Below are 72,089 nucleotides of genomic sequence, written 5' to 3'. Positions count from 1 at the left end.
TAGAAGGTAGCCATCTCTTCATCTTAGATAAATGTAAGTTAAAAAGGTCTAGTGCACTTTTGGAGGCTGAGGTGGGCAGATCTCTTGAGCTCAGGAGTTCAAGACCAGCCTGGGCAACATGGTGAAACCCTGTCTCTACAAAAATACAAAAATTAGCTGAGTGTGATGGCACATGTCTGTGGTCCCAGCTCCTCAGGAGCTTGGAGGGTCACTTGAGCCTAGGATGGGAGATGGGAGGATCACTTGAGGCTAGGATGCAGAGGCTGAGGTGGGAGGATCACTTTAGCCTAGCATACAGAGGCTGCAGTGAGCTGAAATTGCATCACCGCACTCCAGCCTGTGTGACAGAAAAAACAAAACAAAACAAAATTCTAGAGATTTGCCCCAAGTCAAACACAATTAAACAGCTAGGTAAAATGGATCTCTTATTTAGTTGTGAGTTTTTATTATGACAACCAGTGGGAAGTTTAGCTTTCTAAGATTTTGGTATGGAGTGGATCCTTTCACATCACAATGTGCCATTTTCTTGGCTGAATTCAGCAAAGGATGGCGTGGCAGTGGCTGTGGCTCTCTGCAGCCTCCTGCCTCGGCTCTGCCACAGGCATCCATGGGCAGCAATTGTTTCTCCTTTGCCTGTATTTCACAGGGCAGCCAGCCGGTCTTTGAGATGTGCACCCAGCACTTCTTGAAGTCTGTGTGATATATTAAGGAACTTTGTTCACTGTTGAAGGCAACCATCTGGTACAAAGTGCTGACACATTTGTTCTGATAGCGCACTGGGAAGAAACCTACTAGAGCTGCTGTGGGGGAGGTGAGGACAGGAGCAGCTAACAACCCTGAAGCCCCATGAGGACACATGGGAAGACTCTATCGGAGCTGAGAAAGACCAAAAACACTCCTGTGCAAGCACTCATGGTTGAGAGATCTGAAGTATCAGCAAAAGCACAAAGTGCCTCTCTCACCCAGGGAATGTGGGGAGATGTGGGACAGTCCTGGGGAAGCATATGCAAGCATGTGCAAACTCAGCCCTCTCTTTTGGAATAAACAATTACCTTATAAAAAGACAGTATCAAATTCTATTATTAGAGACCCCCTCTTATCTTCTTTTGGAATACGCTAAGAACTAACCCATTCTCCTGTTGTTAACAACACAATGATGCCACAGGTGAGAAGTTATATATTAGGGAGGTCCAGACAGGCTTTCGTGGAAATAACACCTAATCAGGCACAGAAAGGGGGTGTAGTAGACAGAATAGCCTCACCTACCCAAAAATGTCCACATCAGAATTTCTGGACTCTGAAAATGTTATGCTGTATAGCCAAAGGAAATTAAAAATGCATATGGAATTAAATTTGCTAATGAGATATCATGAGATGGGGAGACCATCTGGATGATCTGGACAGTCCTGATGTAGTCACAAAGGTCCTTATGAGTGAAAGACAGGCAGAACAATAAGTTTCAGAATGGTGCAGCTTGAGAAAGACTCAAGCAGACATTGTGGGTGGCTTTGAGGATGGAAGGGGGCCATGAGCCAAGGAATGTTGACAGCCACTAGAGCTGGAAAAGGCAAGAGAATGAATGGACTCCTAGAGCCACTAGAAAGGCATGCAGCCCTGCTGAGACCCATTTGAACTTTGGACATGCAGAACTGTATAATGACATCTTTGTGTTGCTATAAGCCATAAGGATGTAGTTATTTTCTACAGCAGAAATAGGAAACTAATATAGGGTGGATTAGCTAGTGCCTTTTTACTTTATTTGTGTGATGGCAGACTTAGAGCAGCAGGTCGATAAATTTAGCAGCAGTGATTTAGTGATGAGAGAGAAAGATGTTTCATGGCTGCATGTCTTATGTTAAATTCTATCCTAATTTGAGCTCTCCCAATGTAGAGTTAATAGGGACTAGAATCAAACAGTTTTTTTGGAAATAATTCCAAAAATTATGAAATTATGAACAGTGCCCAGGTACGTTAATTTTGGCTATAGTATGAAGGATTTTGTGCCACACGTTGCATTTCACATTTGTCAAAGGTATAGTAATTTTGAGAAGGGAAGATTCAAAGAATAATGCTTTAAAGAGGCATATGAGATTAACTGAAGGGAACTGAGGCCAGCTAATGTCCTTTGCTTTACTTACTCATTTACCAAATGTGTTTGGAGCTGTGCTCAGTGTAGAGACAATAAAAAAATGGCCAAACTTAGCTTGTGTTCTCAAGAGGTTAATCGTCCATTGAATGAGACAATCCCATGGATGATTAAAAGATGACCCAGCAAATACTTCCCTGGAGGCATGGACAGGAGGTGGGGAAACAGGGCATGGTGTTGGAGTGTCCCTGGGAAAAATGACCAGCAATATTTCACTGTGTGATTATCTCGCCTGAGTATTCTTATTGCATACATGAGCACTCTATTCTTGCAACAAACGTCATATTGGACTGTTTTAATTATTTACTTGTCTGTCTTCTCTAGTTGTTTTTTATGTCCTTAAAGAAAGGGCTGTATATTCTCCCATTTGAATTCCTCGTGAAAACCCTGAACGATGGAGAGAGAAATAGGTTCCTGAAAAGAAAACAGTATGTATTGTATTCCAGAGTAAGCATTGCAATGGGAATACAATGGGTATATTGAGGGAAGCAAAGGAAGGTGAGGGTTTAGAAAGGAGACATGAGGAGGATTACATAATTGTTTTTGGATAATTATCCTTGGGTGCAAGAATCGGTACCAAGGGGAGCACCAGTCTGAGGTTGGACAGGAAGTTGCTGGGCAGATGTCCTCGCAGACATATTATTTTGTGTAAGGTTGCAGTGGCCTTTGTGCAAGCTTGTGGTTTTTGCAGAGGCTTTTGCAGAGTTCTTATTATCAGGCATACATGAATGAGAACCCTCCATCATGGCCTTTCCCGGCTCCATTCGTCAGGGTTTTAACACAAGTGACTTTGTGAGTCTAACAACTTTTACACTAGCAACTTGCTATGGTGTGAATGTTTGTGTCCCCTTCCCCCACATTCATGTGTTGATACCTAGCCCCAAAGGTGATAGCGTTAAGAGGTAAGGACTTGGGAAGGTGATTAGGTCATAAAGGTAAAGGGCTTCCTGCCGTTAAAAAAATAAAATAAAAAAAAAAGGAAGATATTGGTACCAAGTAAAGATGCAACAAGAAGGCACTGTCTACGAGAAATAAGCCCTCATCAGACACAATATCTGCCGGTGCCTGGATGTTGGACTTCCAACATTCAGATCTGTGAGCAATAAATGTTTTCTCTTTATAAAATTCCTAGTCTGTAGTATCCTTTTATAGCAGCCTGTAAGCCTGTACAGACTAAGACACAACTACTTCAGGTTACTCACTTGCAGGCAGAGTAAATGAGTGAATGGTAGAGTGAGTGAATGAGAGGGTGAGTGAGTGAATCAGGTGACATTTGATCTGAAGGATCTTGAAGTACAAGTAAACAATCAGTGAGATGGGATATATATATATACCAGGTGCCAGGTACAGACTATATATATATAGAGAGAGAGAGTGAGAGTAGGTAAAGCTAACAATATTGTTCCACTTGGATTTTGATTTCAAACACATCTTGAACACTTCGCTATTCTTATATACAAATGCCACTTAAACCTGGGTTCAGTCAAACCTGAAGATATCAGCAAGAACTGGTGCCCCTGGGGTGGCCCTGTAAGCAAACTGTCCTCTTTCTCCCGACGCGTAGTCACAACGGCTAACACAAATGACTCACAACTGTGGACCCGCATATCAAGGCTCCAGGACAACATGGCGTATGGAAAAGGGGCCCTTGCTTTGTCCCTGGACTCAGAAATGCCCTGCCTTTCTCTCTCTGTTGTTTCCCTTGGACCACTCACTGTTCTTACTTTTCCTCCATTCTTTCTTTTGTTCACATCAGCTCTGGCTAAAACTAAAGTCGCTCCACGGTCCAGAATCAAATAGCTAAATTCAAGCATTTTCCTGTGTTTAAAGGGCTATGAGGACTAAAACAATCAGAACGAGGCTGATCATAACCCATTTCTACCACTTCTAGAATTCACATCTATTATGTGTTGTTTTGTATGTTTGTTTGTTCTCTCATCTTTCAAAGCTACATGAGTCATTTCCTCTCATTTTTCTTGTTCAAGAGAAAATTAGAAAAGAGAGGCTAAAATGTTCAAAGACAGAAGTGGGGTGTGTACTCCCCTCTTGCTGTATCGGAGCTTGTCACAGAAGAAAAGTTTGAAGTCCATAGTTTTTAAGGAATAAGTCATAACCAAGCCATGTGAGCTATTTTCCCACCAACAACTTTGAGTTGAAGAAGTTTTTGTTTAAATATTCATGTAGCAAAGTTATTTAAATTGTATTTTTGATGGTAACATACTGTGGACACTAATGAGCTTTTTTGATGATAGGTAATAATAAGAAGTGTTTCAGATGGCTTAACATGGTAATTTTTGAAATTTTAATTATTAACTAATATTTATATGTGGTTCTTAAAAACATGATTTTTGCATATTTTTTTGGAGAAGAAAGAATAAATTCTATAGTTTGAGAATTTTATTAGGAAATTAAAATTGCTATTCTTTAGATTTGCATATATCCAAATATACTAAAACTATCTCTTGGATTTTCTTGTTTATAATATTCCCAATGGTTTACAGACTTGCAGAATCATCATTCCTAGAGTTATAAAAAGGCAATTTTCTGCCTTACTACTTATTTTCATATAAACAGTTGAGTACATTTAGGGGTTACATTGGAGCCTATTAATAGCAAAATAGACTTTTCTAGAAACAACATTAAAACATATTACAAAGTCCCAGCATTTACATCACATTGTATAGGTGCCTTTGGAGCCAAGTGGTAAGTGCACGGGCATAGATTTGGAGCTAGTATTAATTTCTTAAATTTGTTATAAATATTATAGATGGCTATATATACATATATACAATTTAATCCAAATTTTATAGAATTTGTGTGTGTGTATGTGTATATATATATATATATATATATATATATTTTTTTTTTTTTTTTTTTTTTTTTTTTTTTTTTTAGGCAGAGTCTCTCTCTGTCGCCCAGGCTGGAGTGCAGTGGCAGGATCTCCACTTACTGCAAGCTCCGCCGCCCGGGTTCACGGCCATTCCCCTGCCTCAGCCTCCCGAGTATCTGGGACTACAGACGCCCGCCACCATGCCCGGCTAATTTTTTGTATTTTTAGTAGAGACGGGGTTTCACTGTGTTAGCCAGGATGGTCTAGATCTCCTGACCTCATGATCCACCCGCCCCGGCCTCCCAAAGTGCTTGGATTACAAGTGTAAGCCACCTCGCCCGGCCCAGAATTTGTGTTTTTTAAAGGCAGTGTTAGGCTTCTGGGAGGGGAATGATGATATTAATAGCTCCATTTTACAGATGAAAATGCAGAGACTGGTTAAAACAAGTAAGCTACCTAGTACAGAAGAGAATGCAAGTGTACGTCAGATTCTCAACCCTATGCCACATCACACACACACACAATCACACATTCAGCACAGACTGAATGGGAGAAGGAAAATCACATGTAACCCAGAAGATCTGAATATAGGGTCTAAATATCCAAAAGTAAATACAAAGGAATCTGGAAGAAACACTATAAATATCCCATAAAACTCAGATCATTCACTACATAAATTCTGATACATGGCATAATTGCATTTTTTGGACAATCATGTAAAAATTGTAAATTTTTCATTAAGATTGCAAATGGCAAATCAAACTAATTCATGGAGAACATTGCAGCTATTATGTTAATTTTTTCCATGGTACACTTCCTTTCTCTCTCGTTGTCTCTGTGTGTTTTCTCATGTGGGAATGGGAGGTTGAAGTCAATGACATACCTTTTTCAAAACTGAAGTTCTCTGATACTATGGTTTTAAAGCAGCTACAAAATTATGCTCTCTTACTTTTTCATTCAGACAAGTAAGAAAAAAATCTAAGAAGTGGAAAACAAACATTAAGGAAACTCCTACATCCAACAGTCTTGAGAAAACTAACCGTTTTTTCCTTCGAGACTTGAATCTGTCTTGATGTGACCTTTAGTTTCTTAAGAAATTTTCCCAGAGTACCTCACGCATGAAGCTTAACAGCAAGTGGCAAGAGAAGATCAATAGTGGGAAGATCCTGAAGCAATGAGGCTGGGCATCCTGACACAGTCATGTCCACAAGATGATTGACAACATGACATTTGAGCTACTCCTGTGTGTCATCAGATGAAGGTGGGGGTCACCTCAGGAGCATGAGTTAAAAAAAATGGCATGTGACCTATGGAACCATGCCTTCAGACAGAGCTGTAGCAGCAGGCATGCATCAGTGTGCCAGGCAGCACTGTGAGAAGGAATGATTCATTTTCATCCAGAAAGACAGCCATCCAAGAGGCAGAACCCTAAATAACGACAGGTCTCAAAGCCGAGGCTACCACTGTGCTCCAAACAATATGTGTCTGTTCTACTGAAATAGCTGCTGTGCACGCTGTCAGGAGTGACATTTGTGAAAGTACTCAGTGAAGGACAAATTCGTCGAGATGGCAGCTTCTGGGAGGTTGTCAATACAGTGGATACTTAATGTCGCTGCAACAGATTTGATAACAAATAATTTGTTGATTAAGGACTTAAAGTCACTTTTCCAGTATCTTAGCTTCTGATGATCTATGGCAAGGTAAACAATTAAAATAAGGAAAATGAACTACAGATAAAGATAAACAAAGTCCAAAGAGATGGGACTTTAAGCATTTCACTACTAACCTGGGCCTGTAGCATTAGATTGATGAGTAGCATCATGGAAATGATAACAAAGTAAGAGTGCTTTTCACACAAAACTACAGAAAATTGGTAACAATTCATTGGGTGCAAGAATCCAAACAGTGGGCCTCTTTGACACATCTTTACTACCACAGATAGCATTAGAAATATATCATGATACCATCACAGTCCTCTGAGAAGGAGAGCTGTCACGAAAGAAACATATCTTCGGTATAACATACACACCAGCGTTTTCACACTATTAGGAAATTCTACAAAAATCAGATTTTTCCTTTTATGCCATATTTTAAGTACATGCCACATGGAGTGAGAGGACAGTGCTAGACATTGATGGTATAGAGATAGAAAAGTTCTAATTCCTGTACCTGAAGGAAATCAGACCAGACCGCCAGATACTTTTCAGTCCTGTGGAGTAGACCTTCAAACACGCAATAATTAAAGCATATTATGGTAAGTACTATGATTTAACTTATAAATAATATGCTAAAAAAACACAGAAGAGAAATGCCTTTTGCTGTTTGGGGAAAGAAGAACATGAGGCGTATTAGTCGGGGTTCTCTAGAGGGACAGAACTAATAGGATAGATGTATATACGAAGGGGAATTTATTAAGGAGAATTGACTCATGCGATCATAAGGTGAAATTCCACAATAGGCCATCTGCAAGCTGAGGAGCAAGGAAGCCAGTCTGAGTCCCAAAACCTCAAAAGTAGGGAAGCTGACAGTGCAGCCTTCTGTCTGTGGCTGAAGGCCCAAGAGCCCAAGATGCCCTGGCAAATCACTGGTGTAAGTCCGAGAGTCCAGAAGCTGAAGAACTTGGAGTCTGATGTTCCAGGTCAGGAAGTATCCAGCACAGGAGAAAGATGAGGGTCAGAAGACTCAGCAAGTCTGCTCATTCCGCTTTCTTCTGTCTGCTTTTTCTAACCACGCTGGCAGCCAAGGGGATGGTGCCCACCCAGATTAATGGTGGGTCTGCCTCTCCCAGTCCACTGATTCAAATGTTAATCTCCTTTGACAGCACCCTCACAGACATACCCAGGAACAATACTTTGCATACTTTCAGCCAAATCAAGTTGACACTCAATATTAACCATCACAGGAGGCTTTCTGCAGAATAAAATGTAAAAGATGAGTCTTGACTATCCGCAAAGAGTTGGCTATTTGCAAGAAGTTGAGAGGAATTTGTTGAGAAGAATTCCTGGAAGAGAGAGTAGCTTATTGGTTGTTAAGTTAGTGTGAGAGGTCTAATGGGTTTCAGGTACCACTTTTGAAATATTTTAGTCTCAGGACACTTTCTGGTTTTAAAAGTTACTTAGAACACCAAGCAATTTCTGTTTTTGAAGATTATACTTCTTAATAAATACTGTATTTGAAATTTAAAAATAAATGTAAAATATATATTTATTAATATATTTTAAAATAGCAATAATAACTAATGGTTGACATCAGCTTATTTTATGAAAAATGACTATTTTTATTAAAAGAAAGTAGCAGTTAGAGAAGTGGCATTGTTTTCCATTTGAAATCTATTAATATCTGTCATAATAGAAGACAGGTGGATTCTCATCTGCTTCTGCATTTCTTCCATTGAAATATGTAGTTTTAGCAGAAATTTATAAGGAAAATTTGGTCTCACACAGATACGTATCTGAAAGAGGGAGAAGTGTATGCAGCTTGCCTAGAAAATTGTGACTATTCTTCTTTAATATTACACCAAAACTCAGCAAATCGTAGTTTCTCAAAGTTGAATTGCAATGTAAAATATATAGCAATATCAACAAGCTTCTCATTTATTGTTCTTATTTTGGTCTATCTTGTAAATTTCAATGGATCTTTACCTATGCATGATTTTGATCATTTGGAAAATACTGGTTTAGTTAGGTCTACAGAACTTTAAAACATGGTATATTTTATTGTAGAATATTTTTTTAAAATCACATTTGTTAAATATCACCACAGGTCTTATCAAATCTCTGAAATATTGAGAAGTATTTAAGCTGAGGTGGATTGATAGTTCTTTTCCAAAATACTAAATTAAATTTGAAGGCTCCATTTTTATCATTGGCAGTAAATACTATCAGTTGTTTTCCTTTGATAAGAACTTTTATACTAATTAAACAAAATGCCAGTTAAATCGTCAAATATTAATACCTGCAATAAGCGACTGGGTCATTCTGTTAAGTATTCATGAAAAAGCAGGCAGTTCAATTTGCCTCTCAAACTGTTCTGTACGTGCTTTACCTTGCGACAAATGCTTTAGGCATACTTCTCATTTCATTTTTCAGTGTTATAAGATGGGATGCAAGGATTGAGATTTAATAAATTGATACATTTTGACTCTTTATCAAAGACATTTAGCATTTTCTTGAATCATGGGTTGTGGCCATGGAGAATTCATTGAGTTCCGTTTGGTGTTACCGACTTGATTCTTGCTTCTAAGGGATGGGCAAATTCACTGCTACTGCTTCCAAGGGCAAGTGGCAACATAGTGTTAATAAAAAGGTGATGACTTATCATTACTATAAAATTAGTATTGATGCACAGCACCCTTGTGCATAGGTGGAGTTTCTATGGGCAGCCCCCATGGTTCCATAGTTGAGTCCTTAGGATCTGTGAACATGCTGAGATTTCACTTCCTGGATTGTGTTATGCGGACAGTAAAATAGAAGATGGCCTGGATGTGCCCAATCTCATTACAGGAGCTGTGGACGGGCGAGGAGAGCAGATCTCAGAAAGTTTGAAACATGAGAACTTCACCCACTGTTGCTGGCTTTGGAGATGGAGGAGGTCATAGCCAAGGAAGGTAGGCAGCAACTAGAAGATGCTAGAACTAACTAGAAGTGGAAAACAGCCCTGGATCAACACCCAGCATGGGAACAGGACTGTAGTCCTATGACTGTGTGAAACTGAATTCTGCAAACAACATGAATGAGGCTACACATGGCTTTCCCCTGGAATATCCAGTAGGCAGACCTGCCAACACACTGATGGTGGCCTTGGGAGACCCAGGACAGGGACTGTTCACATTTTACCTGGACTCCTGACCCATGGACACTGTTAGACCATAAATGTGTGCTGTGTTAAGCCAAAAAGTTTGCAGTAACTTGTTTGACATGAATCGAAAATTTAGAAATAGAAATAAATACACCATAAAAGGGTCTCTGGGACTCTCAAGGGCCCATAGCCTTTACTTTGAGAACTGCTGGCTTAAGACATCATTTGGTAGACAAGTAGGGGAGGACTCATCTGGGATCTGTGCTACCCCTACATTTTATAATTTCTTACATTCTGTTTTGGCACAAATATCTTTTGTATGCTGAATTCAGGCTTTTCTATGTCAACTGAATCAAGTTTCAGCATTGTGAGATGAAAACTTGGGCACTCATGGCTACATTTGACCTATAGATGACAGTGTGGCCCACATACACTGGACCAAATCATTTTTTAAATTAGGTGACAACATTTAAACGTCAAGAAATATAAATGGTGACTGGGGGCAGTGGCTCACGCCTGTTATCCCTGCACTTTGGGAAGCCAAGGCAGGAGGACTGCTTGAGCCCAGGAGTTTAGGAGCAGCCTGGTCAACGCAGGGAAACCTTTCTCTAAAAAAAAAAAAATTAGCTGGGCATGGTGGTGTGTGCTCGTGGTCCAAGCTGCTTGGTGGGCTGAGATGGGAGGATTGTTTGAGCCTGGGAAGTTGAGGCTGCAGTGAGCTGTGATCACTCCACCACGCTCCAGCCTGGGTTACAGAGCAAGACCTCATTCAAAAAAAAAAAAAGAAATATAAATATAAAATATAAATGTTACATATACACAATAAAAACTATTCACCATAAGAATAAATGAAATCCTGTCTTTTGCAGCAACATGGATGGAACTGGAGGCCATTATCTGAAGTGAAACAAGTCAAATACAAAAGACAAATATTGCATGTTCTCACGCCTAAATTGGAGCTAAAAAATGTGTACACATGGACACAGAGAGTTGAATCATAGACAATGGAGACTCAGAAAAGTGAGAGAGTGAGAGGGGCTGGATGATGAGAAATTACTTTAATAGTTAGTTGTTACACCAAACACCCTGATTTACACGTTACACAATCTATGCATGGAACAAAATTGCACTTGTACCCAATAAGTTTATAGAAATAAAAAAAATCCAGACTGCTTTAAAATCCAGGCTTCTCTAAAAACTCACAATGTACACCAAGGTGAGCCCTGATTCTGTTAGGACGACATTCAGTTGAAGCTCACCTATTCTTCCAAGAATGTGCCTTCCAACGAATCCGAGGCTCCACAGCTGCTCAGGTGCTCCGCGTTCTTCTTCTCTTTCACCTGCGGCATCTTTCACATCACCTTCCTGATGCCTGTATCCAGTAGCTCCCAGTTCGCCTGGGAGATGGACTGAGTCAGGGGCCAGGTGATTTCATTTCCCATCTATATCCCTGGGGCTATATTTCTCCTTGGCTATAGCTACAGACTGTTTGCTAGAAGGCGGGACTCCCGCTTCACTTAGTGAAGCTTGATTTGCCCAGAGGAGAGGCAAGAGAAACAGAAAGAGAAGCAGCCCAGATGAGAGAAAAGGTGCTTTAACTTTGATTGCTGCAGATTTTCTTGGCATTTTAATGCTGATGAAGCAGGTATGATTTGGGAAAGATGCTTGCAAGGTTCCTAACTGGAAATTTTAAGTTTGTTTTTTTAACTTTTTTTTTTTTGCTGATTGTTAGATCCGGGGCTCCAGGTCCAGCTCATGCTGTGGTCTGAAGGGAGTGGGTGGATGGGCAGAAAGAACACTGGGGAAGGGAGAGGGAGGTCGTCTGCAGGTGAATATGGTTTTACTCAGCATCAGCTCTCATCAACAGCTTTCTCACACTAGCTCTTTACACCGTGTACCCTGTCTTGGCTCCTTGAGCCAGCGGCTCCTACACAGGGCTGCGCGGCCAGCTCTCCCCTGCCTTCAGGGCCAGCAGCTTAACTCTTTCTCTCTCTGGGCATGAGTGCAAGCCGTGCTGTGCTGTGTCATGCTGACCCATGCCCTGGCTCCCCTCTGTCCATCTGCAAGACAGACAGCTCTGGTTCTCTCTCTTTCTCTGGGTGCCAGCGTGCCTGCCACGTCAAGCCACATTGAACCGAGCCAAGCCCTGTGCACAGCATCAGCAGGGCAATTATACCTTCTACAGAAAATAGTGGCTCCAAGCCAAGCACAAACTTACACAAAGAGGTTATATGACAAGTGGAGGTGTGCTCCTCCATGCCAAACTCTCTGAGTCATGCAGGCCCGGATATTCACCTCGGCCTATTCCTTGACCAGAGCACATCCGAGTAACTCACAGTGATAGAAGCCCCTTTTCAATGTGCATATCTATTGTGAGACTTTGGGACATTTCTAAGCACGAGGCATGTGATAACTGTGAGGGGCTCTTAGCTGCCCTTGTATCTGAGTGTCACTCACAAACACAGCGAAATTAGTGCTGTTTTAACTTTCACCAGGCACACTACTTTTTTTTTTTTTTTTTTTGAGACAGTCTCACTCTGTCGCCCAGACTGCAGTGCAGTGGTGCGATCTCGGCTCACTGAAAGCTATGCCTCACACCATTCTCCTGCCTCAGCCTCCCAAGTAGCTGGGACTACAGGCGCCTGCCACCACGCCCAGCTAATTTTTTGTATTTTTAGTTGAGACGGGGTTTCACCATGTTAGCCAGGATGGTCTCGATCTTCTGACCTAGTGATCCGCCCACCTCGGCCTCCCAAAGTGCTGGGATTACAGGCGTGAGCCACCGCGCCCGGCCGATATAAAGTCATTTTCAAATAGACTTGTCAAACCAGGTAATTTTTTAAGGTTTTTTGGATTGCATTATAAACAGAAAGGCACGCAAATCATAACTAAACAGTTGAATGATTATCCCTAAATCAACACACTCATGAACCACAATTCAGTTCCTTGCAATTTTTACCGAATGGGGTGTCTGATGTGGTAGCCATCCTTAAAATCTTTTCTTCTGAATATACTCTCATTGATTTGAGTCTGTGGTTATAATTATATCCATCATGTTGGAAAAAAAAAAGGAGCTGCAGTAGATCAGAAAACAATTATTCTTTTTCTGTTCCCGCTGAGCTTTCAAACCCACTCTGTGGGACAAGTTTTTCTCCTGCGTGTGAACGAAGTGGAGCACAGAGGCAAACATTTTCAGTTCACTCTTTAGTGATAGACAATTTTCCAGTCATTTCTATCTGTCCACGAATAGCCTCAGTTCCATCATTAGAATGTTTAATTCAGGTGAAGAAAGAAAACATCTAAAATTCATTGGAGATGAACTCTATTGGTTTAAGCTTGCTAGAAGACAGGGATCCTGTTGTTAGGGAAGGGATTTTGTGGTCTAATATTCCCCACCCTATTTAAGAACTTTGTTTTCTGATTCCTGTAAAGTTGCGGGTGTAGAACAGAAAAAAGTAGAGAATGGGCTGGAAATGGATCCTGTCCTAAAACCTCCCTGGACATGATTGTCACCTGAAGGTGCCTCTGTCTAGGTTTGACACGTAATCTACTGACTCATTCTCTTTGCTCATTTGTGAGTCTTGCAGGAACCCTGCTGCCCACAGCTGAGGAGCTTTTGCCTTCAGCATTCTTGACCCAGCCATGTGTGCCTTAGCCTTTTGTGTTCCATGCGTCAGTTGAGGTCATCTTTCCATTCCAAATATTGTACCCAGAGAAGATCCAGGGAAAATCCAAGTTCTCTCTCACATCCACTACCTCATGACACTGTCAGATAGATAAGATTCCAGGGGATGCAATATTGATCTCTGCAAAGGGGTCCTGGCCACCTCTGTTCATAAATGTTTACAGGAGGCACTCCTTGCTGAGGGGCACTGCAGAGGAAACAGAGGGGACGTTTTCTTTAAATAAATGATCCTTCTGATCGCTTATTCCTACCCTCATGTATCTTTAACGTAGTGAGGACTAAGAATGTACAAAACAGGTTTCTGGGACCCCTTTGGAAGTCTAACCTGGTGAATATCATACCTAATTTTGGAATATGGACACAGTAGGTGCCTATTAACATGCAGTTTCACTGGAGATGAGTCAGAAAAGCATCCTGTTATTGTTTTGTGATACAGTGTATGAAAATCTTTTTGAAATCTTGCTGTCCATGTAAATGTGCTGTCCTCTTCAGCTTGGTTTTGCTGCAAGAGAGGTCCTGCTCCTTGTGAAGTGGGGCTACCCCACAGGTAGTGTGCCCGGAGCAGCAGCTCGAAGGCAGTTCTGCAGTCATATTTACATCCACTTTTAATCACATGCAATTAAAGGGCAGATTATACAGAAATCTATAGAAAAGGGTAGCAACTTCTGGTCATCAAGTCATTGCCATGAAAAGAGGTGGTAAAATCTGGATGTTGCCATGGCCATGGTAAACTGACATGGCACACGAATGGGAGTGTCTTGTGGAAAGCCACTTTTGCTGTGTCCCTGTTTTAGCTAGTCCTCAATTTGGTTTGATGTCTGAGCCCCACCTCTGGAGTCAAGACCTACCTCCTGTGCCGAGTCCTGCCTTCTACCTCAGTTTCACCCATAGATTTGTGTGCATATCTCTGATGTCGTTAGCACTTTAATTAGCAGTTGTCAGAAACGGGCATGATCAGGGATAAAGTGCACATAGTAGGTAAAGATGACTGCTTCTGAGTTGGCGTAATGTGATCTATCAACACTGCTCATGTATGAGCGAAACTGCAGTGCTATTTAACCTCACTATTCCATTGACATCTATGTTATGTTCAAAATTATGTATTGTGATTTTTTCCAAATATTTTGTATAAATCCACAGAAATTAATTGTATTTCTTAAAACAAGTTAATTCAAAAGAACATACAAGAAACACAACAAAAAATCGGCAGTAAAAGGAAAACTATTTTAAACTTGAGATTTCTTCGCATGAGCTTCTGAGATGCTAGAAATTGATAAACTAAGTTTGAAGATCATTAGAAAATTATCAGTTTGAGTAAAAGGGAAATTAAAAACTGGGGAGAATATTTATGACATGAGAGGAAAATAATTAATGCTTTTATAATTTGAAAATCTTCATGAAATCAGTGAGCAAAAGACAATGACTGCATTAAAACTGAACAAATATATAAAGAGCAATTCATAAATTACCATGATAAAGTCCAAAATTGTTAATAACATAAGCAATGCAAATATAAAAAATTAGAAGCCATTTTTCATCTTTCAAACTGGCATTGGTAATTAGTAATACACAGTGTTGGCAAAGATTCAAGATAGTCCTCGTGCAAAGCTGATAGAAGAGAAAAAAGGGTTATAGATCTCAATATGGAAAAGTAAATAAAAATACTTAAAATATGCATACGCTTCGACCCATTAATCTCATATCTAGAAATTTAAATCAAGGGAATATTAAGGGATAGGTGCCAAGATTAGCTACAAGAATGTAGAGCATTGTATCAGTAGTGAAAACTTTGAAAACAAAATCAAACATAAAACACTGGATCAGTGGATGAATAAATTTGTATTTCTTCATAGTGATATACCTTCTAACCACTGTTACATAGAGCAAATTAAATGAAAAATAACTATTCTTTCAGAATTTATATTTACTGAACCTCTGCTTTGTGTGTGGAACTCTTCTAGCTACTGAGGATAAAGTAGTGAGCAAGACAGTTAAAATTCTCTATTCTCACAGAGCTTACCTACTAGTGAGTGCAAGATAATTTCCTATAAGTGCTTTAATAAAAATAACACAGATGAATGCAATAGAATAAACCAGATTATGAAACAGTATATATAGCATGAACCCATTTTTATTTTTTAATTTTTGTGGGTACATAGTAGGTATATGTATGTATGGGGTACAGGAGAAGTTTTGATAGAGGCATGCAATGTGTAACCATCACATCATGGAAGATGGAGTATCCATCCCTTCCAGCATTTATCATTTGTGTTACAAACAATCCAATTACACTCTTTTAGTTATTTTAAAATGTGCAATTAAATTATTATTAACTCCAGTCACCCTTTGTGCTGTCAAATACTAGGCATTATTCATTCATTCATTCTTTTTTTTTTTTTTTTTGAGATGGAATCTCGCTCTGTCATTCAGGCTGGAGAGCGGTGGTGCAATTTCGGCTCACTGAAACCTCTACCTCCCCGGTTCAAGCAATTCTCTCGCCTCAGCTTCCCTAGTAGCTGGGATTGCAGGAGTGTGCCACTATGCCCAGATAATTCTTGTATTTTTAGTAGAGACAGGGTTTCACTATGTTGGCCAGGCTGGTGTCGAACTCCTGACCTCAGGTGATCCACCTGCCTTGGCCTCCCAAAGTGCTGGGATTACAGACGTGAGCCACCACGCCCAGCTCATTCTATTTTTTTGTACACTTTACATAGCCTCACCTCCCTCTCACCCCCCACTACTACTCTTCCCAGCCTCTCGTAACCATCCTTCTACTCTCCATCTCTGTGGGTTTAATTGTTTTAATGGTTAGATCCCACAAATAAATGTGAACGATCAATGTTTGTTTTTCTGTGCCTGGCTTATTTCACTTAACATAAAGACCACCAGTCCTCCAGTTCCATCCATGTTGTTGCAAATGACTGAATCTTTTTTTTTCATGGCTGAATAGTACTTCATTGTGTATACAGACCACCTTTTCTTTATCCATTCATCTGCTGATGGACACTTAGGTTGGTTTCAAATCTTGGCTATTGTGAACAGAGCTGTAACAAACATAGTAGTGGCAGTTATCTCTTCAATATATTGAATTCCTTTCTTTTGGGTATATACCCAGCAGTGGGATTGTTAGATCATATGGTAGATCTCTTTTTAGATTTTTGGGGAACCTCCAAACTGTTATCCATAGTTGTTTTACTAATTTACATTCCACCAACAGTGTATGAGGGTTCCCTTTTCTTCACAGCCTCATCAGCATTTGTTATTGCCTGTCTTTTGGATACAAGCCATTATAACTGCGGTGAGATGATATTTCACTGTAGTTTTGATTTGCATTTGTGAGATGATCAATGATATTGTGCATGTTTTCATATGCCTACTAGCCTCATAGAATGAGTTTGGAAGTATTCTTTCCCCCTCCATTTTTTGAAACAGTTTGAGTAGTATTGCTATTATTTCTTTAACTGTTTAGTAGAATTCAGCAGTCAAGCCATTAGGTCCCAGGCTTTTCTTTACTGGGAACATTTTTATTTCAGCTTCAATTTCTTCACTTGTTATTAGTCTGTTCAGGCTTTGGATTTCTTCCTGGTTCAATCTCGGTAAGTTGTATATGTCTAGGAATTTATCCATTTGCTCTAGATTTTCCAATATACTAGCATATAGTTGCTCGCAGTAGCCACTATCTTTTGAATATCTGCAGTATCAGTTGCAATGTCTTCTTTTTCATCTCTGATGTTATGTGTTTGAATCTTCTCTCTTTTTATCTTAGTCTAGCTAAAGGCTTGTCAATTTTGTTTAACTTTTCAAAAAAACCAACTTTTTGTTTCATTGATCTTTTGTATTATTTTCTTTATTTCAATTTCATTTATTTCTGCTTTGTTCTTTATGATTTCATTTTTCTACTAATTTTGGGTTTGGTTTGCTTTTGCTTTTCCAGTTCTTGAAGATGTATTGTGAGGCTGTTTATTTAGAGTTTTCTTTCGTTTTTGATGTAGGCACTTATAGCTTTGAACTTTCCCCTTATATTGTTTTTATTGTATCCCATAGGTTTTGGTCTATGTTTCCATTATTATTTGTTTCAAAAATCTTTTCAATGTCCTTCTTAATTTATTCATTGATCCAATGGTGATTTAGGAGCATATTATGTAATTTCCATTTAATTGTGTACTTTTCAAAATTCTTTTTGGTATTAATTTCTAGTTTTATTCCATTGTCATTAAAGAAGATGCTTGATATTATTTCAATTTTAAAAAATATTTTAAGACTTGTTTTGTGACCTAACATATGATCTATTCTTGAGAAAGAACCATGTGCTGAGAAAAAGTATGTGTATTCTGCAGCCATTGAGTGAAATGTTCTGTAAATATCTATTAGACTCATGTGGTTTATAGTACAGATTAAGTCTGATGTTTCTTTGTTGATTTTCGGTCTGGAATATCGGTGCAGTGCTAAAAGCAGGGTGTTGAAATGTGCAACTATTATTGTATTGGGATCTATCTCTCTCTTTAGCTCTAATAATATTTGCTTTATATATCTGGGTGCTCCAGTGTTGGGTGCATATATTTACAATTATTGTATTCTCCAGCTGAATTGACCCCTTTATCATTATATAGGACCTTCTTTGTCTCTTCTTATATTAATAAATGTCTTGAAATCTACTTTGTCTGATGTTAGTAAAACTCCTGGCCTTTTTTTGGTTTCCATTGGCATGGAATATCTTTTTCCATCTCTTTATTTTCAGTCTATGTGTGTCTTTATAGGTGGAGTGTTTCTTCTAGGCAGCAGATCAGTGGGTCTCTCTCTCTCTCTCTCTTTTTTTAAAATTCATTCAGCCACTCTATGTCTTTTGATTGGAGATGTTAGTCTATTTACATTCAGTGTTATTATTGATAAATAAGGATATGCTCCTTCCATTTTGTTATTTGTTTTTGGTTGCTCTGTGGTCTTCGCTTCCTTTCCTTTCCTTCCTGTCATCCATTAGTGAAGGTGATTTTTCTCTGGTGATGTGATTTAATTTCTTGCTTTTTATTTTTTGTGTATCCATTGCATGTTTTTTGTTTTGAGGTTACCCGTGAGGCTTGCAAATACTGTCTTATAACCCATTATTTTAAGCTGATAATAACTTAGCACTGTTTGCCTAAACAAACTAACAAGCAAAAAGAAAACTAGTAAAGACTCATCACTTTAACTTCGTTACTCTTCTTTTTAACATTTTTTATCACTATATCTTACTGTACTGTCTATGTCTTGAAAAGTGTTGTAGTTATTATTTTTGATTGGTTCATGGTTTAGTCTTTCTACTTAGGATAAGAGTAGTTTACACACTACAGTTACAGTGTTATAATGTTCTGTGCTTTTCTGTTTACTATTAGCGGTGAGTTTTATACCTTCAGGTGATTACTTATTGCTCATTAATATCCTTTTCTTTCTGATTGAAGTACTCCTTTTAGCATTTCTTGAGTTATGAAAGCCCTCAGCTTTTCTTTATCAGGGAAAGTATTTATTTCTCCTTCATGTTAAAGGATAATTTCACCAGATATACTATCCTAGAGTAAAGTGTGTGTGGTTTTTTTCCTTCAGCACTTTAATTATGTCATGCCACTCTCTCCTGGCCTGTGAGGTTTCCACTGAAAATTCTGCTGTTGCCAGATGCATTGGAGCTCCATTGTATTTTATTTCTTTTCTTTTGCTGCATTTAGGATCCTTTCTTTCTCCTTGATCTATGGGAGTTTGATTATTAAATACCTTGAGGTTAAATCTGCTTGGTGTTCTATAACCTTCTTGTACTTGGATATTAATATTATTCTCTAGGTTTGGGAAGTTCTCTGTTATTATCCATTTGAATAAACTTTCTACCCTTATCTCTTTATCTCTTCTTTAGGGCCAATACCTCTTAGATTTGCCCTTTTAAGGCTACTCTCCGTATCCTGTAGGCATGCTTTATTGTTTTTTATTCTTTTTTCTTCAGTCTCCTCTGACTGTGTATTTTCAAATAGCCTGTCTTCAAGCTCACTAATTCTTTCTTCTGCTTGATTAATTCTGTGATTAAAAGACTCTGATGCATTCTTCAGTTGCATTTTTCAACTCCATAATTTCTCCTGTATTTTAAATTATTGCAATCTCTTTGTTAAATGTATCTGATAGAATTCTGTATTCCTTCTCTATGTTATTTTGAACTTCATTGAGTTTCCTCAAAACAGCTGTTTTGAATTATCTGTCTGAAAGGTAACATATCTCTGTTTCCCCAGGATTGGTACCTGATGACTTATTTAGTTTATGTGGTGTGGTTATGTTTCCCTGGATGGTGTTGATGCTAGTAGATATTCTTCAGTGTCTGGGCATTGAAGAAGTAGGGATTTCTTTTAGTCTTTGCAGTCTGGGCTTACTCGCCCTTCTTGGGAAAACTTTCCAGAAATTCTAAAGGACTTGGCTATTGTGATCTAAGCTGTATCTGCTTTAGGGGAAAACCCAAATCCAGAAGTGCTGTGGTTCCAGCAGACTTGTAGAGGTACTTCCTTGATGGTCTTGGACAAGATCCAAAATAATTTTCTGGATTACCAGACAGACTTTTGTTCTCCTCCCTTACTTTCTCCCAAACAAGCAGAGTCTCTCTTTATTCTGAGCTACCTGGACCTAGGGGTGGAGTGACATAAGCACCTGTGTGGCCATCACCCCTAGTACTGAGTTGAGTCAGACCTGAAACCAGCACAGCACCGGGTCTTGCCCAAAGCCTGCTCTAATGACTCCCTAACTACTGCCTATGGTTGCTCAAAACCCTGGCACTCTAAAATCAGCAGATGACAATTCTAGTCAGGCCTATGTCCTTCCCTTTGGGACAGCAAGTTACCCCAGGCCCTAGGGGCATACAGAGGTGCCAACCTGGAGCCAGGAGCTAGAGCCAAATACCTTTGAAGTTTATCTGGTGTTCTGCTGTACTGCAGCTGAGCTGGCTGTCAAACCACAAGGCACAATCCTTCCCACTCGTTCCTCCCCTAGCCAAAGGCAGAAGAGCCTCACCCCATGGCGACCACCACCTCAGGCCCATTAGAAGTACAGCCAAACGGCCGGACCTGGTGGCTCAGCCTGTAATCCCAGCACTTTGGGAGGTCGAGGCGGGCGGATCACGAGGTGAGGAGATCGAGACAATCCTGGCTAACACGGTGAAACCCCGTCTCTACTAAAAATACAAAAAAATTAGCCAGGCATGGTGTCGGGCACCTGTAATCCCAGCTACTCGGGAGGCTGAGGCAGGAGAATCTCTTGAACCTGGGAAGCAGAGGTTGCAGTGAGCCGAGATCGTGCCACTGCACTCCAGCCCGGGTGACAGAGGGAGACTCCATCTCAGAAAAAAAAAAAAAAAAAGTATAGCCAAACCACTGTTGACATTCCCTTTAGGTCCATAGGTTCCTCGGTTAGCTCATGTTGAATGCTGCCCGGCCTGGGGCTCACCCTGGCTCCTCTCTAAGCCAGAGTGTGTCCAGAAATGCCATCCAAGAGCCAAGTTCTGGAACTGGGGACCTTAAAAGCCTGTTTGCTGCCCTACCCCGCTGTGGCCAAGATGGTACTTAAGGTACAAGACAAAGTCCCCTTTACTTTTTCCTCTGCTTTTCTTAAGTAGAAGGAGTCTCACTCTATAGCCACCTTAGTTGTGAATGTCCTCAGTTTCACCTGAGGTCAGCAAGTTTCAGCATCTCACCTAAGGCCCTCAACATAATACTTGGGTGTCACTGCTGGTTATTCATGGCCCGAGGACTCCTCAGTTAGCAGGTGATGGATCCTTCCTGAGGGGAGTTCTTTCCTTCAAGACAGTGAATTCCTTCCTTTCGTTCTCTTCTGGCCCAGGGTATGTCTACAAATATTCGGGAGCTAGGGCCTGGAACAGGGGCCTCACAATTCTGACTGGTGCTTTATCATGCTGTGGCTCAGCTGGTACCCGAGATGCAAGACAAACTCATACCCACTCTTTGACATCCTCTCCTCAAGAAGGAAAGGAGGGTCTGTTTTGGAGCTGTGAATTGTGCAGCGTGGGGTTAGGGGAGGAGAGATGCCAGCACTCTCTTAGCCACCCCAGTTGGTATCTCAGTTGGTCATGTACTCTCCCGGTCCATTGTCTCAGCCCAGTTCAGCCCTAGGACTTGCTTTAGGTGTTGCAGTCCTTTTGGTCTAGACTGCCTTTCAAGTTTATTTGAGGCCCCATTGCATCTTAGCCCATGGTGGTGAGGCTTATAGATTTTTGCATCGTCATTCTCTCATTAATTTTTTTTTATGGAAATCCCTCCTGGCATGCTATTCCCAATGAATTAGTCTCTCTTTCTCTCTTCACTTATGTACTATATATATAGTACTTCATATATATATATATATATATATATGTATATAGATTATATTTGTATACATATTCATTTTGTTTATTCTTTTTCTAATTCAAATAATTTTGCAAGAAACCTCTTTATGTTCTAGTGCTTTAATTTCTATGGGTTAAATTGAAGAGTGAAGTTTTATTGTTAAAATATATGTGTATATATATTATTCTTTATAATTTGATAGATGTTGTCAGATTATTTTCTAAACAAAAGTAGTATCGTTTCTCACTTTCATCAGAAATGTTTGAAAGTATTCTTTACCACACAAACCCTATTGGAAATAGTTTTTGTAGCTTATATATTTTCAGACTGACTGATACGAAGTTATATATTATTGTATATTTATTTACATTTGTCTGAATACTAGTGAATTTGATCTTTTCATACGTTTCATGGCCTTTCAATTTGCACTTCTATTGATCATTATGTTTCAGTTGCTCTTGTATTATTTGTTTCCTTCTTGTAAATCTGTAGTTGTCATTTTATATTATAACTAGTAACACATTATCATCTTCATAATAAATTTTTTCCAGCTCACATGTTTTTCTACTGGCATTTTTCACAGTAACTTTTGCTATATAAAAGTTTAAATTTTTCTGTAATTCAATATGCCAATTTTCCTTTTAAAAATGCCTGGGCTTCAAGCCTTGGTTAAAAAGAGAATCGCTCCGACCCTTATTTTTAGTTCCCTAGGTTTTCTGTACGCATTAGCTTTTCTGTTGGCATTTACTTTTTTAACATTCAGCACCTTTAATTTATCTAAAATGTGCTTTAGACTATGGTTTAAGATATGTGTGAATGTAGAATCCCTGTATGTGTCTTCTGGATAGACAGCCAACTGTGGCAATACCATTCATTAAACAATCTATTGATTTTTGATTGAATTATGCTAATGCCTGTGTGACATACTGACATCCACATGTGTTTCACTGATTGATTTCTCTAATTTCATGTTTCAGTAGCAGTCAACTAGCTTATCATGTTTTACAAACACCCCAAAATGTCCTTGTTTTACACCAACAAATGTTGATTTGCTGCTCATTCTGCACATGTGATGCACCTATTTTGAGATCTGTGGTGAAGCAGTCTCTATTTACATGCATCCTTCCAGTATCACACAGCAAAGAGAAGGGACACATGGTGAAGCACTCACTTGTGTTTCTGCCTGGAGACACACTCAGTATCTATGCTTGTATTTCATTGACTAAAGCAAGTCACATGGTCATATTACTTTAAGAAGAATGGGAAAATACCAGAAGAAGTAGAATAATTATTAAGAACCATAATGTTCCTCTTCCATACAAATACCCTACTGATTTGATTAGTATTTTTGATAATGTGAATCGGTCTGTTTTATCAGTTCGAAAATTCCTTAATCTTTTTCTCTTCAAATACTGCATCCACCACCTTTTCTATCTTTAGTCTCTTACTGGGGAAATAGACTATGTCTGACTTTCTAATTTTATCTCCATTTTTTTAAATTATTTTCCATTTCAGACTCTTTGCCCTCTATGCTACAAAGAGGACGAAATAAATTATTTTGTTGTATTTTTCTATCCAATAATTTCTTTTCCGGTTGTGTCTGTTTTAAAAAATATATATAAGATTTTACTTCATTTTTAGCATTTTTCATTTGCAGAAGTTCTGGTTAGTGTTTTTGCAGGATTGCTAAGACATTTTTAATAAGTCCCTATTTTCTGAAATTCTTTCAAAGTTAATTTACATTTATTCAATTACAGTAAGATAATTGCTGGTATGGTTTGGCTCTGTGTCCCCACCCAAATCTCATCTCAAACTGTAATCATCATGTGTCAAAGTGGGAGGTGATTAGGTCACGGAAGTGGAGTTGTCCATATTGTTCTCATGATAGTGAGTGAATTCTCATGAGATCTGATGGTTTTACAAGTGTTTGGCAGTCCCCACATTGCCCTTTTTTTCTCCCGCCACTAGGTAAGACTTGCCTTGCTTCCCCTTTACCTTCCACCATGATTGTAAGTTTCCTGAGGCCTCTCCAACCCATATGGAACTGTAAGTCAATTAAAACTCTTTTGTTTATAAATTACCCAGGCTCAGGCAGTATCTTTATAACAGTGTGAGAATGAACTAATATAGATAATTGGTACTGGGAGTGGGGTACTGCTATAAAAATGACCTGAAATTATGAAAGCAACTTTGGAACTGGGTAATGGGCAGATGTTGGACCAGTTTGGAGGGCTCAGAAGACAGGAAGATGTGGGATAGTTCAGAATTTCATAGAGGCTTATTGAATGCTTTCAACCAAAAGGCTGATAGTGACATAGATAATGAAGTACTGGATAAGGTGGTCTCAGATGGAGATGAGGAACTTATTGGGAACTGAAGCACAGGTCATGCTTGCTATGCTTAGGCAAAGAGACTAGCAGCATTTTGTCCCTGTCCTAGAGATCTGTGGAACTTTGAATTTGAGAGACATGGATTTAGGATATCTGCCAGAAGAAATTTCTAAGCAGCAAAGCACTAATTTTGAACACATTCAGGTTTATGCATCATTTACAGAGATGATTTGAAATTGGAACACATTTTTAAAAGAGAAACAGAGCATAAAGGTTTGGAAAAATTTGCAGCCTAACCATGTGGAAAAAAAAAAAAAAAGAAGAAGACATTTTCTGAGAGGAATTCAAGCCCAAAGAACTTTGCATAAATAACAAGGAGTCAGATGTTAATAATTAAGACAATGGGTCAAATGTCTCCAGGGCATGTCAGAGTCCTTAGTGGCAGCCCCTTCCATCACAGGCCTGGAGGCCTAGGAGAGAAAAATGGTTTTGTGGGCTGGGCCAAGGGCCCTGCTGCTCTGTGCAGCTTCATGACATGGTGACCTGCGTCCCAGCTGCTCCAGCTCCATCTGTGACTAAAAGGGGCTGTGATGGTTAATATTAACTGTCAACTTGATTGGATTGAGGGATGCAAAGTATTGTTCCTCAGTGTGTCTGTGAGGGTGTTGCCAAAGGAGATTAACATTTGAGTCAGTGGACTGGGAGAGGCAGACCCACCCTCAATGTAGATGGGCATCATCCAATCAGCTGCCAGCATAACTAGAATAAAGCAGGCAGAAGAAGGTGAGAGAAGTCAACTTCTTGAGATTTCTGGCTTTCATTTATCTCCTGTGCTAGATACTTCCTGCCTTGAACATCAGACTCCAAGTTCTCCAGCTTTTGGGCTCTTGGACTTAAACCAATGGTTTGCCAGGGGCTCTTGGGCCTTTGGCCACAGACTGAAGGCTGCACTGTCAGTTTCCCTACTTTTGAGGTTTTGAGACTTGGACTGGCCTCCTTGCTCCTCAGCTTGCTGACAGCCTATTGTGGGACTTCACCTTGTGATCCTGTGAGTCAATTCTCTTTCATAAACTCCCTTTCATATATACATCTATCCTATTAGTTCTATCCCTCTAGAGGACACTAATACAGATTTTGGCACTGGGAGTGGTTCTAGACGAACAGAATTTTAAGAGTGGATTTTTTGTTGCTGGTTTTTGGATTTCTGAAGTTGGCTGTTTAATCTGATTAGACCCAAAATGCTAGGGTCTCTACTTTTAATAGTATGGAGAACACTGACAGTTCCTGACATGAACTGTTTAAAGAGTTATTCAAAATAAATGCATTTAAAACCTCTGATTTACCACTCTTGAGAGGCAAGAAGTTTAGTGACAGTATACATAGTACCTTCAACTGTATGTGAAGAACCAAGGAATATAATGAAATTGATTAGTTGCTCCTAAATTCGCTGAAGAAAATTATGAAAGAAAAGGGCGAGCTCAGGGATTCTTATTCCCAGTTCCAGAAGCACATACTGAGCCTCCAGTCTTCTACAGTTGCCTTGAGTGAGAGTCTTATTTCCTGTAGACAAAGGACTGAAATTGTGGAAGATCAGACACAAGCTCTTTTCATGCAAGTGGCTGACCAAGTGCTCTCTCAGTCTCGCCACGGCATTGGTTGGAAAAGAATGGGACCCTGCAACTTGAAATGGGGGTGTGTGGGAAGACCCTAATGAAGTTGAAGACACTGAGCTTGTAAATTCTAATGAGGCCTTTTTGCCAGAGGAAACAGGAGCTTTTTTGCCCCCACCCCCAGTGGTGGAAACGTACCCTCCCCACCCATGCTGCCATCAGCCTTTTCACCTTAGTCTGATAAGATAAACCATGCACTGCTTGAGGCAACAGTGATGGCCTCCTCTGAGGCAGTTGCCAGGTGATTCTCCTCAGGACTCACCCTCAACACACCTATTTGCTTATAGACTAGACTCAAGTCCTGGCAGGTTCCTAGAGGTGAGGTTCAGAGTGTGACTCATGAGGAGGTGTGCTACACTTCAAAAGAACTTCTTGAGTTTTCTAATGTATATAAGCAGAAATCTGGAGAACAGGCATAGGAATAGATATTAAGGGTGTGGGATAATGATAGAAGGAACATAAAGTTGGATCAGGCTGAATTTATTGATATGGGCCCACTTAGCATGGACTCTGAATTTAATGTTGCAGCTTGGGGAGTTAAAAAAAAGTTCTCATAGTTTATTAGCTTGGTTAGCTGAAATGTGAATAAATAAATGGCCCACTGTGAGTGAGCTAGGAATGTCTAATCTCCCTTGGTTTAATGTAGAGGAAGAGATCCAAAGGTTAGGGAGACTGGGATGGTGATGTGGATTAGTCACTTTAGACCTAGTCATCCCAGCTGGGAGGTTCCAGAAGACATATCCATGATCATACCCTTGTGAAATTGATTTTTGATAGGAGCACCTGAGTTTTTGAAGAGCTCTGTGATTGCTCTTCTGTGTATGGCAGATCTTATAGTGGAAACCAGAGTTACTCAATTCAAAAATTTAAATGCAATGGAAATAATTGGATCCCAAGCTGGCAGGGGCCAAGTGGTGGCACTCAATCATCAAGGGCAATGTGGATGTAGTTACTGTAATGAACAGCACAGATAAAGCAGCAATCAGAATAATCTGACTCATGCGGAGCTTTAGCATTGGCTAATTAATCATGGTGTTCCTAGAAGTGAAATTGATAGGAAGCCTGCTGCATTCTTACTTAATTCGTATAAGCAGAAAACTTCCAGGTCAAGTGGACAAAACACTAATTTAAATTATAAAAATAAAGAATCACGACCCCTCAATCAATTTCCAGACTTGAACCAGTTTACAGACCCAGAACCACTTGAATAAAGTGGAAGTTGGGTCCCCTTGAGGAAGGACTCCACTACACATACCGACAATTTATACTGTTCATCTTTCTCCCATCCTTCCCCAAGGAGACCTCTGGCCTTTTACCAGGGTAACTGTGCGTTGGGGAAAGGGGTACGATAAAACCTTTCAGGGACTACTGGACACTGGCTCTGAGCTGACGTAGTTTCCAGGGGAACCAAAACATCATTGTGGTTCTCCAGTTCAGTTAGAGTACGGGCTTATTGAGTAAGGTAATTAATGGAGTTTTAGGACAAGTTCAACATTCACTGGGTCCAGTAGGTCCCCAGTTTCAACCTGTGGTCATTTCCCCAGGGCCAGAATGCATAACTGGCATAGATATACTTAGCAGCTGGCAGAATCGCCACATTGACTCTCTGACTGGTAGGGCGAGGGCTATTATGGTGGGAAAGGCAAAATAGAAGCCATTAGAGCGACTCAACCTAGAGAAATAGTAAATCAAATAAAATCACATCTCTGAAGGGATTGCAAGGATTAGTACCACCACCAAGGACTTGACAGACGCAAGAGTGGTGATTCCCACCATGTCCCCATTCAATTCTCCTATTTTGCCCGTGAAGAAGACAGTTGGATCTTGGGAAATGACAGTGGATTATCACAAGCTTAACTAAATGGTGACTCCAATTGCAGTTACTGTATTGGATGTAGTTTTATTGCTTGAACAAATTTACATATCTCCTGGTACCTGGTATGCAGCCACTGATTTGGCAAATGCCTTTTTCTCCATTCCTGTCTATAATGCCTGCCAGAAGCAAGGCCACAATATACCTCTACTGTCCTACCTCAGGGGTATATCAACTCTCTGGCTCTGTGTCATAATCTTGTTTGCAGGGATCTTCATGGCTTTTCACTTCCAAAACATACCACATTGGTCCATTACAATGATGATATTATGCCAATTTGACCCATTGAGCTAGATGTAGCAAATGCACTGCACTGGACTGAGAAATTTGCATGCCAAGGAATGGGAAATAAATCCAACTAAACTTCAGAGACATTCTACCTCAGTGAAATTTCTAAGGGTCCAGTGGGGTGGGGCCTGTTGAGATATTCCTCCTAAGGTGAAGGATAAGTTGTTGCATTTGGCACCTCCTACAACTAAGAAAGTTGCATAACACCTAGTGGGCCCATTTGGATTTTGAAGGCAACACATTCCTCATTTGGGTGTGTTACTCTGGCCTATTTGTTGAATGACCTGAAAGGCTGTCAGTTTTGTGTGGGTCCAGAACGGGAGAAGTCTCTGCAACAGGTCCAGGCTGCTGTGCAAGCTGCTCTGTCACTTGGGCCATATGACCCAGCAAATCCAATGGTGCATCCCTCAGGCAGACAGGGATGCTGTTTGGAATCTTTGGCAGGTGAACCACAGTTGAGGCCTCTTGGATTTTGGAGCAAGGCCCTGCCATCTTCTGTATATAACTACTGTCCTTTAGAGAGACCACTCTTGGCCTGTTACTGGGCTTTGGTAGAAACTGAACGCTTGACTATGGGTCATCAAGGCATCATGCGACCTGAACTGACTATCATAAACTGGGTGCTTCCTGACCCATCTAGCCACAAAATTGGGCATGCATAGCAGCATTCCATCATCAAATGGAAGTGGTACATACGTGATCTGGGCTCAAGCAGGTCCTGAAGGCACAAGTAAGTTACATGAGGAAGTGGCTCAAATGCCCATGGTTGCCACTCATTCCACCCTGCCTTCTCTCCCCAGCCTGCATTGATGGTCTCATGGGAAGTTCCCTATGATCAGTTGACAGAGGAATAGAAGGGCCTGGTTTACAGACGGTTCTGCATAATATGCAGGCACCATCCAAAAGTGGACAGCTGTGGCACTACAGCCCCTCTCTAGGGCATCTCTGAAGGACAGTGGTGAAGGGAAATCTCAGCGGGCACAACTTCTGGCAATACACCTGGTTGTGCACTTCGCTTGAAAAGAGAAATGGCCAGATGTGTGATTATACACTAATCCATGAGCTGTACCCAACAGTTTGGCTGGATCGTCAGGGACTTGGAAGAAGTATAATTGGAAAATTGGTGACATAGAAATTTGGGGAAGAGGTAGGTGGATGGACCTCTCTGAGTGGTCAAAAACTGTGAAGATGTTTGTATCTCATGTGAATACTTATCAGTGGGTGACCTCAGCAGAGGAGGATTTTAATAATCAAGTGGTGACTCACTCTGTGGACACCACTCAGCTTCTTTTCCCAGCCACCCCTGTCATCGCCCAATGGGCCCATGAAAAACATGGTCATGGTGGCAGGAATAGAGGCTATGTATGGGCTCAGGAACATGGAGTTTCGCTTACCAAGGCAGACCTGGCTACGGCCACTGCTGAGTGCTTCATTTGCCAGCAGCAGAGACCAAGAGTGAGCCCTTGATATGGTACCATTTCTTGGGGTGATCACTCAGCTACTTGGTGGCAGGTTGATTATTTGACCTCCTCCACCATGGAAAGGGCAGCAGTTGGTCTTCACTGAAATAGACATTTACTCTGGATATGGGTTTCCCTATCCTGCATGCAATGCTTCCGTCAAGACTACTGTTCGTGGACTCGCAGAATGCCTTATCTATCATCATGGTATTCCACACAGCATTGCCTCTTCACGGCTAAAGAAGTGCAGCAGTGGGCTCACGCTCATGGAATTCAATGGTCTTATCATGTTCCCCATCATCCAGAAGCAGCTAGATTGATAGATTGGTGAAATGGTCTTTTAAAGTCACAATTGCAATGCCAACTAGGTAACAATACTTTGCAGGGCTGGGGCAAAGGTCTCCAGGAGGTTGTGTATGCTCTGAATCAGCATGCAATATATGGTGCTTTTTCTCCCATAGTCAGGATTCATGGGTCCAGGAATCAAGGAGTGGAAGTGGAAGTGCCACCACTCACCATCACCCCTAGTGACCCACTAGTAAAATTTTTGCTTCCTGTTTCCATGACTTTATGTTCCGTTGGCCTAAAAGTCTTAGTTCCAGAGAGAGGAATGCTGCCACCAGGAGATACAACAGTGATTCCATTAAGCCAAAAGTTACAATTGCCACCTGGGCACTTTGGGCTCCTCCTACCCCTAAGTGTAGGAGGAATAACTAATAACTGACCACGTGACCAGTTGTAGAAATTAAGACTGTAATTGTCATGAATATAATTTTTCTTTTGTTAAGGATAGGTTTGTGCATGTATACACTTGTACTAGGAAAATATCTTACAGTGTTGGTTGGGGAGATTGACCCAGACTATCAAGATGAAATCAATCTACTATTCCACAATGGAGTAAGGAAGAGTATGTATAAAATACAGGAGATTCCATAGGGCATCTCTTAGTATTACCAGGCCCTGTGATTAAGGTCCATGGGAAACTACAATGGCCCAACCCAGGCAGGACTACAAATGGCCCAGACTCTTCAGGCATGAAGGTTTGGGTCACTCCACCAGGAGTAAAAAAGCATGACCCCCTGAGGTGCTTGCAGAAGGCAAAGGGAATACAGAATGGGTAGCAGAAGAAAGTAGTCATTAAAACCAGCCATGACAACGTGACCAGTTGCAGAAACAAGGACTGTAATTGTCATGAATATATTTTTTATTTTGTTAAGAATAGGTTTGTGCATGTATACACTTCTACTAAAAAAAATCTTAATTTTATTTCATTTCTTTTTCCTTTTCATGTGACATAAGATTTGTTGACTTCATATTAGCATTTAAGTGTTGTTAACTTTATGTGATAGCATTTAGGTTAAGGATTAATGTGCTTCTGGTTGTACAGGGGATAGCTGTATTTTATTAGCCAAATTATCACCTTATTATTGTCTTTATTTGGAGATTATGTATAATTTCAGGAGATGTGTATGAGTTCAAGTTGACGAGGGGTAGACCTTTGATGGTTAATATTAAGTGTCAGTTTGATTGAAGGATGCAAAGTAGTGTTCCTGTGTGTGTCTGTGAGGGTGTTGCCAAAGAAGATTAACATTTGAGTCAGTGGACTGGTAGAGGCAGAGTCATCCTCAATGTGGGTGGGCACCATCTAATCAACTGCCAGTGCAGCAAGAATAAAGCAGGCAGAGTAAGATGGGAGAAGTAAACTTGCTAAGTATTCCAGCTTTCATCTTTCTCCCATGCTGGATGGTTCCTGCCCTTGGACATCAGACTCCAAGTTCTTCAGCTTTTGGACTCTTGCACTTACACCAGTGGTTTGCTAGGGGCTCTCAGGCCTTTGGCCACAGACTGAAGGCTGCACTGTTGGCTTCCTTACTTTTGAGGTTTTGGGACTCAGACTGGCTTCATTGCTCTTCAGCTTGCAGAGGCCTATTTTGGGCCTTCACCTTGTAATCATGTGAGTCAATATTCCTTAATAAATTCCCCTTCACATATACATCTATCCTATTAGTTCTGTCCCTCTAGAGAACTCTAATTAAGGGACCAAGGTACAGCTCAAGCCATGGCTTCAGAGGCTGCAAGCCCCAAGTTTTGGTGGCTTCCAGGCATTGTTAGAGTTGTGGGCATACAGAAGAAAACAGTTGAAGTTTGGGAGCCTCCACCTAGATTTCAGAGGATGTATGGAAATGTCTGGATGTCCAGGCAGAAGTTTGCTGCAGGAGTGGAGCCCTCATGGAGAACCCCTGCAAGGGTATTGCAGAAGATAAATATGGGGTTGGAAATGCCATTCAGATTTCTCACTGGGGCACTGCCTCATGGAGCTGTGAGAAGAGGGCCACTAGACAGTGGCCATACCCCAGAAATGTAGATACATTGACAGCTTGCCTCTGGAAATGCTGCAGGCACTAAACATCAGCCCACAAATGTAGCTGCATGGGCTGTATGCTGCAGAGCCACAGGGACGGGGCTGCTGAAGGCTCTGGGAGCCCACCCTTTGCATCAGCATGCCCTGGATGTGAAACACGGAGTCAAAGGAGATTTAGGAGCTTTAAGATTTAACAACTTCCCATCTGGGTTTAGGACTTGTGTAGGGCCTTTAGCCACTTTGTTTTGGCCAATTTTTCTCAATTGAAATGGAAATATTTACCCAGTGCCTGTACCTTCATTTTTTTTTAAAGTAACTAACTTGCTTTTGATTTTATAGGCTCATAGGCAGAAGGGACTTGCCTTGTCTCCACTGAGACTTTGGACTTGGAATTCTGGCTTAATGCTGGAATAAGTTAAGACTTTGGGGGACGGTTGGGAAGTCATAATTGATTTTGCAATTTGAGAAGGACATGAGATTTTGGAGGGGCCAGTGGCAGACTAATATGGTTTGGCTTTATGTCCTCACCCAAATTTTATCTCCAATTGTAATTTTCATGGATTGAGGGAGGGAGCTGGTGGGACATGAATGGATCATGGGGGCAGTTTCCCCCATGCTGTTCTTATGACAGGAAGTTCTCACAAGGTCTGATGGTTTTAAAAATGTTTGGCAGTTCACCCCTCCCCCACTCTGTTTCCTGCTGCCATGTAAGATGTGCCTTGCTTCCCCTTCACTTTCTACCATGATTGTAAGTTTCCTAAGCCCTCTCCAGCCATGTGAAACTGTGAGTCAATTAAACCTCTTTTGTTTATAAATTGCCCAGTCTAAGGTAGTATCTTTATAGCAGTGTAAGAACAGACTAATACAGTTGCTTTATCATATATGTCTGATAAATATCATATCAAAAGAGTTTTACATCTGTTTTTTAAACTGTTTTCCTCTTATTACTATCAGTCATGGTGTCTTGATTCCTTGACGTCTAATTACTTAGCTGCTAATTTTATTTGTGGGGATTGTTTAAGGCGCAGGACAAGGTGTCATCAGTTGGAAAACATTTGAATTTGTCTCTGCCTGGTACCTATTGACATCTTAAATTGGAACCACTTTAAATTCAACATATGGCCACAGATGTTTTGGACCACTTATATTAAATAAATAAGTGTTCACAATGCACAAACACAGTCTTGTGGTTGTAAATCTATCCATATTTACATATATATATATACACACACACACACACAAATATATATTTGTATTTGTATGTATGTAGAACAAACATACATACATGTATTTGTTCTCCCCTGGTTTGCCCTGAATAAGGCAACTTCCTTTGTAGTCACCTGGGAAAAGGACTAATGGGAAGAAGTTGTATTAAAGTGGGATTATCCATTATCAGGGAACCCAGCTCCATAGGGTCCCACCTTTATTTAGATATCTCCTGTTGGAATTCCCATTCTGATGAGCTTTTTTTTTCTTCTCTCCCCTGTACCTTGCAAGGTCAGTCAAAACTGAAGATCAGCTTTTGATCATGGTAAGTGGAATGGTTGGGCAAATCATCCCATGGGTAACAATTAGAAATGTGTTGATCTAGAAATGTGTTCTCTCTCTCACACATACACAAACACTCTCTCATACACACACACACACACACACATGCATGCACACACACACACACACACTCCTCACTGAGGGTTAATCACAACAGGAAGGCTTCAATTGACCTGACTCTTTTGTTGAAATAAGTGTTGTCCCTGCACAGCACTGGTGCCTAGTGAAGGCACTAAATGTTCTGATTAATAGTGTGCTTCATCATCATGGGGACAAGGGGGGGTTGGAGGTAGTTTGTGCAATGGGATCAAGGATTTGCACTGATCCAGGTAAGGTCTCCAGACGGCTCTGGCAATGAGGCTGGTTGGATAGCACGACTATGCCCACATGATGAGCAGGGTGTTCTGGGCTGAACTGTGTTTTCCTCACATTCATTTGTTGAAGTTCTATTTCCTAGTACCTCAGAATGTGACTGTATTTGGAGATAGGGCCTTTAAGAATTAGATAAGTTAAAATGAGGTTAGTAGGACAGTGTCCAACTCAATATGACCTGCATCCTTATACGAATCTCTTCTTATAAGAAGAGGAGATTAGGTCACAGATGTTCAATAAGGAAAGACCATGTGAAGACACAAGAAGATGTTCATCTGCAAGCCAAGAGAAATATCTCAAAAGGAACTGGCCCTGCTGACATCTTACCTCGAATTTCCAGCCTCAGGTACTGTGGGAAAATGAATTTCCATTATTTAAGCCACTCAACCTTTTTTCTTCTTGTTTTTTTTTACTGAAGCCTTAAAAACTAATAATATATAGGTTTAAAATGCCCTAGCTGAGACTTGGAGGTATCCAGGTGCATGTCAGTGATTCTGGATTTGAATAAGAGAGTGCATCCATCTATAAGGTCTTTCAGGGGAGGACTCTTGGGGCCCACTGTGAGTGCTGTGGGTCTTGCTTTGTGGGGCAGCCTCTGGCTGCTGTTCATGTCCTTGCTTTAGTGCAGTTGCTATGTTGTGTACTTTTCCTAAAGTAATCTTGTTTCATAGGCACTGTTCTTCGGGGTCCTATAAGTCTGCTTTAGTAATCCAAACCAAACCCTGTCTGACTGAAGCCATTAGTGCCCTATCTATCATCTGTCTATCTATGTCATCTATTTATCAATCACCTATCATCTCATCTATATATCTCATTTAAAAATATATGATTTTTTAAAGCATAAAGTGTTTTTGTTTAGCTTAGTTCATAATGTCTATGGATATAACATACATGACAATAAGCACTAAAGATGGGAATGTGAAATAAAAATATATTTCTTTGAAATTTCCTATATTTTACCTGAAGTAATTGAATAATACCTCCAAGATGACTCTAATTTAAAAATCCGTATTTTAATTCTTAGAGAAACTACTAAAAATGATTTTTAAAATAGCTAAAAATTCAATACCCTAAATAAAATGGAATAATCAAAAAAACTTTTAAAAGAATGACTAAAGGGAAATAAAAAATAAAAAAGAAACAAATGGCAAAATAGCACACATAAAAACAATCATATCAATAATGATATTATATGCAATAAACTGAATAATCCAATCATATGACAGGAATTATCAGGATAAATTTGGGAAAAGTCAATTGTATTCTGCCCACAAGAGAAGAGTTTACAACACACAAACATAAATGGGTTGAAAATATAATATTAGAAATAATATTTCCTTAAACAATAAACATCAGAAAGGAAGAGAGATTATATTAATAAGATTCAAACTAGATTTCAAGGCAAAGAATGTTACTAGAGAAAAAGAGAGAGAGAGGTCTTATAATGATAAAACTGCCAAAACATAAAGAAGTTATAAATACTGTATTTTGTGCCTAATGAGAGAGCTTTAAAACAGGAAGCCAAAACTGTCAAGATTTAAGGGAGAAACCGACAAATCCACAGCACATTTTGGAGGTATTAATAGACATGGTTGGTGATATTCATGCATATTTCTTTGTAACTAATTGGACAATTAGAGAAAAAAAATAACTCATTGTAGATCCTAAAGACATTATCAGTCACCTTAACCTAATTGACATTTTTAGAACTGCTCATCCAACAGTTGCAGAATACATCATTTTCAAGTGTCATATTAAACCACATCATATTCTCCCAATATTTCCTCTTCTCTGAACTTCACAAATCCTTGTCTCTTTAGCTTTGTATTTTTGTTTCTTCATTTGGCTAGAGCTTTCTCTCAAACAGTGTTCTATGAGGAATATCTTCATTGAATTTTTACATGCTCTAAGGTTAGATTTTTTTCTTTTTCATGATGATAGTTGTATATGCGATCCTTCACTCTGAAGCTCCTATTATGAACATTTTGTTTTCCTGGTACTACCCTACACTATCTTCCAAGTTTCTTTTATGTCCTTCAGGAGTCCTTTTTTTATGCTGTATGCCTCAAAATAGTTTCTTAACTTGATTTTGCAGACCTTAGTTTCAACAGTGACCAAGCTGTTCTCCAGTGCATTTACTGAATTATATAGTAAGAAAATCTTATTTTTTTGTTTTTTAAATCCCTAGAAAGATATGTTTGTGTGTGTGTGTGTGCGTGTGTGTGTGTGTTACACTCAAACTAACTCCTTCAATTTGTGAATGGTCTCTTTTTCTCCTCTCTCTCCCTCTCTGTCTCTTAGATTTGTGGCCCTTACCTGTGTCTTCTTGGGGGGTCAGTGTCCCATTTTTTCTCCCTGGCCTCCCTCTCTCTAGCTGTTTGGATACCCAACCCAACCTAGAGGGTAGGCTGGTTGTGTTGTATACTTGTTTTGTGACTCCGTTCCCTGCCCCTTCCCCAATCACAATTGCATAGAAGCTGAAGAAATGCCCTCTGTTTCCTGCTGAGCGTTGGGAGAAGCTTTTAGCTCTCTGGCTAAAATTTCTGGCACATAGAAGACCCAGCTCCTCTCATCAGCTGATGAGCGTCTTGGCTTTTAATATACCCCAGAATAGAATAGAATATTAAATTTCTATTCTAATTTAATAGAATAGTTTCATAGCAACTGCACTAAAACAATAGAGCTGATAGAGTCTGTCATGCTCACATCATAGAGGAAGTGACTTTAAGGCCACATCTTTAGGTTCCTTTCGAGTCCTTTCTCTGGATATGATATTGTTTTCCAGTGTTTCTCTAGGAGGATGAATGACCGTAACACGTATCTCGTACTCTCTGCTAGGACCTCCAGGGACCCCAGACATGGTCCTAGCGGAGCTTTTTTTCTACCTGACATGCTCCAGTGTCGCATGACTCTTTTACATGCCCAGCCCCTTTGGACACAATGCCATCTTGAAACTGAAGTTAAAATAGATTTGTGAAAAATTTGACACAATGAGGGGCAACCCTCAGCACATATGTTACACAAAATTCTTTAGAATTGTGTAACGCTTCAAAATCTAAAAGTAAAAGGTAAACTCTTGTATTATCTTGACCAGAAGTGGGAAGATAAGAATGAAAGAACAATGAAACTGTTTTAGAAGTTAGCAAAGTCTCATTTCAAATGATGGTGGAGCTGTGAGATGTGGGGAATTGCAGAAGTGACCACGAGATGAGGCAGGGCATTGCATTCTGAAATATAGTGGCAGTTTGCTCAAGAAAAAATTCCAGCACAAATTTGATAAGGTGTCAGGAACAGAACCAGGACCATTAAATCCTCAGCTTAATAAGAGTCATAAGTAACAAAGATATTGAAAGAAAATCAAATATATATTTTGGGTTTAGGATTGAAGAAATAGATTTAAATACTACATAAAAATAATCTAGCATTTAGTATAAATAACTCTAAATGATTGACAGTTAATCATACTATTCACATAAAATAGAAATAAATGTGTACATATATGTCATGTAAGGTGTTGAAATGATCTGAGACAATTTACCTCTCTTAATAAATATTCCAATTAAACCTCTCATCTCAAATATAATAAAAAGTAATGTATTAACAAGAAATTACTTTCTCTTTTATTCAAATTTTAGTTTGTGTCACTGGCTGTTAAAACCTTCTATAGAAAGGTTCTGTAGAAACCTTCTACAGAAATAGCATGCATATAGACTCAGGACAGAAGGAATAAAAGGATACAATACTGCTTTTCTTGTAAGAAAAATTTCTAGGGAAATGCCAAGTTGACATCAATGTAGAAAGAATATAGCAGGTGTAATGCATGTCCATTTAAATAAAAGGTATTGATCTCTACTTATTGTCAACTGAAAAGCCCAAGGATTGTTGACATTCTCTCTATTGGCTTTTTTTTTTTTTCAAAATCTGGTCTAGAAGATAGCAATTCGTTATGACAACCTATTCTATTCATCATCACTAGAAAGGATCAGGCATTTGTCAATACGCATTCTGAGCAGTGTTCTCTTTGTGCAAGGGGCATATTGTGGATGAAAATCAGTCTGCAAAATCAGCTACTTAATACACTAAGTACAATACCACATTTATACCACTTTTATTGAAATCACAAAATGCAAGAAGAAATTTTGCTATTCGCTGTATGCATGTTTAGCCATTTCCTTCATTACATTGTATGCTGGGTTGTACTTTGGGAAGCATGAAATGTAAATGACAATAAAATGCATGCACATAAATTCAGACAACCTTACTTTAATTATAGAAAGTTGCTGAATTTTCTCTCGATACAAGTTGTATGAGTCAAAATAGTCTACATTATTCTGTAATAATAAACACTCTCAGTGAAGTAGCCTCAGAAATAGTGTGGTCTCACACAAAGATAGTCCATTTTGTACCTTGTGAATCCTCGGGACAGCTGTCTCACATTCACAAGATGTGTTAGCAGGATATTCTAGGCTGCTTCCATTGAGTGTTACTGATAAGCACCTCCACATCAGTAAGTGCTTCCATGGTCACTGAATCTTGGGAAGAGTGAGCTGAAGAGGTGAGCACCGGCTCATAGGTGCTTCCACCTGGGAATGGCTTATGTCACTTCTTGCTTAGGAAATAGGATCTCAGCTGCCAGGACAAGTCACATGCACTCACCTTCAAGGAGATGAAGGAGTACAAGAATCCCATATGCCCCAGTATAGAGGAGAGCTGGATATTGATGAGCAGTAGTTATCTACTTTCTTTTATGCTCTTCTGAATTTTTCTGTCTCTCAAGGTCACCAATAACCATGCCCTATCACCTTCAAAACTATAACAAAATAATAGTTAACTTTTTCTCAGGTTTTCCTAAGAGTATAACATTGTGCTAAAAATTTTTGTTATATTATTTTACTTAGTCCTTAAGGAAATCTATGAGGCCCATGTATCATCATCTCCATTATGCAGATGATAAACCTTTCATATCATTTAGTATGCATGCAATTAGGCTTCAAGTCCACCTTTTTCTGATTTCAAGGCTTAATGTCCATGCCATGTCTCCAATTGTAATTTGCTTCCATTTTCCAATTCTTAGCTGCCTAAGCTATTATATTTTAAAGCCTAGCATAATAAAGTGCTTAGGAAATGATATTTGAAAATGAAGAATGGGAAAGAAAGGATTAGCAGCTGACCTATAACCTATTTTTTTCTATCATATGAACACCAAGAGTGAGAATACAAAGAAAAAAATTACTAATAGGTCTTTTTAAAAACATGCTAACATAAATTATTGATAGCATTTACTAGTATAAGGAAGAGGCATTATTGAAAGAATGCTTTTAGCAGGTTATATCTGGTCAACTTAGATTTTTTATAGTGAACAAAACTGAAATTCATGAATTTCTGGAGCATGACCCGCTAAAATATCAATGACAGTATATATATCTTCGAAGGTAAAACATGGAGATATTTTATGATCAAAATAGTTCCGTTTGTAACATAATATCTTACGTAACATCATCTAGAGATCTCATGTGTTTAATTTGGGCTAGGGAACATTCTGGCGCAGTGAGGTATGAGTGCCAGGTGGTCTCAGACTTCACGCTTCATTGTGTCTCAAAGTTAGTTATGTCTAGCCCTTGGTTTACAGGAAGATCTGATACAGGTTAAAATCTCCAATTCTTGTGTGTCTGATTTAACCATCTCATACTTTGTGTATTTTAACGTCTAATCAATTTTATTACCTCTCATATTATTAACACTTAAGAAATAGGGTTATTTTCCTGTTTTGGAACTATCTAAAGGTAAAAAGCCAGACTTTTTGGATTTCTAAACACGGCAAACCAGAAATCTCTGGGCTGCATCCTGGGCAGACCTGGATGCCTGTTGAAGGATCTGGGGAGTTACAAAAACTGAACAATTGAAGTAGTGGAGCGTAGAATATTTTGAGTCAGGGAACTTGCTTATGTTCTAGGTCAAGGCAAAACATCTTTTAAAACATTACTTTTATTTACAATGAGTAGATACGTAAAACTTACCTCACAGAGTTCAGCTCCTTGAAACCTGAACAATTCCCTGTGTTTGCTGTCTGTACTTTGTTTTGCTATCTGTCTGTCCTGTGTTTTGCTGTCTGTCCTGTGTTTTGCTGTCTGTCTGTCCTGTGTTTTGTTGGCAATGTCTTAACATATGTGCATGATATTGATTCCATTCATGTGATGATCAAAACTGAACAAACGAGTTCCAAAGAACAGGCAGAGCACTATTTATTCCCACAGCCAGGGCAAGGCAAACCTCCCTGGTGACATTTCCTGGGCCACAATGTTGGTTCAGGGCTTTATTTTTTATTTTTTTATTTTTTATTTTTTAATTAATTTTTTTATTATTATACTTTAAGTTTTAGGGTACATGTGCACATTGTGCAGGTTAATTACATACGTATACATATGCCATGCTGGTGTGCTGCACCCACTAACTCGTCATCTAGCATTAGGTATATCTCCCAATGCTATCCCTCCCCCCTCCCCCCACCCCACAACAGTCCCCAGAGTGTGATGTTCCCCTTCCTGTGTCCATGTGATCTCATTGTTCAATTCCCACCTATGAGTGAGAATATGCGGTGTTTGGTTTTTTTGTTCTTGCGATAGTTTACTGAGAATGCTGATTTCCAATTTCATCCATGTCCCTACAAAGGACATGAACTCATCATTTTTATGGCTGCATAGTATTCCATGGTGTATATGTGCCACATTTGCTTAATCCAGTCTATCATTGTTGGACATTTGGGTTGGTTCCAAGTCTTTGCTATTGTGAATAGTGCTGCAATAAACATACGTGTGCATGTGTCTTTATAGCAGCATGATTTATAGTCCTTTGGGTATATACCCAGTAATGGGATGGCTGGGTCAAATGGTATTTCTAGTTCTAGATCCCTGAGGAATCGCCACCTTCCACAATGGTTGAACTAGTTTACAGTCCCACCGACAGTGTACAAGTGTTCCTATTTCTCCACATCCTCTACAGCACCTGTTGTTTCCTGACTTTTTAATGATTGCCATTCTAACTGGTATGAGATGATATCTCATTGTGGTTTTGATTTGCATTCCTCTGATGGCCAGTGATGGTGAGCATTTTTTCATGTGTTTTTTGGCTGCATAAATGTCTTCTTTGGAGAAGTGTCTGTTCTTGTCCTTCACCCACTTTTTGATGGGGTTGTTTGTTTTTTTCTTGTAAATTTGTTTGAGTTCATTGTAGATTCTGGATATTAGCCCTTTGTCAGATAGATGAGTAGGTTGCAAAAATTTTCTCCCATTTTGTAGGTTGCCTGTTCACTCTGATGGTAGTTTCTTTTGCTGTGCAGAAGCTCTTTAGTTTAATTAGATCCCATTTGTCAATTTTGGCTTTTGTTGCCATTGTTTTTGGTGTTTTAGACATGAAGTCCTTGCCCATGCCTATGTACTGAATGGTAATGCCTAGGTTTTCTTCTAGGGTTTTTATGGTTTTAGGTCTAACGTTTAAGTCTTTAATCCATCTTGAGTTGATTTTTGTATAAGGTGTAAGGAAGGGATCCAGTTTCAGCTTTCTCCATATGGCTAGCCAGTTTTCCCAGCACCATTTATTAAATAGGGAATCTTTTCCCCATTGCTTGTGTGCAGGGCTTTATCTGGCAGTTCTGGAATTCGCACGTGCCTCTTTGCACTGTGCGCTGGTCCTGCACACTTGGCTATTTACTGTCCCTGGAACACTCTGCAGACCATGCTCTGGGCTTCAAGATCACATCCCACACCCTCTCCTGATCTCTTACACATGTTCTTTTCAGCTCTTCTTCATTCCCTGTTCTCTCTGAAGCCTGACAGACAAAAGATACAAGAGTTTTATGGTTCTTAGCAACACTTTGAAAAGTCTGTTTACCAATCCCTGTGGATAAAGAGATGCAATTCTTAAAACTGAGATGCCTGATTTCCTGTCTTTGTAAGGAAGGGCACTTCTTTCTCTACCCCATCCCAAAGGCTGTGTGCTAGAAAAAAGAGAATAAATCCAAATTTAATTACTGGCTTTTATTTCTATTACTGATGTCTTTGAGACCTATCATTTCTACACTGAAAAAAATCAGTCTTATATTTCTCGAAATGATTGTGAACTCTGAGCAGACAGAGGCACTGTTTTACATGATGTCGTTTTTCCATAAAGAGCTGCATCTGGGACCTGAATGTAGTAACTTGTCTTTATGAATTCCTATAAAGGTACAGAGAAAACTTCCTTTAGTTGAATAACAATGCACCACACTTCATAATAACCTTGAATATATCATAAAGCCTGCCTAGAAGGAAACTCTAAATGGTCAAATAGTTTGGGGAGGATGCATAGTTATAACTTAGTTATAGTTCTAATACCTAATAGCACATTAAAGCCTTGAGAGGGATTGAGTGAAAAAACGTTTTTCTGTTTTTACTTACTGTATCCTACAATTCTTTCAATATGGACCACTTTTTGTTACATCGGTGAATGCTGAGTTCTTTCTTAAAGGGCCAGAAAATAAATGTTTTACGTTTTGCTGTCAAACAAACATACCAAAAGCAGAGGGGATTGTGTAGGTACTAAAATAACCATTTAAAATAAACCCTTTGAAAAGATGAAAACTATTATGTGCTTGTGGGCCATAGGAAAAGAAGGAGCTAGTCAAGTTGGGCTCACAGGACATAGTTCACTATTCTTTGGAGTAGAAAATACTCACTGGCATATTGGAGTAGAGTTTTTGGAGCATGCACCATGGGATAGTTGCTAAGTACACCTTCGGTCATGAAACGTTAGGATTTAAGTCAAAAATTGCTCAAGTGTTTGGAAAATTCTTGCACGAAAAGTTGGTTTTAATTTTAAGATTGTTCATTCTCCTGATACTTGAGGAAAGACATTCTCTACTTTCTTAAAATTACATATTGTTCATCCAATTATAAAAGGATTACATGCAAAAGAATACAAAAAGAAAACAGTCCCACATCTCAGAGATAAACATCCTTAATGCGGTATATATTTTTAAGCTTTTAAATTCGTGTTTTAAATGCCAATGCAGAATCTTTTGGCAGTACGTGATCCATGTACTTACAGGTTTTGATGATTGGAATAAACTCTGAAGAACGATTTATGTATAGGTTAGAGAGGGGCCATAAGTTGTTAGCTCAAGTATAGTGGGGCTGCAGTAAGGGATGCCAGTCAGTAAGGGATGCCGGTGACTGATTTTCCATTTTGATGAATTTTTTCACGAGTTTTAATTTTTTTCTCTAAATTTCTGTTAATCAAATGAGATGTGAACTGGAACAACCATTAAGAAGACAGCAGTGATCAAGGTGAAATCTCTTTTTATATAGAACTGATGAAATTCACTCCTTGCACTACATCCTCTGAACTGACATGTGCTATCAGCTCAAGGTCGCCTCTGGTCAAGAAATTGACTACCCGTTTAGGGCACATGCTTTAATTATTAGGGAGCAGCTTCTTCTACCTGATTTGCAACACATTTGCTTTATAATGAGCTAAAACCAAATGCAACAAATACTAGAGTCCACTGTCATAGCTGCATGTTGCCAAACTCTTCTGCATTTCAAGGCGTTTTGCGTTTTGTCAAATGCATTCTGCCTCCTCATGGCCTCTCAGCCGCTAGTTCACAGTGAGATTCTGCACTTTGCCACAAGTGTCTTCTGAAGGTTTTTACTGAGACATTATGCAAGTTGCAAATATATGTTGTGTTTTTAAGATTCAAAACTTATGTGCACGTCAGTAATTATTAATGATTATTGTAATGATTAATTACAATGAGGACTGCTTCTTGGCAGTTTGATGGAACAGGGTCGACTGGTGAGTTTTACATCCGTGGGTCTGAAAATGGACTGTTGAAAAGCTCTCTAAATAAATTTCCCTGCATGTTCAAAAACGAGGGAATAGTGCCAAGGAAAGAGAGACCAAATCCTGCCAAGAAGCTAAAACAGACAAGGCTGCCAAGAATATATTAAGCACAAATAACAAAGAAATATGGTGTGGATGGCTCTGTCCTGCCAGCTTTATGCGGTCCCCAAATTTTTTTCAAATACTAATGTTGGCAGAGGGGGAAAAACACATAGAGCATATTGAAAAGACCTGATTCTCCAGGCCACGTTTCAGGAAAGCAAAGTGAAGGTTAAGCATCTGTCACGGGAAAATAGTTCAGAAAATGAATTCTAGTTAAAAGAAAGGGATGATAGAAAAAAAGAGTAGTCAGGGAAATACTGAGGCAGCAAGCCGGGGACCCTTCATTACTCACTGCTTGTTACCACATTTCCTAGCACGGACAGTTTACATTCAACTTCTCCGTTGAGACAGTGGGGTAGATGGAAGCTTTAGTTTTTGAACTTGAAGAAACAGGATGCTGGCTACATCCAGGGGAAAATGCCTCCGAGTGATGCCTGTGATTGGCTGGTGACAGGCTCTGTGAGGGGCTCCATTACCAGGCCACTCAGACATTGCTCGAGTGCTTGCTGATAGGTAGATCTTGACCAAGCCACATTTTCCAGGCTCTTTAGTTCATTTTCAGCCTTCCTGTGGAGTTCACATTGAAGGATAATGACACGGCATTTCTGTCACAAAACGTGACTGAGCAGCTGGGAGGAAAAAAAAAAAAAGAGCCTTATTTACTTTTTAAAAGATGGGCTGATGACTTAAGATTGTAGCCATTTGTAATTTCTCCATGCGTCCTTTGAATAGTGACAATGGCATGGAAACATTAACTTCCATTTAGATGGCCAGTAATGGGCCACCGGGTTGGGATCATCTTGTGGGGACCAGATGCACACCATGTGTGTCGTATGGTGAGATTCTTAGGACTTAGGTCCTGGTTTCTGTGTCTAGACTCAACGTAGCTAGTAATTTGATGACCGGATGAATATTGGCAGGGAAGACTTACCACTGCACAGGGAGAAATCTAAATTGTTAGCTTAGGTAGAAGATGGTTAAAACTTTCTGTATCATCCATTATTTACCTGTGTAATTGGTAACTATTTTTGAAGTTGTTTTTCTTTCAATGTCCCTGAACTAATGTTTGATGCATTTTTCTGTTGTTGTTCTTATGTCAAGGTTCTTGGATGCTTGATGGAATTAAGGATTTGAGAACATGAGAACAAACAGGAATATGCAGGAAATCATTGAGGACACAGGAGATGAAGTCAACCTGTGGCCAAGGGAGAGGGAGGGACATGAGAAGCTTTGTGAAAGATGTCAGCGCAAACCTCAGGCAAGTGCCACCCAACTTAGAGCTGTGGATTGAAGTTTGGTGTTGGGGTGTCAGCCTGTGATTTCCTGATCTCCAGCTCCACTCCTCTTAAGTCACCCGGACTAAGGCATTGAACCTCATCATCAGAACCTCAGAGTCCAACATCTTGACCATAGCCTTGCAACCCCACTGTTAGGTGAGTTTCAAGTTCTCACTCCCCATAAACTTCTTCAGACCACTGCTCCCTCGAATGACTTTGTTTCCTCCCAGGTCATCAGTTTCCTTAGTCAATTTCCAAGTCCTATCAGTTGTAGATACTACGATTGGTCATCCCATCTGAGTGACTATTTCACTTAAACTTGCCTTTCCTCCTCTGTTTGTTTGCAATAACTCTCATACATAGCTCTAGCTTAACATCCACGTTGCCTTCTCTATTCTTATCTCCAGGACAGCAGAACACTAAACATTAAGTTCTTCAATGCTAAAAAACATCCTGTAGTCACAAAAATCAGCCCAGTACAAATTCATGCTCACTACACGTGGTTCTCAGCTACACGTGGTTCTCAGCTGCTGTGGGGCCTCTCTCTTCCCTTCAGTATCCGCAGACTTGCAACGTTCTTCTCAGCCTTCCTTCGCACCACTAAATTATCTCATTAAGTCAGGACCATCTGGTGGGAACTCCTTTAACTTCCCAGGGCCCAGGAAAAATAAACCATATTTATCCATGCCTCCCTCTTTCTCCATGCGCCTTTTCAAGAAGAGAGGCTCTTCTCCCAGTGTCTCTCTCTCCCTGATTCCATATCACCCTCTCTTCTTTGGGATACTTCTCCAAAGGGTGTGGTCTTTCAGATGTCCTTACTGTCTTATGACTGAGTCATTCCACTTGGCTTCTGAACCTCTTTGTTGCTTATTCCAGGCACTCCGAGTCTCCCCTGCATTCAATCTCCCTTCAGCATACAACACTGTTCATGATGCTTTTTGTGAAGCCCTCTGCTTCCCCATCCTCCTTAGATCTTCTGCTACTACTCTGGCCCGTTTTTTCTCTGTCTGCTGCTTCTCCTTCCCTTGACCTATTACTTCCTTCCTCCTCCTGAAGAAATCTGATCTGCAGCTCCTCTTCTGTTTTCATCAGTGTGCTCACTCTTGATGCTGCTGCTCCTGGAGCTACTGCCAAGTCTCACTTGATAGACAGTACCCACTCCATATGGGGCAAGAATAAAAATCACCAAAAATAGACAGTTATAAACAAATGTCCCTGCCCATAAGATTTATGTAATTGTACTTTATCCATGTGTTATATTGCTAAGGACATGGTGACTGTGACAGATGTAACATAATAGATGCAATTGACATACACAGTATTTCTTATAGCTAAACTACATCTAAGTTATTATATTTGCAAAATAATATATGAGACACATCAATAATTGGTTTCATTGTTAAAAATATACACACAAAGCATCTTAAAATAATGTAACTATAACAACCTGATAACTATAATAAATATAAACAAAAATTGTAATATAAGGTTGTTCTTAATTTTTGAAATTTAAAGGATATCTTAAGATTTTAGTTAAATAACATCACAAATATATGCAAGATAATTTCAAATACTGCTCTTTTTCTTTTGAACATGTTATAACAAAAAAACTATGCAATATTATTTACTTGAGAATATAAAGGTTGCTTGCAAATTAACTACTCAATGAGACCTCAAGAATACTTGAACAGGTAATTTGTAGACAAATATAAAGGTCGCTTGCAAATTAACTACTCAATGAGAACTCGAGAATACTTGAACAGGTAATTTGTAGAAAAAGAAATAAGGCTAGCCATGAATATAAAAAGATTTTCTATCACAGAGAAAATAGAGAATGTGCCACCTTAAAACTATGAGATTGTTAGTATGTTAGTGTGGGAGCATGCTTTAGCAGTACTGGGTAAAGCAGCATATATGGTGCGGTGATGCACCAAATAAATCTAGCCCTGCTGATTCTTTTAAAAATATTTTCTAAGAAAAATATAAATAATAGGTACAAAAATGCTTATAGCAAAGATGCTTACCACAGCATTATTTTAAATAATGCTTTTATTATTTATAAAATTTAAAAACTACCAAATATTCCTTTGACCTTAGAACTTCATCAAAATCTAGTATGTTCTCAATACACCATTTTTACTAATGAATTAGTTATTGCATGTAAAGCACCTGCCTAGCATAGGCAATGAAATGTAGCATATATAATAATAGTCATCATAATACTTAAAGTAAAACCATAGTCAACACTTTTTCTTATAAATTTAGTGTACTTCACGCAAGTGTTTGAAAAAAGAGGGGGAGGAGCCAAGATGGCCGAATAGGAACAGCTCCGGTCTACAGCTCCCAGCGTGAGCGACGCAGAAGAGAGGTGATTTCTGCATTTCCATCTGAGGTACCGGGTTCATCTCACTAGGGAGTGCCAGACAGTGGGCACAGGTCAGTGGGTGCGTGCACCATGCGCGAGCCAAAGCAGGGCGAGGCATTGCCTCAATTGGGAAGCGCAAGGGGTCAGGGAGTTCCCTTTCCGAGTCAAAGAAAGGGGTGATGGACGCACCTGGAAAATCGGGTCACTCCCAACCGAATATTGCACTTTTCGGACCGGCTTAAAAAAACAGCGCACCACGAGATTATATCCCGCACCTGGCTGAGAGGGTCCTACTCCCACAGAGTCTCCCTGATTGCTAGCACAGCAGTCTGAGATCAAACTGCAAGGCAGCAGTGAGGCTGGGGGAGGGGCGCCCACCATTGCCCAGGCTTGCTTAGGTAAACAAAGCAGCCAGGAAGCTCGAACTGGGTGGAGCCCACCACAGCTTAAGGAGGCCTGCCTGCTTCTGTAGGCTCCACCTCTGGGGGCAGGGTACAGACAAACAAAAAGACAGCAGTAACCTCTGCAGACTTAAATGTCCCTGTCTGACAGCTTTGAAGACAGCAGTGGTTCTCCCAGCACGCAGCTGGAGATCTGAGAACGGGCAGACTGCCTCTTCAAGTGGGTCCCTGACCCCTGACCCCTGAGCAGCCTAACTGGGAGGCACCCCCCCCAGCAGGGGCACACTGACACCTCACAAGGCAGGGTATTCCAACAGACCTGCAGCTGAGGGTCCTGTCTGTTAGAAGGAAAACTAACAAACAGAAAGGACATCCACACCAAAAACCCATCTGTATATCACCATCATCAAAGACCAAAAGTAGATAAAACCACAAAGATGGGGAAAAAACAGAACAGAAAAACTGGAAACTCTAAAACGCAGAGCGCCTCTCCTCCTCCAAAGGAACGCAGTTCCTCACCAGCAACGGAACAAAGCTGGATGGAGAATGACTTTGACGAGCTGAGAGAAGAAGGCTTCAGACGATCAAATTACTCCGAGCTACGGGAGGACACTCAAACCAAAGGCAAAGAAGTTGAAAACTTTGAAAAAATTTAGAAGAATGTATAACTAGAATAACCAATACAGAGAAGTTCTTAAAGGAGCTGATGGAGCTGAAAACCAAGGCTCGAGAACTATGTGAAGAATGCAGAAGCCTCAGGAGCTGATGCGATCAACTGGAAGAAAGGGTATCAGCAATGGAAGATAAAATGAATGAAATGAAGTGAGAAGGGAAGTTTAGAGAAAAAAGAATAAAAAGAAATGAGCAAAGCCTCCAAGAAATATGGGACTATGTGAAAAGACCAAATCTACATCTGCTTGGTATACCTGAAAGTGATGGGGAGAATGGAACCAAGTTGGAAAACACTCTGCAGGATATTATCCAGGAGAACTTCCCCAATCTAGCAAGGCAGGCCAACGTTCAGATTCAGGAAATACAGAGAATGCCGCAAAGATACTCCTCGAGAAGAGCAACTCCAAGACACATAATTGTCAGATTCACCAAAGTTGAAATGAAGGAAAAAATGTTAAGGGCAGCCAGAGAGAAAGGTCGGGTTACCCTCAAAGGGAAGCCCATCAGAGTAACAGTGGATCTCTCGGCAGAAACTCTACAAGCCAGAAGAGAGTGGGGGCCAATATTCAACATTCTTAAAGAAAAGAATTTTCAACCCAGAATTTCATATCCAGCCAAACTAAGCTTCATAAGTGAAGGAGAAATAAAATCCTTTACAGACAAGCAAATGCTGAGAGATTTTGTCACCACCAGGCCTGCCCTAAAAGAGCTCCTGAAGGAAGCGCTAAACATGGAAAGGAACAACCAGTACCAGCCGCTGCAAAATCATGCCAAAATGTAAAGACCATCGAGACTAGGAAGAAACTGCATCAACTAACGAGCAAAATAACCAGCTAACATCATAATGACAGGATCAAATTCACACATAACAATATTAACTTTAAATGTAAATGGACTAAATGCTCCAATTAAAAGACACAGACTGGCAAATTGGATAAAGCGTCAAGACCCATCAATGTGCTGTATTCAGGAAACCCATCTCACGTGCAGAGACACACATAGGCTCAAAATAAAAGGATGGAGGAAGATCTACCAAGCAAATGGAGAAGAAAAAAAGGCAGGGGTTGCAATCCTAGTCTCAGATAAAACAGACTTTAAACCAACAAAGATCAAGAGAGACAAAGAAGGCCATTGCATAATGGTAAAGGGATCAATTCAACAAGAAGAGCTAACTATCCTAAATATATATGCACCCAATACAGGAGCACCAAGATTCATAAAGCAAGTCCTGAGTGACCTACAAAGAGACTTAGACTCCCACACATTAATAATGGGAGACTTTAACACCCCACTGTCAACATTAGACAGATCAACGAGACAGAAAGTCAACAAAGATACCCAGGAATTGAACTCAGCTCTGCACCAAGCGGACCTAATAGACATCTACAGAATTCTCCACCCCAAATCAACAGAATATACATTTTTTTCAGCACCACACCACACCTATTCCAAAATTGACCACATACTTGGAAGTAAAGCTCTCCTCAGCAAATGTAAAAGAACAGAGATTATAACAAACTCTCTCTCAGACCACAGTGCAATCAAACTAGAACTCAGGATTAAGAATCTCACTCAAAACCGCTCAACTACATGGAAACTGAACAACCTGCTCCTGAATGACTACTGGGTACATAACGAAATGAAGGCAGAAATAAAGATGTTCTTTGAAACCAACGAGAACAAAGACACAACATACCAGAATCTCTGGGATGCCTTCAAAGCAGTGTGTAGAGGGAAATTTATAGCACTAAATGCCCACAAGAGAAAGCAGGAAAGATCCAAAATTGACACCCTAACATCATAATTAAAAGAACTAGAAAAGCAAGAGCAAACACATTCAAAAGCTAGCAGAAGGCAAGAAATAACTAAAATCAGAGCAGAACTGAAGGAAATAGAGACACAAAAAACCCTTCAAAAAATTAATGAATCCAGGAGCTGGTTTTTTGAAAGGATCAACAAAATTGATAGACCGCTAGCAAGACTAATAAAGAAGAAAAGAGAGAAGAATCAAATAGATGCAATAAAAAATGATAAAGGGGATATCACTACTGATCCCACAGAAATACAAACTACCATCAGAGAATACTACAAACACCTCTACGCAAATAAACTAGAAAATCTAGAAGAAATGGATAAATTCCTCGACACATACACTCTCCCAAGACTAAACCGGGAAGAAGTTGAATCTCTGAATAGACCAATAACAGGAGCTGAAATTGTGGCAATCATCAATAGTTTACCAACCAAAAAGAGTCCAGGACCAGATGGATTCACAGCCGAATTCTATCAGAGGTACAAGGAGGAACTGGTACCATTCCTTCTGAAACTATTCCAATCAATAGAAAAAGAGGGAATCCTCCCTAACTCATTTTATGAGGCCAGCATCATCCTGATACCAAAGCCGGGCAGAGACACAATCAAAAAAGAGAATTTTAGACTAATATCCTTGATGAACATTGATGCAAAAATCCTCAATGAAATACTGGCAAAACGAATCCAGCAGCACATCAAAAATCTTATCCACCATGGTCAAGTGGGCTTCATCCCGGGGATGCAAGGCTGTTTCAATATACGCAAATCAATAAATGTGATCCAGCATATAAACAGAACCAAAGACAAAAACCACATGATTATCTCAATAGATGCAGAAAAAGCCTTTGACAAAATTCAACAACCCTTCATGCTAAAAACTCTCAATAAAATAGCTATTGATGGGATGTATTTCAAAATAATAAGAGCTATCTATGACAAACCCACAGCCAGTATCATACTGAATGGACAAAAACTGGAAGCATTCCCTTTGAAAACTGGCACAAGACAGGGATGCCCTCTCTCACCACTCCTATTCAACATAGTGTTGGAAGTTCTGGCCAGGGCAATTAGGCAGGAGAAGGAAATAAAGGGTATTCAATTAGGAAAAGAGGAAGTCAAATTGTCCCTGCTTGCAGACGACATGATTGTTTATCTAGAAAACCCCATTGTCTCAGCCCAAAATCTCCTTAAGCTGATAAGCAACTTCAGCAAAGTCTCAGGATACAAAATCAATGTACAAAAATCACAAGCATTCTTATACACCAATAACAGACAAACAGAGAGCCAAATCATGAGTGAACTCCCATTCACAATTGCTTCAAAGAGAATAAAATACCTAGGAATCCAACTTACAAGGGATGTGAAGGACCTCTTCAAGGAGAACTACAAACCACTGCTCAATGAAATAAAAGAGGATACAAACAAATGGAAGAACATTCCATGCTCATGGGTAGGAAGAATCAATATCATGAAAATGGCCATACTGCCCAAGGTAATTTATAGATTCAATGCCATCCCCATCAAGCTACCAATGACTTTCTTCACAGAATTGGAAAAAAATACTTTAAAGTTCATATGGAACCAAAAAAGAGCCCGCATCACCAAGTCAATCCTAAGCCAAAAGAACAAAGCTGGAGGCTTCACAGTACCTGACTTCAAACTATACTACAAGGCTACAGTAACCAAAACAGCATGGTACTGGTACCAAAACAGAGATATAGATCAATGGAACAGAACAGAGCCCTCAGAAATAATGCCGCATATCTACAACTATCTGATCTTTGACAAACCTGACAAAAACAAGCAATGGGGAAACGATTCCGTTTAATAAATGGTGCTGGGAAAACAGGCTAGCCATATATAGAAAGCTGAAACTGGATCCCATCCTTACACCTTATACAAAAATCAATTCAAGATGGATTAAAGACTTAAACTTTAGACCTAAAACCATAAAAACCCTAGAAGAAAACCTACGCATTACCATTCAGTACATAGGCATGGGCAAGGACTTCATGTCCAAAACACCAAAAGCAATGGCAACAAAAGCCAAAATTGACAAATGGGATCTAATTAAACTAAAGAGCTTCTGCACAGCAAAAGAAACTACCATCAGAGTGAACAGGCAACCTACAACATGGGAGAAAATTTTTGCAACCTACTCATCTGACAAAGGGCTAATATCCAGAATCTACAAAGAACTCAAACAAATTTACAAGCAAAAAACAACCCCATCAAAAAGTGGGCAAAGGACATGAACAGACACTTCTCGAAAGAAGACATTTATGCAGCCAAAAAACACATGAAAAAATGCTCATCATCACTGGCCATCAGAGAAATGCAAATCAAAACCACAATGAGATACCATCTCACACCAGTTAGAATGGCAATCATTAAAAAGTCAGGAAACAACAGGTGCTGGAGAGGATGTGGAGAAATAGGAACACTTTTACACTGTTGGTGTGGGACTGTAAACTAGTTCAACCATTGTGGAAGTCAGTGTGGCGATTCCTCAGGGATCTAGAAGTAGAAATACCATTTGACCCAGCCATCCCATTACTGGGTATATACCCAAAGGACTATAAATCATGCTGCTATAAAGACACATGCACACGTATGTTTATTGCAGCATTATTCACAATAGCAAAGACTGGGAACCAACCCAAATGTCCAACAATGATAGACTGGATTAAGAAAATGTGGCACATATACACCATGGAATACTATGCAGCCATAAAAAATGATGAGTTCATGTCCTTTGTAGGGACATGGATGAAACTGGAAATCATCATTCTCAGTAAACTATCGTAAGAACAAAAAACCAAACACCGCATATTCTCACTCATAGGTGGGAATTGAACAATGAGATCACATGGACACAGGAAGGGAAATATCACACTCTGGGGACTGTGGTGGGGTGGGGGGAGGGGGGAGGGATAGCATTGGGAGATATACCTAATGCTAGATGACGAGTTAGTGGGTGCAGTGCACCAGCATGGCACATGTATACATATGTAACTAAGCTGCACAATGTGCACATGTACCCTAAAACTTTAAGTATAATTAAAAATAAATAAAAAAAATAAAATAAAATATGTTGAAGGAAAAAAAAAAGGAAAAAAGAATGAGTATGTTTATAAAGGAGACTTGTATACTATCAAAACTATTTAATGTTGGATATTTCTCAATCAAAATTATAAATGCGGCCACTCATAATATTACACACATATAATGCTTTCATCTTCTCTTTTATTGGCTATCAGAATACTCCACAGTTCACTGAAAAAAGTCCTACAACAATTATCAGCTTATTCATTTTGACCTTAAGTTGTTGCTTTTGTAGTGGTGTATAGAATTACTAAGGTAGGCAGAAGCAGTGTCTTCATGGATCATATATGTTGTGTTTTTTTGTATTTAACTATTTACAAAATGTATAGATATAATCAGTAAAAGTAACATCTTAATCAAGAAGAAGAATAAGAATAAATTAAGAATAAACTATAAATAATCAGTAGGAATAAACTATAAATATAAATATTTTAATAAATATATGCATTAATAAATATTCAAATGAGTGAAATTAAACATGTGCCAGACCCTTAAATAGGATTATAGAAAAATAGGAAAATGATAAATATTCAATATACATATACTTAAAGATATAATAATAAATAATGAATAAATATTTTTTAAGTTGTATTTTTATCATGTAAAAATGTGAAATAGATAGATACATAAAGCATTAATGCTGTGAAATACTATTTGATATAATACATGAGGTGATGAGAAAGTGCTAACATAAAGTTTGTAAGATTATAGCCAAAATGCTCATATATCTTTACCATGATTGACAGTTTCCCAAATGAAGAAACCAAGAATATACTTATATACCTAGTAAGTTTTGGGCTGTATGTTACACACACACACACACACACACACACACACACACACACACCCCCACACACACACACACACACACACTTCTCATGAAATCTCTTAGGTTTTTGTTATTTGGCCCAGAAAACTAGGCTTAATGAACTGAAGGAAAATCATACACCAAGTGGAAAAGTTAATGTGAAAATCTAGTTATAACATTGCACATTTATGCATTATTTCAAAATTGTGCTGAGAATACAGAAGGCACTCAATAAATATTTGTTGAGAGTATGAATAAATGAATGCTAATTTTAGTTTGCTCTTATTTGCCTCATTGGAGTTGTTGGAAATCCATTTATTTCCTTCAGGTCCTGGGGAGCCTGAGGAACAAAGGTATTAAGGGTATGGCTGAATGTTACATGTTTCATTTCTCATTTCTTCGTTTGGCCCAGAGAAACTGAAAGACTAAATATAAATATCCCCAATTTACATGTTCTTTGGTTCCTAAAGATACAATAATGACTCTTCCTTATGAATCATGATTTGGATTATTAATAGAGTACTGATACCTCCCTCCAAAGCAACAAAAAAATCACTCCGAGACGACACGGTCTTCCAGAAATAATTTTAAAGATTTAAATAAAATTAGTTCTAAGATTGCGTAAATATCTAAGTGTTGGAGTAAATGAAAAACAGATAACACATCAATGATACCTTCAGTCTTAATTTTCAGGGAAAAAATCCGATATTAGGAAAATGCGGAACTCAGTGCCTATCACCTAAGCTCAACTTACTTTTTGAAAAGTTTATAACATTTTCTCAAATTGACTAAAAGGTAATATTAGGACTCCAAGATGAGGACAAATATCCAGAAAATATGGCGTGAAAAATATTATAAGTTTTCTTTCTTCTTACTTTGACCCAAGATCTAAAGCACCAGCCATAAACCATTTGAAAGACCTTTGGTTCTTAAAGCTGCTACTTCACAGCCATATAACCAAGTGTTGGTTCTGTCCACTTGGTTTGTTGATTTAAGTCACCCATATAGACTACTGAGTAGAAACATACCAGTCTATGATAGATTAAGTTGATTGTTTTTGCTGGCAGATGTGAGAGAGCATCATTGCTCATTATATGGTTGGCTTAATCGGTTTTCTCCTGGAATACATGGATGGCATTCTTTTAATCTGTTACACAGAGTACTTAAAATCAAAGCCTCTGAATTATTGTTTGTTAGTATATTTTAGATCATGGTTACATTCTGGGATTGGTTTATGATAAAACACTTGTTTGTCCTTTACACAGGGATTAACATGGGGCAGAAAAAGGTCATTTCTGTTGTTTTCAAACATTAGCCACTTGTTATTAGTAAAATGTTGAAGTAAGAGTTCACTGATTTTAAAAACCAAATACTGTAATAGGACACAGAATTTAATGAGAATATTATCTCTTTGGAGCATGATTTTTGTTGTCATGTTATATACAGTAGAAAGGTCAAATGATGGATGTGACTATTACAAATAGCAGTGATTTATGATGGGGTATCTGCAAAATAGGCTTTGCTTTGAGAAAAAAATCAAAATCTGTGTTTTAAAGTAGCATTAATATTTTTGTTCTGTAACTAGAAAATGAATAAACAATGTTTGCGAAGGACTTTGGCGATTTTTGTGATTATGGTTTAAATCGCAAGAAAAAAATCTAGGCTAGAGAAGAACACTTTAAAATTGTGTTTGAAAATCGCATTTGGAAAACAGCCTTTCTTTAGTTTTCATTAAACGATGGATAAAGACAATACAACAAAATAGGAACTCAGAAGAACCCTAAACATAGACCAACAGATAACCTATACTCAGAACCTAGGAGGACAGACTTTCCTCTAAGTTGAATAAAACTGGGCTACCTTGTAACCTGTCTCTAAACAATATCACATTCAAAAGAAAACCAGTATGATACAGACAAAAGAATCAAACAGCAACTTAAATGTTAACTGCAGCTTTACGAAGGGCCTCTTGATAAAATAGCAACTTATGACTCACAGAAAAATGACCTACAATCACCTTTATTCACCTGAATGTCCCTGAATCTTCACAGAAATAGTTCATGTCTCTCCTATATTTCCCTCATCCTCAGAAAACCTGCGGTTCACACAGCCCATGCAAACCTGGGCTCTCGTTCTATGGACTATCTGACTGTCATTAGATTTAAATATAAATTAATTTAGTCTCTCTTGGTTGTTTAAATGTTGCCCTATATTCAATAGTCCACATTCAAACAAGGACTAGGAACGAAACAAATACACATAATTGAATTTCTAAAAGGCAGGGGAAGGTACACTTCTGTTCTTGTCTCATTCCAGTGAGCATAATTGATTGAGATTCTTACCAACCAATGCTCTACCCAAGTGTAACCTCACGAAACAGATAAACTTGGCTCACCTGCAAGAAGGAGAAAATAGAAACAAGTAAAATATAATATATGCTCTAAAATCTGATCAGTGAAGACTTCTTTTCTGCTTTTACAATTTTACTCATGCAAAATAATGAAGCATTTATTGGTAGTATTCTACCCATACCCAATAGATTACCTGCCATTGCCAAATGCAATATAGCCTTAAAGTATTAATTTTGTGTACCTTTCTTATAGGTTGTCCTACTTGCTAGCCATTCATTATAGCAATGCCCCTATTTCAAACACGTCTAGAAGAACAGCATTAGTGTATTGATCATGATAATGTTTGGAGAGCTTTGTAACTTAGGTTTTTATTGATGATCTAGTTATATATTGAGATACTTTGCTAAAAATGTCTTTCAAGACATAGTCTTTTACCAGCGCCTTAGATAGGGGTTTTTTTTTTTTTTTTTTTTTTGAGACAGTCTCCCTCTGTCACCCAGGCTGGAGTGCAGTGGTGCAATCTTGGCTCACTGCAACCTCTGCCTCCCAGGTTCAAGCCTTCCGAGTAGCTGGGACTACAGGTGCATGCCACCATGCTTGCCATGCCCGGCTAATTTTTGTATTTTTAGTAGAGACCGGGTTTCAACATGTTGGCCAGGCTGGTCTTGAACTCCTGACCTCATGATCCACCCACCTTGGCCTCCCAAAGTGCTGGGATTACAGGCTTTATTCCATATAATCTTTTTTCCATTTTTTCCTATTGTTCTATATACATATATATGTAGGAATATATGTATACAATTTTTGAAGTTTTATTTTTGACATTGTTAACCATATATAAAAATAAAGCAAATGTATAATTAATCCATATGTATCTAATAATTTAAATTCAACAATTATCCACATATTTCTGTTCTTTTATGTAAGTATTACCCCAGTTGTTTTTGCTAGAATATGTTAAAAGAAATCCCATATAGTTTATAATTTCATCCTTAAATAATATGGTATGTACCTCTAATGGGTAGACTTGTTTAAGAAGCCCTAAATTGTTATTACATCTAACAAACTAAAATTCTCCTTTATCATAATCTATAAAAAAGTTCATATAAAATTTTATCCAATTTCTTAAAATATAATTGTATAGTCAATTCATATGAATCAGAATTCAAATAAGTTTATTCACTGCATTCAGATGATAGGTCTCTTAAGTCTCTTTTATCCATGTCAGTTAATTCTATTATTCCACTAGTCCATTTATTCATTAAAAAATGTGGTTTTTCAACACACAACTTATTTTTTTGTTGTCTCCCAAGTAACCGAGATTACAGGTGCTCGCCACCACACAAAGTTAATTTTTGTATTTTTTAGTAGAGATGGGGTTTCACCATGTTGGCCAGGCTGGTCTTGAACTCCTGATCTCAGGTGATCTGCGCACCTTGGCCTGCCAGAGTGCTGAGATTACAGGTGTAAGCCACCGTGCCTGGCCCACAATTGGTGTTTTTTACTTTCTACTTCATTGTAAATGCTTGATTTTTCTAACTTTTGTGATCTGACTATTGCTCATTGGTATACCAGCCAGATTGTGCTGCATAACCAAATCATTACACATTTACTTAATTAATAATACTGCAAGGCAAGGATAGGCTGAAAGTTCTAACAAACACTTGGCTAAGGTCTTATTGGTCTTAAATGGCTTTCTTCATATGTGTAGTAGTTAGCTTAGTGCAGGTTTTGGTAAAATTTTTCTTCAAGGAGAAGTACATGTTTAGTTTGGAGAGCCATGCAACACATGCCACAATTATTTGACCCTTCCATTAAGCTAAAAAGCATCCATAGATAAAAACATAAATAAATGAACAGGGCTGTATCCCAATAAGAATTTATTTATGAGAACAGCTGAAAGGTCTATGGCTTATAGTTTACCAACCTCTGATATGATGGAAAAGGACAATAGGAATACATGGTGCTCTTCAGAAAAAAAACACAGATGAAAAACTAAGGTAATCTAATAAAATATTGTAACAGACATTTGAAAATGCCTGATGATCTTATTATAAAATTTTGATATATTTGAAAAAAGAATCATTGGCTTGAAGATAGTACAATAGAAATGACACAATTTAAAAAAGAAGGTGAAGGTAAAATAAATTAAAAATTAAAAAAATAAAAAGAACTGGCTGGGTGTGGTGGCTCACACCTGTAATCCCAGCACTTTGGGAGGCAGAGGTAAGCAGATCACCTGAGGTCAGGAGTTCAAGAACAGCCTGACCAACATGGTGAAACTCTGTCTGTACTAAAAATACAAAATTAGTGGGGTGTGGTGGCACATGCCTATAATCTCACCTACTCAATAAGCTGAGGCAGGAGAATCACTTGAACCGGGAGGCAGAGGATGTAGTGAGCTGAGATCATACCATTGTACTGCAGCCTGGGCAACAAGAGCAAAACTCTGTCAAAAAAACAAAAACAAAAAAACAGACTACAGAAGATGTGTGAAATAACACAATAACACAAAGGGTCTAACTTTTGTGTAATTGAGATCCCAGATAAAGATAAGAAAGAATGAGGCAGAAAAAATATTTGAAAAAATAATGATTGTTCTTTTTTTTTTATCAAAATGAAAGATATGAAACCACACATCCAAGAATGTCACATAATATCAGCAAGAAACAAAGATACAGGTAGAAAATATTAAATGCAGCCAGTCAGAAGACACATTACTTACAGTTGTCAAAGATCAATATTACAGCAGACTTTTTATTAGATACTATGTATACCAGAAGACAATGAGTGCCATTTTTTTAAATGCTGAAAGAAAAAAAACCTCAAACTAGAATTCTGTATTCAGCAAAAAATATGTCTTAGAAATCAAAAGGACATTAAAGCTTTTCAAAAAATCAAAAACAGAAAGATCTCATATTATTGAATTTTCACTAGTAAAATTGGTTAAGGAAGCTCTTCAGGCAGAAGGAATAAGATGTCATATAGCCACAAGCATTGCAGTAAGAAAGTTGTAAAATTGAAATGATTATACAATTCATTTTTTCTTTTTTTATCAATCTAAAAGATAACTGACTGTATAGAATAAATAATACCAACATATTGTTTGTTCCTATATGTAAAATAAAATGTATGAAAGCAATAGCACAAAGCTTGGGAGGGGGAATTGGGATGATATTGTTATGAGTTTTGTACATTATGTATGAAGCACTGTGATATTATTTGAAGAAAGATTGTGATTACTTACAGATTAATATTATAAATGCTAGTATACTCAAAATTTTGAAGAGCAGAGTAAGAAATAAAGCATAAATGAAGTTAAAAATACAGTAATTTAAAAAATCATATAATATGAAAGAAGGTATAAAAGAGGAAAAAAGAAAAAATAATAAAAGGAAAATAGAAAATACTAAGCGGCATGATAAATTTTAATCCAAGATATGAATAATCACATTAAATGCAAATGATTTGAACCTACCAGTTAAAAATAATTCAGATTTTATTAAAAGCAAGACCCATCTATATATATTTTATAAGAACTCTACCATAAATAAATAAACATCCACTTAAATACAGATCGAAAGTAAATCAGTGGAGAGAGATATTCCATACAAACACCAAAGAAAGCTAGATTGGCTATATTAACATTTAAAAAGTAGATTTCTAAAAAAAGAATATTATCAGGTATAAAAGATATTTAACAATAATAAACATGTCAAATATTATATATATATATTTCTGTTGGCATAAATCTAGATAACAATGTTTGTGTAGGAAAAGATACACTTCATTTAAGTTTTTAAAAATTTTATTCTTACATTAGAAATCTCTTATAATGTATTAGAATTTCCTTCATTTGGTAGTTATTTACTCCTTGTCATTTTCTTATTGAGAATGTATGCTTCCATTCCTTCCTATTATTTGAGTCAATATTTATGTATTCTGCTGAGTTAAAAATAAAACGTTTGAACTTCTTGATTTATTCTACTATTTTTTATTGTCTAATTAAATAATTTGTATTTCAGGTTTCTGTATCCAGTGAAAATATCATTTAAAAGATAAACATGAAATAAATGTTTCCAGCTGGACTACACTATGTAAAAATGAAGTTATTTGGGATGAAGAATAATGACACCACATAGATAATCATATTTTCAGTAAAAAATGAGCAAAACTAAAAGTAAATAAATTGATACATGTACGTTTCTTTGTGTTTTTACTTCTCATAATTTTATTTAAGGTATCTAATTGTCTAAAACAAAAATTATAAATCTGAGATAGCTCATATAAAAGAAAAATATCACAACATTAGCACCAATTATAACATGGGAATGAAATTAAACCGTTGTCAGTTCATTGCATTTGTAAAGTAGGAAATTGAAGCTTTAAGTGTGAGTTGAGAGATAAAAAGCAACTTTCAGATGTGAACTGAGAAGTGTGAAGTAGGACATGGGAAACGCCAATGTGTGATGTGCTACTGACTTTGTTAAATGATACGTTTCGAATGTAATATGCCTAACTTTGCATATCATATACCTAAGTCAATCATTTATAAAAGGAGTAAAATGAGAGGTAGCCAATAGTACTTTCAGTAAATAAAACGGAGTGCAAAATTAATATTTAATCAACCCAGAGGATGCAAAAAAGGAGTAAGAGAGAAAAAAAGTCAGAAAAAAATGAAAAATTATACAATTTACACTTAAACATAACCATATCAATAATTATATTAAATGTCAGTTGATTAAATATACCAATTAAACACAGAGAGTGCCAGATGGGATAAAATCACTTACTATATTCTGGCTAAAAAAGACATATTTAAGATTTATAAACACGTGTACTAAAATTAAAAATATGAAAAATATACCATACAGAGAGTAAGCACAAAAATGGCATGGTACATTAATATCAGACAAAAGCAATGGGAAGAACTATTGTGTATAAAATACAATGGAAGACATTTTTAAACAATAAAACTGGAAATTTAACTGGAAGCACATTCATAGTTGGAAATGTAAAGCCCTTCTTTAAAGAATGGATAAAATAAACAAACAAACGCAGCGTGGATACAAAAGGGTCAAGTATATGGATACCCAGATCCTCCTTGGCTTACAATGGTGTTACCTCACAATAAACCCATTGCAAGTTGAAAATATTGTAAATTAAAGATGCATTTTATACACCTCACCTATGGAACATCGTAACTTAGCTTTGCCTACCTTAAATATGCTCAGAACATTTACATCAGCCTACAGTTGGGAAAATTATATAACACAAAGCCTTTTTATAATGAAGTGTTGAAGATCTCATGAAATTTATTGAATACTATAGCTAAAGGTGAAAGTGGAAGGATTATATGAGTACTCAAGCTACATTTTCTACTGCATACTGACCATTATAAGTCAGGGAGTCAGGGACCATCTGTAATTTTTATTTACTCTGAACTGCTAGAGAAATAACATGGATGTGTCCATACCTTCTTAGGACTTAAGCATAACCGTTACTATAAAACATGACAAGCACAACATAAAAAGTAAAATTTCTAACTAATTTCTCTCAAACATTAACAAATATTAGAAACTTAAATTCCATAATACATATAAAGGATGCTGCATCACAACCAAGTAGGGCTTATTATAAAACTCTAAAGTTGGATAACAATTGGTTATCAATCAATGTTTTCTTTAACCACATTAAGAATCAAAGTCATAACAACCATATTATCTAGATAATTTCAGAAAACATTAAAAAATCAATACCCATTCTTCACTAAAAATTACTATTAAACTAATAATACGAGAGTCCTTTTAAATTATTTAACTAATTAATTAATTAATAATTTTGAGGCAGGGTTTCACTCTGTAGCCAGGGCTGGAGTACAGTGGTGTGATCGTGGCTCACTTCAGCAATCCTCCTCCCTCAGCCTCACAATTAGCTGAGACTACAGGCATGTGTCACCACACCTGGCTAATTTTTAAATTTTTTTGTAGAGATGAGATCTCACTATGTTGCCTAGGCTGGTCTCAAACTCCTGGGCTCAAGTAATCTTCTAACCTTGGCCTCTCAAAGGAGAGTACATTTTTAATTGAAAAAGAAAAACTATTAATAAAGCCATGATTTTCAATGCTGGGATACTGAAAACATCCCACTACCACCTCTTAGATCAAGAAAAATGAAGAGATGCTTGTTATTCTTCTTATTCAACAACGTTCTGAATTATCTAGCCTCTGTTACAAGGTTTTAAAAAAATTCCACATGAATTTTAAAGGTGAAATCAAGCCTGTCATTATTTGCAGACAACGTGATGATATATCTAGAACATCCAAAGAACCAACAAACTATTTAAAATTCATATTTAGAATTAACAAGGTTGCTGGACACATGGTCATTAAAAAAATCAAAACCACAATGAGATACCATCTCACACCAGTTAAAATGGCAATCATTAAAAAGTCAGGAAACAACAGGTGCTGGAGAGGATGTGGAGAAACAGGAACACTTTTACACTGTTGGTGGGACTGTAAACTAGTTCAACTATTGTGGAAGTCAGTGTGGCGATTCCTCAGGGATCTAGAACTAGAAATACCATTTGACCCAGCCATCCCATTACTGGGTATATACCCAAAGGACTATAAATCATGCTGCTATAAAGACACATGCACACGTATGTTTATTGCGGCACTATCCACAATAGCAAAGACTTGGAACCAACCCAAATGTCCAACAATGATAGACTGGATTAAGAAAATGTGGCACATATACACCATGGAATACTATGCAGCCATAAAAAATGATGAGTTCATGTCCTCTGTAGGGACATGGATGAAATTGGAAATCATCATTCTCAGTAAACTATCGCAGGGACAAAAAAACCAAACACCGCATGTTCTCACTCATAGGTGGGAATTGAACAATGAGAACACATGGACACAGGAAGGGGAACATCACACTCTGGGGACTGTTGTGGGGTGGGAGGAGTGGGGAGGGATAGCATTAGGAGATATACCTAATGCTAAATGACGAGTTAATGGGTGCAGCATACCAGCATGGCACATGTATACATATGTAAGTAACCTGCACATTGTGCACATGTACCCTAAAACTTAAAATATAATAATAATAAAAAAATAATAAAATAAAAAAAAAAAGTCAGGAAACAACAGGTGCTGGAGAGGATGTGGAGAAATAGGAATACTTTTACACTGTTGGTGGGACTGTAAACTAGTTCAACCATTGTGGAAGACAGTGTGGCGATTCCTCATGGATCTAGAACTAGAAATACCATTCGACCGAGCCATCCCATTACTGGGCATACACCCAAAGGATTATAAATCATGCTGCTATAAAGACACATGCACATGTATGTTTATTGCTGCACTATTCACAATAGCAAAGACTTGGAACCAACCCAAATGCCCATCAATGATAGACTGTAATAAGAAAATGTGGCACATATACACCATGGAATGCTATGCAGCCATAAAAAAGGATGAGTTCATGTCCTTTGTAGGGACATGGATGAAGCTAGAAACCATCATTCTGAGCAAACTGTTGCAAGGACAGAAAACCAAACACCGCATGTTCTCACTTATAGGTGGAAATTGAATAATGAGAACACTTGGACACAGGGAGAAATATGTCACACATCAGAGCCTGTCATGGGGTCGGGGGAGGGGGAACGGATAGCATTAGGAGATATGCCTAATGTAAATGAGGATTTAACGGGTGCAGCACACCAACATGGCACATGTATACATATGTAACAAATCTGCACATTGTGCACATGTACCCTAGAACTTAAAGTATAATAAAAAAATAAAAAATAAAGGAAAATTGAAAGATTAAAAAAATAAAAAAAGTAATTGTATTTTATGTTCTAGCAACAAACAACTGGAAAATGTATATTTCTAAAAGTTGCCACTTACTATTGCAATATCAATACAATATCGCAATATTAATAACATTAAATACTAGAAATAAATCTAATGAAAGAGGAGCAATATTTCCCAATTGTATGTTCACATATTGAAACATTCAGTGTTGTGAAGATGTCAATATTTCCAAAATTTTTCTATAAATTAAATCTCAACCAAAATTCAAAATCCAAGAAAGTTTTTTTTAGAAATTGATACAATGATACTAAAATTACAGAAATGCAAAAGCACAGGATTAGTGAAGATGGTCTGGAAGAATAAATCTGGGGAATTTATATTTCAAAAATCAAGACCTAACAAAAAACTATATTAATTAATACAGTTCAGTGGAAAAATTGGTGGTTGGTTCTACGTAATTATATTCTCTTCTGGAAAACAAAGTGTACATGGAATCCTATTTCAGACAAAATACAAAATCAAATTTCAGATGGAATTCATATTTAAATTGATATTAAAATGAAAACTATTTTAGCAGGAAACAAGAGAACATCAGGCTGACCTTGGAGTTGAGCTGATTTCTTAAAGAAATAGGAAAAAAGCAGCAACTACAAAAGAGGAAAAATATATACTGAAATATATTACAAATTATTTAAAGTGATTAATATATTGCAAAAGCAAGCCCCATCATGGGAGATCTTCTAAATACATACGGTCAACAAGAGGCTGATCTCTGGAATACATAAAGAACTCTAACAAGCAAGTAAGTCTAAGATGGACAATCAAATTAAAAGAAAAGCAAAACTTGAAAAGACATCTCACAAAACAGAATACTCAAATTACCAATAAACACATTAATTTGCTCATCTGTGAGTCATCAGGGAAATGAAAATGATAACCCTAATGGGATACAATTCCACTTCTACCATATTAGGTAAAATGGAAAATACACTAAAAAAATTACCAAGTGTGTCAAGAAGCTGATGCAATTAGAACTGTCCTATAATGCTAATGGGTGGGTCAACTGGGAAAACTACTCTAGAAAATTGTTGGGAAGTATCTATTAATGTGGAACATGAGTAAATCCATGACCTAGCAATTATATCATGAGGTATATGCTCAACAGAAATGTTCACCTGATGTGCAAGAATACTCATAGCAAGACTGACTGTAACAGCTAGGAAAGAAATTTGATCATATGCAGTAATGCCTTACAAGATCCATACTCACTCATTAGCACTACCTAAAAAAAGTCTACCATAAATAGAAATATTTTAAAAAGTATGAAATTATTTATATAAACAAAATCTAGAATATAAATAGCAAGTGGAGGATTATCAAGATGGGAGATTTATTCTTAAGATATTATATAGTCATTAAAATCATACTCACAAATATTATTTAATATCAAATATTAATGGTTTTTAAAATGTGACCTGAGAACCCCTGAAGTAAATGCAATGGACTTGCAGAGGTTCCTCTTACTCTCTCACAAGTGTACAGGGTTTACTGCTATGGTTCAAGATTCTATATTTGTAACTAATTTTTTTTTTTTTTTTTTTTTTTTTTTTTTAGAGATGGAGTCTGTCTCTGTCTTCCAGGCTAGAGTGCAAGAGTGCAGTGGCATGATTTTGGCTCACTGCAGTCTCAACCTCCTGGCCTTTACCAATCCTCCCACCTCAGCCTCCCAAAGTGCTGGGTTGTGAGCCACTCCTTCAGGAACTAACCTTTAAGAAACTGCTATTGACTTTGGGTTATTGATACACATCACAATTATCTAGAAAGACAAATATAATACTCCTTCCTTTTCCAAAAATGTATCTGTGTGATGCCTGTTATTTTTAGTATATATATTAACAAAAGCAATATATTGCACTACATTGAATGCAGAAGCAGACATGGAAATTCAGCTGTCTTCTTTTAAGCCAGATATTAAAGACATTTGTAAAAACTTTAAAAGAATGACCCCTTCTCAATAATATTTTGCTTTGAGAAGCATAGGTATCAGAAGATATATTATTTTTGTTAACGTGTAATCAATTTATTATTATTCAATGACTAAATACATATTTTAAGTTTTTCTCATTTTAAATTCTGATATCGTAAAGTCATTGATATATCTTACATAAACCAAAGTTCTTGGTGGACTCAATAAATTTTAATAGTGTGGTTACAGAGGTTAGAATGATTAAGGGCTACTGACACATGTAGCAATACTACAAAAAACTTCTGTAAAAACACAGAATATAAGTTGAAGGCCTGGATCTTGCCAATGTATGGCAGGTGACCTGGGGGTAGGTAGCTCCTCGATGACTCTGTTTTCCTACCTTTGAAATATGAAAAGAAACATATCTATCTGGTGTGTTTTTTGTGATAATAAAAGAAAATAAAATTTGGCATATTACAAATCCTCATTTTGTATCTCTACTAATAATTAGTATACGTTAGGTTAGAAAATATTTAAAATTAATTTCGCTTTGTACATAAAAACAACTTTTGTTAAAATGAGAATAGTTAGACTGGATGTGGTGGCTCATGCCTATAATCCCAGTATTTTGGGAAGCTGAGGTAGGAAGATCACTTGAGGTCAGGAGTCTGAGAGCAGCCTGGGCAACATAGTGAGACTCCATCTCTACAAAAAATTTTAAAATTAGCTGGGCATAGTGGCACACGCCAGTAGTCTCAGCTACATGGGAGGCTGAGGTGGGAGGATCACTTGAGCCCAGGAGGTTGAGGCTGCAGTGAACTATGATCACGCCACTGTACTCCAGTCTGGGCACCAGAGTGAGAATCTGTCTCAAAAAAAAACAAACAAAAAAAGGATTAATTGAGGGGATGGGTCCATCACATTCGCCACAACTGAGCAATTAAATTCTTAATATCTAATCTTAAAATAACCACTAAGAATATGCTAATCCACTTCATTTTTAGTAAAATAAATGAATATGCTATTTCCATATATTTAATGAATATGGTAATTTATTTCATTTTTAATGTTATTGATCATCTTGATTGGGACATCTGGAATCCTTACTTAGAAGGAAGTCACATAGTCTCATCAGGGCTACTCTGCTGGTAATATAAATAATCCTTGTGGTTTATCTTCACCCCAAACTCCAGGTCAAGTGACTGCGTTGAACCTTCAACATCACATTACTAACGTAAGTACGGCCAACCTACTGCAGTTATGGGCAAAATAAGGAGTCTCAGAGAGAATGTCGATAAAACGAGTAAAGTTAAATGCATTGAGCAGTAAACGCAATAATGCCGAAACTGAATGTCATGTTTTTGCCCTGATTTGAAGAGAGATCTTCTGTATAACGATCTGAAGAATGTGGAGAATCCTTCTCAGGCTCAAGGAGGCGATGTGAGCCTCTTGCTCGTTGCAGTTGTTCTTGCTGTAAAATTTCTTCCATACTAGAGAGCTGTACCTGTTGAATGCTTAATGTCCCTTTCTTCCAGATCTATGATTCTTCCACCATATGTTCCCCAGATTGAAAATAGATTTCAGTTCTTTAAACAAAAATTCTTTTGACATCTTAGCTTTCATATCCTAATCTACTCAGCCAACCTTCCTTTTCAATTATCCTATGGGTGCTAAGATGTCATGTAAAAATTTTTCATTTAATTTTGAAACTGCCATTGAACATACTTTATAATTAAAGTAAAAGCATTATTAAAATTGAGCTGGAATTGTGTTTGCTTTGATCTGCTCTGTGTAATATTTCTTGAAACAGGCTGATTCCATTGCGTATTTAAAGACCGAGTTTATCAAGTTAGCAACGTGGAAGAATGACAGATCTAAAACAGAGTAATCCTGGTTTTAAAAAAAGGAGAGAAAGAGACTCTTTGAATGTGTTGTGGAAAGGGAATCCCACTAAACAATCCAAATATATTCTTTCCAAGTTCTTTTGTGGAGTAGAAAGTGGTTTTATCCAGATGTGTTTAATTTATTCGGAAAGAAAAAATGTATTTTTCTTTCTTATGCTAGTATTGTATGTACTTACAGGTTATGAAAAATTACTTTCTTGCTTTGAATTTCACAGCAATTGTGAGGATCTCTGAACAGGAGCTATTTGTACATGAAGAGACAGGCAGAAAATTCAGTTAAATTGTTCTAATTGATCTGCATGGTAAGTTGAACCGGGTATTTTTTTTTTTTTGTCTGAGGATTGTTTCTTTCCCTTGTATCAGAACTTCTTCCTGTCTCCATAGGGAGGAAAAAAGGAAAATAAGACATTATCTAAAAATTTTCCTGGAGATTCAGTAGCGTACATTTGCTGGAATGTAGTGGACACATTATTCATATCTACTAGAATATGTACCCCACTGGTATTGGCATTAAGAGACATAGAATTGGTTTTACGGTTTCCCAATAAGGTATTTTGTTAGATTATGAATTGTACTGGAGAATCCTGGTATTTATGTAAGATGGGCAAAATTAGATATGTAATAACATGATGCTTTTAGCAATTATTTAATTTACAAACGCTCAAAGAACACACACGTTTTAAAAAGATAGATGTGAATGTAGATATATAGATATAGATTTTTAGCTGAAACAGTGTTGTGCACATTTGAACATGTGTACGCATATGCAGTATGTACAGTTGTTATTCTACTTTTATACTGTCATTGCAATAATGGCTCCTAGCTTCTATTACTTTTATTAACTCATACCATACTCTGCCTCATAATGGTTTATCAGAGCTTAACAGAAATACATATGAGACAACAAAATGTAAAATTTAAATCAGCTGGATGAGGAGGGCAAGAAAGCAAAACTAGGAAACTGTGGAGGTAAGAAAAGTGAGAAAAAGATAATGAGAAAAAACTAAGATAAAGCCACTCAATATTTATGCTGTAAAATTCCAATGACATCTCTCTCTCCACTCACCTCACAAGGCTCTGTAGCGGAGGGCCAGATGTTTGGTTTCAGATTTTTTAGAGACTACTGCCAAGTCAAATGAAGGTCACATGCCTAATCAGTGGGGTCCCTAACTGGCCAGAAGAAACTTAGTCCCCCTAGACTTCGGCCAAGTCCAGCGTAGCATGAGCTTTGGACATTGCTGCTCTGCCCATGAGGATGTCCATGCTCTTCCGGTGGGGTTTCTACCACTCCCTTTTCCCTGGCAGGCTTGGCGCATCAATCCTGTAGTAAAGGTATCTTCCCTGCCCACCATCACACCTTAAAAAGTCATTTCGGGCATCTACTCCAATACACGTATCTCCTTTTTAAGTTTATGTCAGCCCGTGTGTCCATCAGAGGAGAACAAGAGAAAAATGAATAAACAATAGAAACAGTATCAGCAACAACAACGAAACAAGCATCTGGACAGTACTTTCTGTTTCTGAGCTCGCAGTCATTAATTTTTCTGTCACTCTTTTTATATGAAGCAGCTGAGGGAATGTTAGGATTTAGAGCGTATTTTCCATCTGTTATCGTGGCTCAGCCCGTCATGTGCAAGAGCTTAACTGGAGCTGCTCGAGATGCCTGGGTCTCACAGTTGTCTAAGGGTGGGAGAGGAGTGGAGGGGGTTCCTAATAAGAATGAGATGCCCACTCTTTTACTCTCCTCCAGTCACCCAGTACCACGACTAAGTGAAATACTCGATTTTACCAATAAGGGATATTTGTTTCTTTCCACATGAACAGTTTTACTTAACAACCATCACCAAAAACAAAACAAAACAAACAAACAAACAAAAAAACCCACACCATTTTAATTTTATTAACCTGGAATTACCTGAAATAACCATGGTAACAAGTACTGAAATAACGTAAATTGCTTATATAACCATAGAAACAGTACTACAAAATGGAAATTACCTATAATTTATCTCAGTTTCTTACCCCGACAATAATATAATGTGTATTTTTCACAAAACACGTATTTTAGCTACAGTAGCAATGAAGAAGTTATTCAAAACTTATTTAAGCCTTTCCAAAAGCTATCAGTTGTTATTTAGTTGCTGTGGTTATTTCTTATTAATAATTTTCTAGGTAAATGACACATAAAATGAATTAAAATATGACTTAATGCAAACTACAAGCAACAAATTAAAATGAGAACGAATGTTTTGTGAAGGAAAACCAGATACTTCTGAAAGATACTGATACAAAGAGTGCTCTGATCAGCCAAAAGATGGAACAACTGCCTATGTCAACTCTGTTTAGTTTCAGGTTTCTTTTCCTTTGAACAATATTTGATATTTCTATTTTTCTATAAGTATTTATAAATCTACAATGGGCCATGTCTGTTTTATATAACCCACCAAGTCAAAACTGGCCCATCAGATCCCTACCTACATATACTGGCAGGGCGCAGGAGGCTGGATCCAGGCCTCGGTTTCTTGCTACCCAGTTCCTGCCACATGCAGGCCAGGAGACCCAGGAAAGCCGTTCAATTTCTCTAACTCCCTTGAGTCAGAGAGTCACACGTTGGGCCCTTGAAATAACTGAAACCACCTAATGCCTTAGGCTGAAAGGACCTACTCAGAGGGGCGGAGATATAAGTTCGCAGGTCACTTCACGGACTTCACCAATATCCTCCTATTTATTTTGACAATGTAGCCTCTCTGATGATCTAGAATAGAGTCCTAGCATACATTAAGCCCCACAACTTTTCATTTGATTTCATTAATAATGACATTTGCTCACCTAGTACCCGTGTATAGTATTTTTAAAGAGTTTTATTAAGATATAAATCACATACCATAAAATTAACTCATCAAAAGTGTAGAATTTCGTGTTTTTAGTGTACCCCCTGAGTTGTACCACTCAAGACCGCGTTTTAATTCTATACATTTTTACATCCTGCTCAAAGAAACCCCTTACCCATCAGTACTCACTTCCCATTCTCACTATCCCACCCACAGCTACTAATCTACTTTCTGAATTTATATGTACCCATTCATCCTTATTCTACTGCTGAAGCAAATGTGGTAAAATATTTGCATTTGGGAAATTCAAATAAATGACAGATGGAAGTTCTTCAAACAATTCTTGCAACTTTACTACAAGCTTTACATTGTTTCAACATGATACAAAAGCCTATTTTGCACTCTCTCACGGTCTTTTCCTTTATGTGTTTTAATTTCCAGTCATCTCTTATTCAACAGAAGTTATTTTGAAATATGTATATTATATATTTACATAATTATGTTCTTATACACAGGACATGTAGTCCTTAATAGGTGCTGTAGATCAAATATGGTCACAATTTTCTGCATAACTCCCTTTAAGAGATACAGTCTATGTCGCTGACCATTAGATCTGTTCCCTGTGATTTGCGTTCACCAACAGAACCTGGCAGAAGTGACACTGTGGAAGATTCAGAGCCTGGGTCTCAGGAGCTTGCAGCTTCTGCCTTCAGTTCCTTAGATTGCCCTGCTGCCAAATACAGAAGGCTGGGCCAGCCTAGTGAATACATGGAGAAGGATGCAGGGAGAGAAAGGGGTGAGAGAGTGGTGGGAGAGAAAGGGGTGAGAGAGTGGTGGGAGAAAAGAGAAGAAAGTTCCAGCCCCCCATCAGCTCCCACCACGAGTATGTGAGGACACATCAGAATTCCATCCAGGTCTGAATGGCTGGCTGATGCAGTCACATATGTGAGCCAAGCAAGATCAGCAGAAACATTATGGTTGTTTTGAGCCACTAAGATTTAGGGTGGTTTTTGTTCTGTTTGTTTTTACAAAGCAGTAGGTTTGGAAACTCAACCATTCTTTACTATTATTATTAGTTGTCTGC

General features: G+C 38.3%; 1 long non-coding RNA gene across 1 annotated transcript; it reads left to right on the top strand.

Annotated features, from left to right (window-relative positions):
• The first annotated feature begins 16,925 nt into the window (after window positions 1-16,925).
• LOC109027254 (uncharacterized) lies at window positions 16,926-45,580 on the top strand. The gene is made up of 4 exons (XR_002006375.3): window positions 16,926-17,054; window positions 33,281-33,314; window positions 33,916-34,049; window positions 44,783-45,580. It is a non-coding gene; the product is annotated as an uncharacterized lncRNA (long non-coding RNA).
• The last annotated feature ends 26,509 nt before the right edge of the window (window positions 45,581-72,089 follow it).

This window comes from Gorilla gorilla, chromosome 5, assembly GCF_029281585.2.
Source record: "Gorilla gorilla gorilla isolate KB3781 chromosome 5, NHGRI_mGorGor1-v2.1_pri, whole genome shotgun sequence".
Lineage (NCBI taxonomy): Eukaryota > Metazoa > Chordata > Mammalia > Primates > Hominidae > Gorilla > Gorilla gorilla.
The sequence above is the reverse complement of the archived record's forward strand: the minus strand, read 5'-3'. Positions and strand labels throughout refer to the sequence as shown.